Here is a 72,089-nt window from a genome sequence, read left to right as displayed (position 1 = left end):
GCTTTAATCGCTAGGCTACTTGCTGCCCTTTTTGTTCTGCTGCCCCCACCTGCACCCCAGCCTCCACCTGCTTTGTGTCTGGTCTATCTCCATGGGGAATGGAGATTATTACATTCCCTACCCATTGTTGTGTTTCATTGTGTAGTTTGTTATGATGCTTTTGCATTAGGGAGTATTCCAAAAGGAGCAGAGACAATAATAGTGCCATTTACATTTGATTAAATTAAATTGTTAAATGGCCAAATCTTCTCAGTGAATTTCATGACAATTTGGGGGGGTTTCAGATCCTTTAGAGTTTTAGAGAATTCAGAATAGCAGAGACCAAAGAGGTGGCAAGGGGAGATAGGAACAAACACATCAGTATGATTTACCTGGGCAGGTTCCTTAACTGATTTTCCTGCCATGGCCTCCCGTATCAGCTCTTGTATCCTATGATGTTTGCATATACAGGATCTATTAAACTGTCTACTCATATGTCTTACCTGCAAAACCGTCGTCTGTTGCAGATTTGGCTTTAGTGGGGCATTTGTCCTTCAATGCATTAAAGTCCTCTAAACTGCTCTCACTTTCTGCACCTGGCACATATTCTTCTTCTGTTATTTCTATGCTGCTGATTGAGTTGACAGAATCATATCCAAGCATTTGTTTATTTTTTTGATTTCAGCTCAACAATCAGAACATAAGCGGCACAGAAATATTGAAATACTACAAGTTCCTTTAAAGTTAAGGTACAATACAACAACCAAGCACAGACACACTAATTGCCAAAAACATTCACACAAATATTAAATACAACAACATACAAACAGTATATCTAAAGAATAGTGTGTGTGTAGATTGTGTGTGATAGAGTGGACATGTTTAACTATACTTGTGGGGACCAGAAGTCCCCGCAAGAATAGCAAACTAACAAAGATTCGACCAACTGGGGACATTTTGCAGGTCCAGACAAGGAATAAGGCTATTTCTAGGGGGCTTAGGGTTAGAATCAGCATTAGGGTTCAAATACAATGGCTTATACAAACAATACAACTAAAGAATAATGTGTGTGTAGATTGTGTGTGTTAGTGTGAGAGTGTGTCTGTGTGCATGTGTTATTGTGTGTCATTTCACAGTCCCTAATGTGCCATGAGATGTTGTTTTCTACATTTTTTAAAGACAATTTTGCTTAACCTCTCTTGGGTAGGGGGCAGTATTTTCACCTCCGGATGAAAATCGTGCCCAAAGTAAACTGCCTGTTACTCAGGCCCAGAAGCTAGGCTATGCATATAATTGGTAGATTTGGATAGAAAACACTCTAAAGTTCCTAAAACTGTTCAAATAATGTCTGTGAGTATAACAGAACTGATATGGCAGGCGAAACCCCGAGGACAAACCATCGAAGGGAAGACATCAAATTGAGTTCATAGGATTTTCCAATTGGTTTCTATTGGAATACCTTATTATTAGGAACCCGGTTGCCGTTCCTATGGCTTCCACTAGATGTCAACAGTCTTTAGAAATTGTTCGATGTTTTTCTTTTGCGAAATTAAGAAGTAGGGCTATTCATTGTGAGTATCACTCCAGGTGGACTCTACTGTTTTGATACGCGTGAACTGGAGTGTGCTTCACGTTGTTTTTATCCGGTATTGGAAACAGTTTATTCCGTCTTAAATTTTATTGATTATTTACGTTTTAGGGTACCTGAGGTTGGATTAGGAACGTTGTTTTAAATGTTTGGACCAAGTTTACAGGTAACTTGTTAGATACTTTGTAGGCATGTTGGGCGAGTTGAAACCAGTTTATTTCTGAATCAAACGCGCCAAATAAATTGACATTTTTGGGACATAAAGAAGGACATTATCAAACAAAAGAACCATTTGTGATGTTTCTGGGACATTTTGGAGTGCCAACAGAAGAAGATCTTCAAAGGTAAGGCATGAATTATATCGCTATTTCTGACTTTTGTGGCGCACCTGCCTGGTTGAAATATGATTTTCATGTGTTTGTATGCGGGGCGCTGTCCTCAGATAATCGCATAGTTTGCTTACGTAAAGCCTTTTTGAAATCTGACACAGCGGCTGGATTAACAAGAAGTTAAGCTTTATTTTGATGTATAACACATATGTTTTCAAGAATGTTAAATATTTGAATTTGGTATTTTTGAATTTTGCGCTCTGCAATTTCACCAGATGTTGGCCAGGTGGGACGGCCCATAAGAAGATTTAAAAAACAATGGACTCAGTTATGACTATCTTAAACTTTATCCAATCAACATGTATCCTTCTTGAGGCCTAATGCTCTGAAGAGAGTATGAGAGTTTAGGGAGGAGATAATGCATTTCTCTGCAATTGCCGCCACAACAAACCCAACACATACTAGTGTAAATGCTTTATGAGGAGCTGGTAGCTGAGGTTTGTTTTTTGAGTGGCATCAATCAATCACTTGGACTTAATTTGGGACTACAGGGGAGGGATGAAACAGTTATTGACATGATTGAAAAATTGACAGCTTTTCTTTTCTCCTCTGATTTGAGCCCCCAAAACCTTTTCTATTTCCCTGCTAACTATATAAAGCTAGGCTGGACAATAGAACAAGTCAAAATTCAGCCACGGCTGAAAAATGGCAAAAGAACGTTGACTAAGCTGGAACACTAGCACGAGCCCATAGCTAATGAATGGAATCAAACCTTCGCAGAGCCCGTTTTGACAGGAGAGGCGCTTATAATTCCATTTCGCCTAAATGGCACCAACAAATGTATCCCTTTGAAGTTTACCACTACAATCTGTTCTTAGGACGAAACTGAAAAATAACAACTCGTGTAGAAAGTAGACATCCGCACCTTGATGGTGCCAAGTGTGCTTATGTCTGCATAACGAGGAAGTAGGGAAACAATTGCAACTTTTGAATATTTCTGGTCTAGCGGTCGATGACAGAGAACGGTGCCCCACCTTTTGTAATTAGAAAGAGGAGATTCTCATGTTTAAAATGGTGTCATATTTGGAAAAAAATCTAAATATACACGTTGCGAGATATTTTGCAAAATAGACAGACATACCTATATGAAACAATGGGATGACCTCGGAGTTCCATGAGTAATTTTTTGTTGTTTACATTTTAACTACCAGCAATGTGGACAGGTCTCATTGCCAACAATAGCAAAGCAGGCATTGTGACGTAGAACAATGGGCTGGGAACAGGACTTTCGGAAGGCAAGTTGGTGCCACGGTGCTCAATAGAACTAATAGGAGCTGGCAGGGTGAAAAATTACCCAAAGTAAGGCCTGTTTTTTCGTGATTACTTCAAAACTAAAGCAAGCAACTGGGACATATGGCAATATTATGACACTGGGCTCATTTTTATCACTCATTTTTATCACTTGCATATACACACACACACACACACACACATATATACACACACACCTGTATACACACACACACACACACACGCACACCTGTATACACACACGCACACCTGTATACACACACACACACCTGTATACACACACACACACACACACCTGTATACACACACACACACACACACTTGTATGTATACACACACACACACTTGTATGTATACACACACTTGTATGTATATACACACACACTTGTATGTCTATATACACACACACACACTTGTATGTATATACACACACTTGTATGTAAATACACACACACACTTGTGTACACACACACACACACACTTGTATGTATACACCCCACACACACACACACACACACACACACACACACACACACACACAATTGTATGTATATATATATATATATATATATATATATAATCACACACACACACACACAATTGTATGTATATATATATATATATATATACACACACACACACACACACACAATTGTATGTATATATATATATATACACACACACACACAATTGTATGTATATATATATATACACACACACACACACACACACACACACACACACACACACACACACACACACAATTGTATGTATGTATATATATACACACACACACACACACTTGTATGTGTATACACACACACACGCGCACACTTGTATGTGTATACACACACACACACACACACACACACACACACACACACACACACTTGTATGTATGTATACGCACACTTGTATGTATATACACGCACACTTGTATGTATATACACGCACACTTGTATGTATATACACGCACACTTGTATGTATACTCACACACAAACTTGTATGTACACACACACTTGTATGTACACACACACTTGTATATACACACACACTTGTATATACACATACACACACACACACACACAAGTATGTATATACGCACACACATACTCGTATGTATATATACACACACACTTGTATGTATACACACACACTTGTATGTATACACACACACTTGTATGTATACACACACACTTGTATGTATACACACACACTTGTCTTCCCTGTGGTTCAGTTGGTAGAGCATGGTGTTTGCAACGCCAGCATGGTGTGTGCAACGCCAGGGTTGTGGGTTCGATTCCCACGGGGGGCCAGTACAAAAAAAAAAAAAAATGAAATGTATGCATTCACTACTGTAAGTCGCTCTGGATAAGAGCGTCTGCTAAATGACTAAAATGTAAATGTATACACACACACTTGTATGTATACACACACACTTGTATGTATACACACACACTTGTATACAAACACACACACACACACTTGTATGTACAGTGGGGAGAACAAGTATTTGATACACTGCCGATTTTGCAGGTTTTCCTACTTACAAAGCATGTTGAGGTCTGTATTTTTATCATAGGTACACTTCAACTGTGAGAGACGGAATCTAAAACAAAAATCCAGAAAATCACATTGTATGATTTTTAAGTAATTCATTTGCATTCTATTGTGAATACACACACATATTCATACACAAAGCGAGAGAATTAATGGTTATAGAACCTTCAGAATATAACCGTATTGTGTAGAATATTATTCTGAGTTAAACATATTGAGTCAGCTCTTTATTGCATTTCCACCCCTCTAAATAAGACACTGTCAAATACAACACTAGAACATGTCACAGATGTTGCTAGGCAGATTAAATCATAAGTGACATGTAAAAGGTAAACACGTGCAGGAAGACACCAGGAGAAAGGGGGAGGGAGAGGTGATGGAGGGTGTGACAGAGAAATAGTCAAGAGAAAAATAAAGAGTAGAACTGCAGCCAGTACCAGGTCATTATTCTGCATCCCTTAGTAATTTGTAGGGCAATGTCCCATCCCTCCATCCCTTCGTTCTCCAATCAATAGTCTCCTCTCAGAGAGGAGAGGAGAGCAGCGAGGCAACAGCCTTTATTCAACATTAATAATTTAACACTTTGGGCTGGTGGGAACTGCAGCTTATTAAAACACTATCACTTAAAATACTCAGAAGCAACATGCAGGGAAATAAAGCATCTGGCAGCAGCATTTAGGCTTTAGTACAACAGGTTCATTCTGGTCTAGAGACCTTCTAGCTAACAAAGGGATAGAAATGTGGAAGGGAGGAAGGGAGAGAAAGAAAGACTGAGAAGGAGAGAACTAACTATAGCTAGGCAAGTCAGTTAAGAACAAGTTCTTATTTACAATGACGGCTACTGTTGACATTGTTATTTTTAGAATTTGTGCATTGATGCATACATTTTTTTAAATAACACACTTCTATAATGAAAATATAAAGCTATTAAATGTGTAATTTAGTGTAACACTGTACACATCAATTACAATGTCCAGAACAATCCAACTTCACCTTTGTGCTTTTCTGTTTGTTTCCTTTTAAATGACTTGAACTGTATTTCCTATAGACATCCTCTAGAAATAATTTTGTCCTAGTTCCTCCAGATGTGGAGAAAACATGAACTGCATTAAAACAACAATACTGTTCACTAATACCAAAATACTTTTAGGAGGAGTTCTCCCTAGCTGCTGAGAGAGAGAGAGAGAGAGAATTATATGTCTGCTGCTGTACTATAGGCAGGTCATTACCATAAAAGAGAATGTGTTCTCCTCTCTCAATAACTTAGCTGATGACATAACTAAATAAAGGTAAAAAATGTAAGCAGGAGCATTCCATTTGATCTATCAGCAGAAAAGAACTCTGAACATTGTAAACAACATCACGTACAAAAGCTGCAGAGGGAAAACCCGGAGAAATGTTTTGCTGATTTATAATAATAATAATAAACTGAACTTGTATAGCGCTTTTCATTCCCAAAAATAATCTCAAAGCACATGAAAAGGAAGCTCATCAAGCTCATCCGCAGGGCTCTCCAGAAGGTGGTGTGGTCTGCACAACACATCACTGGGGGCAAACCACCTGCCCTCCAGGACACCTACAGCACCCGATGTCACAGGAAGGCCAAAAATATCAAGGACAACAACCACCCGAGCCACTGCCTGTTCACCCCGCTACCATCCAGAAGGCGAGGTCAGTACAAGTGCATCAAAGCTGGAACTGAGAGACAGAAGCTGTTTTTCAATCTCAAGGCCATCAGACTGTTAAACAGCCATCACTAACACAGAGAGGCTGCTGCCTACATACAGACTTGAAATCAATGGCCACTTTAATAAATGGATCACCAGTCACTTTAATAATGTCACTTTCATAATGTTTACATGTCTTGCATTACTCATCTCATATGTATATACTGTATTTTTACCATCTATTGCATCTTGCCTATGCCGCTCTTTCATTGCTCATCCATATATTTATATATTCTTATTCCTTTCCTTTATTTAGATGTGTGTATTAGGTAGTTGTTGTGGAATTGTTAGAGTACTTGTTAGATATTGCTGCACTGTCGAAACTAGAAGCACAAGCATTTCGCTACTCTCCAATAACATCTGCTAACCATGTGTATGTGACCAATCAAATTTGATTTGATCCAAAACAAACAAGACATTTAAATTGAGATGGTAGAGATGGAGATTGAATGTCACTAATGTCCAATTCACAACTTCTTGGTCAGCCAGATCTGAACACAATCCGACGACAATGCGTCTTTTCAATGCGATCTTCATATTCTGATAGCAGAAGTCGTATGAAAGTGTCAAGTGTAGACACAGCCAAAGAGCGCTTCATCAGTGCACCACATCTGCTTCTCCGACGGTAGGTACTGGTCTTCCATTGCCGAACATGTAGCACCTACCTGGGTGATGATACGGCTGCTGAAATGCATAAAAAAGAACAGTCCCTGAGCCATCTCTGGACAACATGTAGTACTTGTTGTGATTCTTCCCAACAGAAGAAACAAGGCCGGCGTTGCATTATTTCAATCCAAAACAGGCCTATTAGGCCTAAGCTAAAAATAGACTTTTCATCCCAATTCTGCAACTGAGGGTCAAGACCATGAGATCTAAGTGATTAACCCCCAGAGCAGTCAAACACCCATTTTTTTATGCAACCAAAAACACAATTACAAAATGATTGTACAGTAATATTAAATTATGACCAATATTCCTTAATTGGAGACAAGAATAAAATCTCTGATATTCTCTTTTATACAGAGCATACTACTGCTTGGTATTCTGCCACATTTAGGGACTTTTACCATGCCAGAAAGAGAGAAATCACTAATGGTCGACAGATCTTGGTATTTGAAGAACAGGAGCCTGATAATGGACACTTCACCATTAACACCTACAGCAATGACACCGTAATGATTCAAGGCCTATAAGCTGCACTTATCCTCTATATACATGAGTTTACATCACTGAAAGAGCTAGCAGACACCTTGAAAGAGAATGGCACTCTGCTACACTTCAATCAGAAGACTGACCCGATAGGAAATCAGTTAATTCCAAAAGTCCCCCCACCCTCATTGCTAACCGAGCCACCATAGCAGACATGGAGAATGACAACCTGTACAAGCTGTCCCAGGCCTTTGACATCACCTCCCTACTGGAGGTAAAGGTGGTGAGGTGACAGTTCTGAGGCAGGATAAGGAGGAGCTGAGAGAGAAACTGGTAATAGTCAAGAGCACCATTAGTAGAGAGATAGCTGACATCAGGGAGGAGCTACAAAGGGAGTCGCCTACCACAACCCTGACTACCACACCCTCACATCCCCTCATCGGCAGTACCATAGCCAGCGGAGCCATGCTGGGACTCTCAGGAGAAAGGAAGACAACAAAAAGCCACCTGTGGTCTCCAGCTCACCCCATCCAAATAACATAACTTCAGACACCACAGCCCACAACAGCAGCACTCAGACAGAGGACCCCAAGTCCTTCATTTTAAAATTCTCTAATGGGACATTTCTCAGAGAGAAACTGCTAATCCATGGGATGTCAGTCAGAAAGCTAGTATGTCCAACAACAGCAAGTGCCTTAAAACCTGTTGGGGCTCGGGGGCAGTATTGAGACATTTTGAAAAAAATATGTGCCCATTTTTAACTGCCTCCTACACCAACTCAGAAGCTAGGATATGCATATTATTAACACATTCGGATAGAAAACACTCTGAATTTTCTAAAACAGTTTGAATGGTGTCTGTAAGTATAACAAAACTCATATTGCAGGCAAAAACCTGTGAAAAATAGATTTAAAAAAATGTGAATTTTGTGACTGTACTATTTAGTGTCATTGTTTTATAGATACCATAGTGAGAAAGGATTCATTTCGCAACACCTACGGCTTCCACTAGATGTCAACGATCTTTATAAAGTTGTTTGAAGCGTCTATGATAAACAGAGAGCAAATTAGAATGCAAGGAAGTTGACATGTCGTCACTTCATTTTTTGCGCCTGCGCATAAATCTGAGAAGCGTGAGTTTGTCATTAATTGTTTATCAAGACATAGGATAGGTTGTGTGAAAATATTACTGATGTTTAATGTTAAAAATGGACCAAAAGATTAATGCTAAACAACGTTTGACATGTTTGAACGAACGTAAATAGATTATTTACTAGGTTTTTTTAGCTTTTCGGCGTGATTTTACAACCCCCCCACCACGTTTTGTGGGAGCATAATGAACGCTAACTACTTGGTGTTATTTGGACATAAATTATGAACTTTGTCAAAAGAAACCACATTTGTTCCGGACCTGGGATTCCTGGCAGTGCCTTCTGATGGAGATAATCAAAGGTAAGGGGATATTTACAATGTTATTATCGATATTAGATGATGCTAACTGTATAGCATAGCTTATTGTTCTTAGCATAGCACCCCGTTTATTGCAAAATGTGATTTCCCAGTAAAGTTATTTTGAGATCTGGCCATTCGGTAGCAATTATGAGATGATAATATATTATTCTTTGAATGACAATATTATAATTTACCAATGTTTTCGAATAGTAATTTTGTTATGTTCACCGGAAGCATTTCAGAGAAGAAAAAAATCTGAATTTCACGCTACTGTAAAATGCTGTTTATGGATATAAATATGAACTTGATGGTACAAAAATTGCATGTATTGTATAACATAATGTCCTAGGAGTGTCATCTGATGGAGATTGACAAAGGTTAGTGCATAATTCTAGCTGGTTTCTGCTTTTGGTGACGCCTTACCTTGAATTGAAAATGGATGTTTGTACTTTTGTGGCTATGTACTGTCCTAACATAATCTAACTTTATGCTTTTGCCGTAAAGCCTCTTTGAAAATCGAACAATGTGGTTAGATTAAGGAGATGTTTATCTTTTAAATTGTGTAAAATAGTTGATTGTTTGAGAAATTGAAATTATTAGATTTTTGATGTTTTGAATTTCCAGCCTTGTTAGCAATCCCGTCTCGGGGTTCATTGCTAACGTGTAGCCCCAACAGGTTAAATTCTGTCAAGCAACAAATTAAATGGGGCCAACCACATAATTCACACAGGTATTAATGATTTGATGACAGAGGACATGTAGCTCCTGCAATGCAGCAGGTACCAGAGCTGCAGAGAGATTTCCTAACACCAAAATCACCAAGTCGACCCTGTTGCCATGTGCCCTTCCACATTATTCAGAGCAACAACACTGAGCTGTCTAGTGGCTATCTCTTAGTCAATGTTTACCTAGTGAACCACCGTGACATTAAACCCCAGCTGATGCACAACCTTGTTCACTTGAACAAACAGTGTGTCAAGGTGTTTGCTAGGAAACTGAAAGAAACCACTCTGGGACAAAGCAAAAACCAAAATAAGAGGAAATCTGCCATACATCCTCCAATGTCACAATCACTAGCCCCGAGCCAGAGTGAGGTTGTAATCGCTGCCAAAGGTGCTTCAACAAAGTACTGAGTAAAGGGTCTGAATACTTATGTAAACATGAGTGTTTTTTTGTTATACATTTGCAAAAAAAATATAAACCTGTTTTTGCTTTGTCATTATGGGGTATTGTGTGTAGAAAAAAAACAATTTAATACATTTTTGAATAAGGCTGTAACATAACAAAATGTGGAAAAAGTCAAGGTGTCTGAATTCTCTCTCTGCCTCATCTGAAGACTTCTTCTATAGGGTGTTGCTATAGGCCACTGTTAGCAATGTATGTTACTCTTCAATAACACAAACCCCAAAGCAAATCAAGGGAAGCCCTAGCCTGTTGTTGACCTATTAGAATTCGTTGCAATAAAACTAGCTAATGGCCTGTAATGGAAATTATATGATTAAAGGTTTGACTAAATGATTTCACTCAGAAACCTTATAACCTGTTGAAATGTATTTGAAATAAGGCTATAATAATGGGTTAAAAACTATATTGTAATACTGTGTAAGTAAGACACTGGTACCACTTCAAAACGAGGGAGGCAGAGTTGATAAGACGACCTTGGGAAAGGAACAGGAGAAGAGGCCTCCTTAAGTTAGGGAGAGAAACAACGGCCTGGGAACAGTTAGGCTAGCAAAAGATAAGGAGACAGACAGGTGGTCTGGGTACAGCGGAAAAGTACAGCCGCCTAAAGCTGGGTGGAGTTCTCTACTGATGTAAGTGTGTGTGTGTGTGTTAATATAAAAGTCTTTGTACATTGTAAGGATTTTCAGAGCTCTCATAAATAAACGTTTTGACCATTGTGGGCTGGTTCTCCGTCTGCTTCATTCAACCAGAATCTTACACACTCTGGGGGGGGGGGGGCAGACTGAGTAGTTTAATTGAAGTTCGGTTTAAGAACATTGATAACTTAATTCACGTAACATGGCCAAATAACAAGTATCCTATATTCCTCCCATGTCTCTGAACCATTTATCAATAATTCCCGATTACAGAAAAAAACACTATTTCCATTGATCGTTAGTTCTTTCTCGTACTCTGTCTCTGCATTGTGTATTTATCTTCCAAATGTTATTACAAATGTTATTACGCCAACAAGTGCTAACTATCTATATCTGGAGAATATGTGTATGATGTTCTCTGACGCTAACAGAGAAAGAATATACTACATGACCAAAAGTATGTGGACACCTGCTCATTGAACATCTCATTCCAAAATAATGGGCATTAATATGGAGTTGGTCCGCCCCTTTGCTGCTATAACAGCCTCCACTCTTCTGGGAAGGCTTTCCACTAGATGTTGGAACACTACTGTTCTGATTTTGCGACTTTCTTTCATTCAGCCTTAAGAGCATTACTGAGGTTGGGCACTAATGTTGGATGATTAGGCCTGGCTTGCAGTCGGCGTTCCAATTCATCCCAAACGTGTTCGATGGGGTTGAGGTCAGGGCTCTGTGTAGGCCAATCCAGTTCTTCCACACTCGACAAACAATTTCTGTATGGACCTCACTTTGTCCACAGGGGCATTGTCATGCTGAAACAGGAAAGGGCCTTTTCCAAACTGCTGCCACAAAGTTTGAAGGAGAGAATCGTCTTGAATATTAGTTTATACTGTAGTGTTAAGATTTCCTTTCACTGGAACTAAAGGGACTTGCTTGAACCATGAAAAACAGCCCCAGACCATTATTCCTCCTCCACCAAACTTTACAGTTGGCACCATGCATTGGGGCCTGTAGCGTTCCCCTGGCATCCGCCAAACCCAGATTTGTCCGTCGGACTGCCAGTGGGAGAAGGTTGAATAATCCCTCTGGAGAACGCTTTTCCATTGCTCCAGAATCCAATGGCGGCAAGCTTTACACCACTCCAGCTGAAGCTTGGCATTGCGTATGGTGATTTTAGGCTTGGGCTGAATGCTCAGCCATGGAAACCCATTTCACGATGATCAGTTATTTTGCCGACATTGCTTCCAGAGGCAGTTTGGAACTCAGTAGTGAGTGTTGCAACCGAGGACATACGATTTTTACCCACGACGCACTACAGTACTCGCCGGTCCCATTCTGTTAGCTTGTGTGGCCTACCACTTCGCGGCTGAGACATTTCCACTTCACAATAAGAGCACTTACAATTGACTTGGGAAGCTCTAGCAGGGCAAAAATTTGGCAAACTGACTTGTTGGAAAGGTGGCATCCATGATGGTGCCATGTTGAATGTCACTGAGATCCTCAGTAAGACCATTTTACTGCCAATGTTTTTTCTATGAAGATTGCATGACTATGTGCTCAATTTAGCTGAAATAGCCGAATCCACTAATTTGAAAGGGTGTCCACATACTTTTGTATATATAGTGTATATTGGTGGCCTGAACATTGACTGAATATAATCTAGTTGCCCTCTCAAGTGGAAGGTTTTTAGTGTGACTAATTCCTGGAACATGACTCGGGTTATCACTCAACCAACTAGAGTGTATTCCAATAGTGTTGGATCTGTGACATCCACTTGTATTGATCATATCTTCACTAATGCTGCAGAGCTTTGCTCTAAAGCAATATCAGTTCCCATTGGCTGTATTGACCATAACATTATGGCAATAACAAGGACATCCAAAGTACCAAAGGCAGATCGTACAGAGATCGTATGAAATGTTTTTTCATTCATCTTTTGTTGAAGACGTAATTTTTTTTTTTATGTTGGTCTGTGTAGAAGGAAGATAATCCAGATGCTGCACTTGGAGTATTTGTATAATAACTATTGCCAATTGTTGACAAACATGAAGCTGTTAAGAAACTAAACTAAACTGTTAGAGCCCCCTAGATCGATGATGAATTGAAAAATTGTATGGTTCAAAAAAATGATTGGCTGACATACTGTTAATTGAGAAATTGTGACTAAACGTAACAAATTAAAATAAATTGCATTAGCAAAACAAGATAAATTACAAACCATACAAAAAGACTTGAGCACTTCAAATTATATCTGAAAATAGCTGTGCAGCGACGCTCCCCATACAACCTGACAGAGCTTGAGAGGATCTGCAAAGAAGAACGGGAGAATCTCCCCAAATACAGGTGTGCCAAGCTTGTAGCGTCATGCCCAAGAAGAATCTAGGCTGTAATCGCTGCCAATGGTGCTTCAACAAAGTACTGAGTAAAGGGTCTGAATACTTATGTAAATGTGATATTTCTTTTTTTTCCCCCAAGAAATTTGCTGAAATTTCTAAAAACATGTTTTTGCTTTTTAATTATGGGTTATTATGTCTAGATTGTTGAGGAAAAACACTATTTAATCAATTTTAGAATAAGGCTGTACCTTAACAAAATGTGGAAAAAGTCAACGGGTCTAAATACTTTCCGAATGCACTGTATATTGACATGATCCCTTATAAAAGGTGATTGTAGAGAAGGTTGGTGCCTCTGTATTGGACTTCAATCAAACCCACCGTAGCAATGTTTATGCAGTGTCTTTGTTTACAAACTTCACCCTGCACTTCAGAGTATGATTGAATAGATAGAATTGAGCTCTTAGAAAAGTTTTGAATAAACTCATGCTGTAGTTTACCACCAGGGAACAGAGTATAATTGGGTTCCGTGACAAGCCTGCCATATGTCAACGTTTTATTTAATTTGTTCACTCCTTTGAAGCAAGGAACATTAGTGGAGAAGCCAGATTACTTTGGAAAAAGCAAGCGGTGATGATGAAAATTATGATGGCTCAGTGACTGCAGGTGCATCACTGTCTATAATCGCCTCTGCTCTGCATCCATGGGTATAAACAGGCAATCAATGCCACACACAGATAAATGCAGGTATAGATACACGCTAACCGGTAGTGCACACAAACACACACACGGCACATGTTATATGCGCACACATAAGCACATGAATACACAAAGACATACGCAGCTCTCCGCAAAGACACCTCACACTGTGACACAGATCTAGAGAGAGACATCCTACACTATTCATGCTCTCAGAGAGGTAATTCTGATTCTGTTTGTTAGAAAGAAAAAAGAGGGGGGATAGAAAAGAAAAGTGTAAATCTAATAATTCTTACAGAACAGGGCCTCGGGCGAAGCCCTATAGGATCAAATCCAATTGTGGCTAGATGCACATTAAGCCCCGTCACTCAGTAGCAGCACTACACTGGCTGCCCTTGGAACAGAGAGACAAATGTTGATGAGACTACTGGTGATGGTGGTAGAGTGGGAGTATCTCTCTTAGAAGCAAGAGATGAGGAGTGTAAACTCACACGCGCACACGTGCATGTATGGACAAACACGCGAACGCACACAAAAACAAATGTGCGCACGCGCATACACACACAAGGGATGAAGCATGCCTAAACGTGAGTACACACACAACACATTTTGACTCCCCGGCACTAGGCACCGGAACTCAGCCGATCAAACACTGGAAACAAGATTACGCCACACTGAGAGCACTACCGCATGCCAAATCCAACACATATGTGGACAAACACTACAAACACACAGATATATGATTCACACTCGTATACAAACACGACACATACCCACCCAAAAGCAACAACGAGTCACTGTTTGATTAGGTTTTTACCTTTCAGACAGAAAAGCTCGTACAGTAACGTACAGTCAAAAAGCATTAACGAGTCTATTTACTTAAGGTGCTGGACTTTAACTAATTATCTTAACTACACAAGTAATTATCCTTCACTTCAAAGTCTCTGTCTGCATCCCAAACGGCGCTCTATCCCTTACATAGTGCACTATATAAAGAAAAGGGTGCCATTTTGGACGCAGTCTCTCTCCCTCTCTCCATGAAGCCCGGTCCCACAGCTTCCTGTGCAGACTGAATCATGACATTCACAGATAATAGGCTGATCACCATGCTGCTGCTGTGTTTGATGAAAGGACATGTGAGAGCCCCTACAGGTTGGGTACTAAAAATCACACTCACACATAAGCATTAACACTATCACACGGGAATGCACACACTCACAGACACACACTTCCGCACACTTGTAATTTGAGAGATAAGGGGGATGCTACACATACGCATTAACACCTTGGACCACTGCATGACTTAAAGGTGCCATAGACCTATATCTGTCTATCTGGGCAAAGCTCTGCAGAAAGAGAGTGAAATCGAATCAGACTCTTCCCATCAAGTAATAACCAACAGCGCCAGAAATTATTTTATTACAAGTGCAATACTTCAGATGTACAATATAGACTTTGAGCACTAAACACTTTGACATGCAAATATGGCCTTCCCGTACTTCGACATTTTTAGACCCTTGCACTATCCTGCCGACTTTTTTGCAAATATTTTGTAAATATCAGATTATTTTTTCTGTTGTTGTGTTTTATATTTTAATATGTGATCTTGTCTGTATATACTTTGACTGCTACAAAATGAATTGACTCGAGGACATTAACGTTTATTCTGAACAACCATGCTGTTTGTCAGGGCAACATCCAAGCCGTTACACCAGAGGTCCAAACCGCTCAACAAGGTATCTTCTGTTCAGATGCAGACTATGGATCGCTACAACATGACGAAAAGAGAGCCATTGGCTCATTTTATTAAAACACCATGATCTGTTATGATTCAAGACAGTTAACTCCTTTCATTCCATGACATGATCTAATCACAGTTGACTCAAATGCAGTTGTTCGACTGAAGCATGTGGATCCAGAGTGGGCATGATATCAGGCCAACAGCAGTGTTTGAACTTATTTACTCACCTGCCAATAATTCTCTGCTGTTCTCTGACATTCAGTGACAGAGGCGGCATTCCAAATGGCACCCTATTCCCTATATAGTGCACTACTAACCTATGGGTACTGGTCAAAAGTAGTGCACTATTAAGGGAATAGGGTTCCATTTGGAACACACTCGGAGACAGACCATAGTAATCAGGTCATCAAGTAAAGTGTTCATTATTAACTAGCTACTAGCAGCGGCCAATTCCAACATGCATGGCCGCATAGAAATGTAATGTATGATGAATGAAATTATAATACTTGCATTTATATTCTTTTGAAGTTGTTTGTTTGGCTTACCTTGGAAACACTCAATTCCTATTTCCCCTCTGTGGTATGTATAAGCGCTGTGCATAAATATTTATATTAATCTACCTAGGGCCCCTATCCGGCCGAGCTAGTGTTTTCACCATAGCAACTGGAGAACGGGCCTATTTGGGGGAGGAGGAATATATTGGGGGGATAATGTTTAATATTTGCCAGAGTTTGCATATTTCTCAGTTGAAAGTTGGACTGTTTGTGTGTAAATGTTTATGAACGAGATGCGGTTTTTAAATATACATTAATTTAAAATGTGCTACCTCATAACCTTTTCTTCTTGTCACAAATGTTCCTGAGGAGAGATTCCTCTCATCAATGAGTGCCTTGGAACTGCATAATTTTGACATAAACCAAAAAATGTGTGTGTGTGTGCTTCATATGCGTGTGCACTCACGCTCCAGAGCACATCAATGTAAAATGCATAAAACCACTGACATTTCCTATTCCTTCCTAACCCAGGTTGGTGACACATCTGTATGTTGGTGAGATTATGCATTCATTCCCTCCCCTCCCTCTCTAGTTGTCACTATGGTCTCACCTGCTGGCTGCCTCCATGCCATCCTATCAACGTGTCAGGCAGGGTGATGTCACGCACGTCGAGCCCCAGGCCTTGCCAAGCTCGGCTGCCAGCGGCATTGTGTGTGTGTGCGTGAGTGCTTCTCTCTCGGTGTGTGTGTGTGTGTATGCGGCGCCACATGCCACTAGGCTAATTAGAGGGCTCTTAACTCTGTCAAAGTCATTTGATGACACTGATGTGGGAGATTGATATTCACGCTTGACTCTCCCGTCCTCTCTCTCCACCTGAGTGCTTGCTGTTGTGTTGTTTACTTCCCTACACAATTAGAATCTGATTGTTGATGGTTGGGAACTGAGTGAAGGGGTCTCACTGTGCAACCTGATGATTAGGAGGTTGGAGGAATATGCATCTGGCCTCTATGTCACCGGCAACTTATTTTTCATATTGCAAAAAAAATACAGGTTAATACTGTGCTCTTTCATTCTGTGGTAAAAAAACGATTTTCTCTGAACATGTGGTCCTCAGTTGGTAGAGCAAGGCGCTTGTAACGCCAGGGTAGTGGGTTTGATTCCGGGACCACCCATAAGTAAAATGTATGCACACATGACTATATGTCGCGTTCGGATTAAAGCATCTGCTAAATGGCATATATTGTATTATGTGAAATCCATGCAAGCCATTGCAGTGTCTTCATGAAAATATACATATCATAACTCTATATAATGGTTTCTATATAATACGTTATGATCACACCTGGCTTCATCTGTGTAGTATGATGTGAGAGTAGAGTAAGCCTCAGACCGCATTCTAAATGGCACCCTATACCCTATGGTCGTCCTGTTGTATCCTGTACACGTGACAAATACATTTTGACTTGATGTAGGGAATAGGGTGCCATTTGGGATGAAACCCCAGTTGTAGTTGTGTTGTAATTAATTCATTTATTTGTGATACACCACAATACAGATAAAAACAAATAAAAATATGGATCATTAATAAACAATTATTTGGAATGGGTGGGTTTACCATATGTTGACATGATGTCTGGTATGGGTACAAGCCACATGTTAAACAAGCTGATTCTCCAGCACACCTAACAGCTGATTAATGAAGGAAGCACCAGTGACTCGGTCAATAAAAAAAGTGGTCAGATGAAGCAGATGCTACGCTACAGGACTGTTTTGTTAACACAGACTGGAATATGTTCCCGGAATTCTTCTGATGGCATTGATGAGTACACCACATCAGCCACTCATTTCATCAATATGTGCATCGATCACGTTGTCCCCACAGTGACTGTACGTACATACCCCAACCAGAAGCCATGGATTACAGGCAACATCTGCACTGAGCTAGGATAGAGCTGCTGCTTTCAAGGAGCAGGACTCTAACCCGGAAGCTTATAAGAAATCCCGCTATGCCTACCGATGAAACATCAAAAAGACAAAGCATCAATACAGGACGAAGATCGAATCGTACTACACCAGCTTTGACGCTCGTCGGATGTGGCAGGGCTTGCAAACTACTACAGACTACAAAAGGAAAGCACAGCCGAGAGCTGCCCAGTGACACAAGCCTACCAGACGAGCTAAATTACTTATATGCTCGCTTCGAGGCAAGTAACACTGAAACATGCAGGAGAGCATCAGCTGTTCTGGACGACTGTGTGATCACTCTCTCCGCAGTCGGCAAGTGTCTTCACTGGCATTTTCAACCTCTCCCTGTCTGAGTCTGTAATACCAAAAAAATTCAAGCAGACCACCATAGTCCCTGTGACCAAGAACACGAAGGTAACCTGCCTAAATGACTAGACACATAGCACTCACGTCTGTTGCCATGAAGTGCTTTGAACGTCTGGTCATGGCTCACATCAACACCATTAAACAGAAACCCTAGACCCACTCCAATTTTCATACCGTCCAACAGATCCACAGATGATGCATGCTCAGTCCCCTCCTGTACTCCCTGTTCACTCATGACTGCACGGAAAGGCACGACTCCAACACCATCATTAAGTTTGCTGATGACAACAGTGGTAGGCCTGATCACGACAACGACAAGACAGCCTATAGGAGGAGGTCAGAGACCTGACTGTGTGGTGCAAGGACAACAACCTCTCCCTCAATGTGATCAAGACAAAGGAGATGATTGTGGACTACAGGAAAAGGAGGACCGAGCACGCCCCCATTCTCATCAACGGGGCTGTAGTAGGGCAGGTTCAACGCTTCAAGTTCTTTTGTGTCCACATCACCAAGAAACTAGCATGGTCCAAGCACACAAAGACAGTCGTGAAGAGGGCACGACAAAACCTATTCACCCTCAGGAGACTGAAAATATTTGTCATGGGTCCTCAGATCCTCAAAAGGTTCTACAGCTGCACCATCGAGAGCATCCTGATGGGTTGCATCACTGCCTGGTATGGCAACTGCTCGGCCTCCGACCGCAAAGCACCACAGATTGTCAAAGACTCCAGCCACCCTAGACATAGACTGTCTCTCTGCTACCACACGGCAAGAGGTAACAGAGCGCCAAGCCTAGGTCCAAGAGGCTTCTAAACAGCTTCTACCCTCAAGCCATAAGACTCCTGAACATATAATCAAATGGCTACCAGACTATTTGCATTGCCCCCCCCCCCCCCCCTCTTTTAAGTGGCTGCTACTCTGTTATTGTTTAGGCATAATCACTTTACCTACATATTACCTAAATTACCTCGACTAACCGGTACCCCCTGTACATAGCCTCGCTATTGTTATTTTATTGCTGCTCTTTAACTATTTGTTACTTTTTTGTAACTTTTTTTGGTATTTTTCTTAAAACTGCATTGTTGGTTCAGGGCTTGTAAGTAAGCATTTCACTGTAAGGTCGACATCTGTTGTATACTGCGCATGTGAAACATAAAATTTGATTTCAGGGATGTCTATGCCAGGGATCATGCCTTCTCATTTTCTGTAGAGCCACAGCGCCTCTATGTGAACAGTCTTAGAATGACACCCCATTTGAAAACAATTATTGACCCTTGGAAATCCCCAATATCCCATGCCTCCACAAACACAATGCTTTTAGATTTGCGGGAAGTAGTGAACGAGTGCACACTTCAGGTGATATTATTGGGACAAACAGTCTGTTTGAATGAGCATCCTGCCTTCCTTCAAGTTATCACTGATCTCCAAATAATTGGATTTGTGAAAGCTAGTATAGCCACCTACTATATGTACTCACCTGACAAAGACTTCTTTGAAGTCAAAACAATATTGATTTGGGTGCATTAATAAAGCACTGGGGGAGCTGCAATATTCCGCATAAGGGCCGCTCATTCCTTTTACTCCCCCTTCTGTATTAGATAGTTTAATAGTCAGGTAAGCAAGCATCGTCTGGTCATCTGCGGCTGACGGGATGTAAAGTGGGTCTTCCAGAGCTGCCTGTCCTCCATTGCAGACGCAATCTCATCCTTCTTCAGTCCGATGTCACTCCTGAACTGTTCCATATGTGATCTCTGACCGTCAAAACTGCTGAAAGTGGCATGGCATGTGTGTACAGTATTGTTGAAATATAGATTGTATCATAAGAGATGACTTTTCTCATAGTGATTTTACATCCTTGTCTTTTTATTATCTGTGTCTTGATAAAAAGGACAGTCCCAGCAATAGACCTGATGATAAAAAAGAAAAACTAAGAATTAAATTATCCAAAACTACCCAATGCTACCCAGAAAAAGAAATTACTATAAAAGAATGTTGTGAAGTCTACAGCTTAACCATCAAATTAACCAGAAAAAAAATAAGAAAAAACGCAACCCAAGGATTCACCACAAAATGAGCCAATAACCACTAGAAACTCTTACATGATTCTCCAAATATAAAGTAACACATACTTTACAATAAATAACAGGCACATCTTCCTAATTCTACAATAAAGGTCCTAGAAGTAAGTAACAGTCAAAATCCTGTTGTAAAAAATAAACTTTTAACCATTTTTTTTTTTTCAATTAACTTTCACACCACAGGCACAAACAAATCCAAGTATAAAATAATCTGGGCAGCAAGTTATTTGGTTTCTTGAGAACGCACTTTCGGTTTCCATAACAACAAAATACTTCCCAACATGTGAGCATCTGAATTATACAGATTTCTATATACATACACATTGCCTTCGGAAAGCATTCAGACCCCTTGACTTTTTTCACATTACGTTACAGCCTTATTCTAAAATGGATTTAAAAAATAATAATACTCAGCAATCTACACACAATACCCCATAATGACAAAGTGAACAGGTTTTTAGAAACGTTAAATGTATTACAAATAAATTAAAAAAATACCTTATTTACATAAGTATTCACACCTTTTGCTATGAGACTCGAAATTGAGCTCAGGTGCATCCTGTTTCCATTGACCATCCTTGAGATGTTTCTACAAATTGATTGCTAGTCCAACTGTGGTAAATTAAACTGTGGTAAATTAAAATGATTGGACATGATTTGGAATGGCACACACCTGTCTGTATAAGGTCCCACAGTCGACAGTGCATGTCAGAGCAAAAACCAAGCCATGAGGTGGAAGGGACTGTGTGTAGAGCTCCGAGACAGGATTGTGTTGAGGCCCAGATCTGGGTCCCAAAAAATGTCTGCAGCATTGAAGGTCCACAAGAACACGGTGGCCTTCATCATTCTTAAATGGAATAAGTTTGGAATCACCAAGACTCTTCCTAGAGCTGGCCACCCAGCCAAACTGAGCAAAAAAGGGGGAGAAGGCCCTTGGTCAGGGAGGTTACCAAGAACCCGATGGTCACTGACAGAGCTCTAGAGTTCCTCTGTGGAGATCAGAGATCTTCCAGAAGGACAACCATCTCTGCAGCACTCCACCAATCAGGCCTTTATGGTAGAGTGACCAGACGGAAGCCACTCCTCAGTAAAAAGGCACATGACAGCCTGCTAGGAGTTTGCCAAAAGGCACCTAAAGACTCTCAGACCATGTGAAACAAGATTCTCTGGTCTGATGAAACCAAGATTGAACTCTTTGGCTTGAATGCCAAGCATCACATCTGGAGGAAACCTTGCACCATCCCTACAGTGAAGCATGGTGGTAGCAGCATCATGCTGTGGGGATGTTTTTCAGTGGCAGGGCCTGGGAGACTAGTCAGGATCGAGGCAAAGATGAACAGAGTAGAACAGAGAGATCCTTGATGAAAACCTGCTCCAGAGCACTCAGGACCTCAGACTGGAGTGAAGGTTCACATTCCAACAGGACAACAACCCTAAGCACACAGCCAAGACAACGCAGGAGTGGCTTTGGGAGAAGTCTCTGAATGTCATTGAGTGGCCCAGCCAGAGCCCGGGCTTGAACCCGATCGAACAACTCCGGAAAGACTTGAAAATAGCTGTGCAGCAACGCTCCCCATACAACCTGACAGAGCTGGAGAGGACCTGCAGAGAAGAACGGGAGAAACTCCCCAAATACAGGTGTGCCAAGCTTGTAGCGTCATAACCAAGAAGACTCAAGGCTGTAATCACTGCCAAAGGTGCTTCAGCAAAGTACTGAGTAAAGGGTCTGAATACTTATGTAAATGTGATCAGTTTTTTTATTTTTTATAAATTAGCAAACATTTCTAAAAACCTGTTTTTGCCTTGTCATTATGGGGTATTGTGTGTAGATGAGGTGGAAAAAACAATTTAATACATTTTAGAATAAGGCTGTAACCTCACAAAATGTGTAAAAAGTCAAGGGGTCTGAATACTTTCCGAAGGCACTCAATCATATAAATATGTACGAACAAAATATACTAAAACTATCGTAAAAAAAAAATATTACAAAAGGACTAATGCCAAAGGGAAGCTTATATTTAGAAACTTCAATAACTTAAAGAAAATACAAAACTGTAAAAGGAAAAAAAAAAAGAAAAAAAACATTTTACACTGGTAAGGATTTTTACACAGCACTTGGAAATACCACACCATAGTGCTTACATAATTCACCAAAAAGTATAAATACTAGTAAGAAAAGCCATTGTACAGTACCAATTTCTTTCAATCTACACAATAAGTTAGTGTGTCAGACAAATATTGCAGTTATTTACAGTTAACTTTAAAAGATGGTAGGTAGTTTTGGGTGGAAATAAATGGCATAAGGTGAGATGAGTGAGGTGAGGAAGAAGCAGCCCATCTTGGCAGTGGCATGGTCATAGGGCATAGAGGAGGATCATGGCAGCAGTCTTGCAGCACAGTTATGGGGTCATGTTCCTTATGGAACACAACATGAAACATATCAAAACTGTTTTGAAAGAAAACGGAAATGAGCATTCTTTTTGGGCAAGTCCATTAAACCCACCCTGTTTCAATTAGTTTTCAATTAGAACACGACCTTGGAGAAAGGTAGATAGGAGGGGAACTCGGGCACATTCATTAAAGCAGCAGCCGTCAGACCAGCGGGCGGGGGCTGACGAGGAAGGAGGCACCGTATCAAGCCAGGGGGTAGCCAGGCACCTGGTAAACACAGTCAGCATAGAACTCTGGAAAGACTGACATAGGAGAAGGAAAGAGTATGCCAGACTCAGGTACAGGACAAGGCCATGAGCAGTAATTCAGGGGGTTGGGTGTGTGTAATGGAGAGTAAGTGTGTGTTAGTCCACATCGCTCATGTCGCTGACAGGTTCATCCTGAACGATGCTAAGATGGTTCATGGCACGTTTGAAGGCCGTCTGAACAGCCTTACGGATGCTGGACGTTCTGCCCTCCATCATCTTGATCTTGTCGATGGTCTTGTCAATCCCCAGAGGGACCATCTTAGACTTAGGAAGCCATTGCCTGAGAAGAGTGAAGAATGAAATCAAAATCAGTTACATTTTTGCAGATTTGTATCAGAAGAAATGTAAAACTTCTAATACAAATTTGAGTTCTCTGTTGATTGTGTATTCACAGCATGTATTGAAATAACACTTTTAATATTGCAAATGTGGATTGTAAAATGGTGTATCCATGCATGTTACTATAAAAAAAATAAAAAAAAACTCATAGCATTTAATATTGGAGAAGAAATCTCACCAGCTGCGTTTGTTGTCAAAGAAAAGGACGAGGAAGAGTTTTTCTTCGTTCTTGTACTGCATCCGTTCTCCAACTCTGAGGACGTCGAGGGGGGGCATGGGGATAGACACCCCATTGTGCTGGCATCCCACCCGGGGCATGTGGGGGTCGACGATCTAACGTGGTGGAAGAGGTGTACCAGGGTTACTAGGGAGTGGTGTCTGGAGTGTTATGACACAGTATACTTGCATACGCTCAGACATGCATTGCACACACATGCGCAAACACACACGCTCAAAAACATAGCTGGTGCTTGTGATGACTAGGTGCAGCCACAGTCTTCTCAAACTAAGGTAAAAATCAGACCTGTTTATTTGACAATGGCGCCATCTAGAGGACTTGAAAGATATGGACCTAGGTTTTACTCTACCATGAAAGGCAAAACAACATTGTAGGGTGTGTGGGTATGTTACCTTTCAAACATCTAGAGTGTGTGAACATCCCTCACTCACGATTTGCGCAGGGACTAAAATTAACACCCACCAAATGCGGGTAGATTTTGGCATTAGCGGGTCTGAATTTCTAATTCACAGGCCACATTGGTCAAAAAGTTAAGTATTGGCACATGCGCAAGTAGTGATTTATAGCATTGGACATCTACATTGCTTTGTTCACAAACTAGGTTGTTTTTTCAATGTTTGAGTTTGCTTCCACTGCAAGCGAAGAAGACAGTCAGCCTCAACTAGTCAGATTCTCACAGGCACACAAGAATCGATTCCTCGACTCCTTGCCCATCGACTCCCGTTGCAGACTCATTTAGGAGAGGAATCGACACCACGACTCCTAAGACTCAGTATATTTTCAAGGGATGAAAGTAGTTGCCGTAGACTACTTCCGAGAACAAACTCTGGCATCTATCACAGCAAAGAAAGAGCGCGCTAACGAGGGAGGGAAAGAGAGGGGATGGGCACAGTCAGGCATAGGTAGACATGTCGGCCACCAGGCATAGTCAGAACCATGCATCGGTAATCAAAAGATGTACAGGCCATCAGTGGCGACCCGTAATTCAGGACACGTTTTGTGCCAGTTTTGCATGTTATTCTGGAATTTATATCAGTTTGCAAACAATGAAAAAAAAAAGTAATATATATATATATAGTAATATATAAATAAAAACACACGTCGACTCTTTTTTGCTTTCTTGAGTAATGCAGCTCCAAACTGAAGGCGTTTCAGCCTAGCTCAGTGCTTTCTGTGGTATCGGGGCAGTCAGCGGAAAATACTGAGCGTAGGGGTTGGTAATGTTCTCGTTGTGCCGTGATTGGCTCAGTGTTCTGTCACTCATGGGGACACTACGTCACCGCAACATCTATGGGGAGAGCTCGAAAATTCAAGCCCCTGGGGTGCTGCCATAGAGCTACATTAGAAGTGCCCATCCAAGAAGGTTCAAGGTCATAGGCCACAGATAAAATTACATCAAATATCTACAGTAGCTTTGATTGGACTGATATCAAAATCTTACCTAGCAGTCATCATCATGAATCACGTCGACAAACTACTGGCAAATCCTTTTCAATCCTTGTCATATAAAGAAAAATTATAGATAAAACGTACCAGTGCTCATCGGCCATAAACATTACACAACAATTTGGAAATCGCAAATTCAAATCAGTGGCTAACTGCAAGCATTTCAAAGCAATAACTAGCCTGCTATTCAGTGGAACAGATGTGTGGTCCAAGTCTGGGTTTAACCTGTTGGGTCTAGGGGGCAGCATTTGCACGTCTGGATAAAAAAAATGTACCCGATTTAATCTGGTTACTAATCCTACCCAGTAACTAGAATATGCATATACTTATTATATATGGATAGAAAACACTCTAAAGTTTCCAAAACTGTTTGAATGGTGTCTGTGAGTATAACAGAACTCATTTGGCAGGCAAAACCCTGAGACATTTTCTGACAGGAAGTGGATACCTGATGTGTTGTATTGACTTTAAACCTATCCCATTGAAAAACACAGGGGTTTAGGAATATTTTGGCACTTCCTATTGCTTCCACTAGATGTCACCAGCCTTTACAAAGTGTTTTGAGTCTTCTGGAGGGAGATCTGACCGAACAAGAGCCATGGAACGGTGATGTCCCATTAGACACCTGGCGCGCTACTTCATGTTGGGTACCCTCGTTCCAATACGTTATAAAAGGCTATGCATTCGTCCACCTTGAATATTATTCATGTTCTGGTTAAAAAAGGCCCTAATGATTTATGCTATACAACGTTTGACATGTTTGAACGAACGGAAATATATTTTTTCCCCTCGTTCATGACGAGAAGTCCGGCTGGCTTACATCATGTGCTAACGAGACGGAGATTTTTGGACATAAATGATGAGCTTTTTTGAACAAAACTACATTCGTTATGGACCTGTGATACCTGGAAGTGACATCTGATGAAGAGAATCAAAGGTAATGGATTATTTACATAGTATTTTCGATTTTAGATCTCCCCAACATGACGTCTAGTCTGTATCGCAACGCGTATTTTTCTGGGCACAGTGCTCAGATTATTGCAAAGTGTGATTTCCCAGTAAGGTTATTTTTAAATCTGGCAAGTTGATTGCGTTCAAAAGATGTAAATCTATAATTCTTTAAATGACAATATAATATTTTACCAATGTTTTCTAATTTTAATTATTTAATTTGTGACGCTGACTTGACTGCCGGTTATTGGAGGGAAACGATTTCCTCAACATCAATGCCATAGTAAAACGCTGTTTTTGTATATAAATATGAACTTGATAGAACTAAAAATGCATGCATTGTCTAACATAATGTCCTAGGAGTGTCATCTGATGGAGATTGTAAAAGGTTAGTGTATCATTTTAGCTGGTTTTATGGTTTTGGTGACCCTGTCTTTGACTTGACAAAACATTACACACAACTCTTGTAAATGTACTGTCCTAACATACTCTAAATTTATGCTTTCGCCGTAAAACCTTTTTGAAATCGTAAAACGTGGTTAGATTAAGGAGATGTTTATCTTTCAAATGGTGTAACATAGTTGTATTTTTGAAAAATTTGAATTTTGACATTTATTTGGATTCAAATTTGCCGCTCTTGAAATGCACCTGCTGTTGATGGAGTGCACCACAGGTGGCACGCTAGCGTCCCACCTAGCCCCAAGAGGTTAAGGGTCTCTTTCCAAGCTTAAAAAGGATAAACATTCAACATTGGCCATGCTGTCAATCCAGCATGACTTCTACCATAAATCCAGAGAATGCCAGACTTTGATGACAAGATTTGCCCACAAGGACCACCGCACCACCTTCCTGTTCAAGTGAGCACAGCACAAGGTGAGTCCAAAAATGTATTGTATGCTGCTGCATAAATAATGTAATATGCCAGTGAGATATGTATATTGTAGCTAAGAAAGTAATACTAAGTGTATGTTGTGTAGTAAGCTGTTAGTAGCCCATGTTCCTCACCCTCATAATTTAGCCTACTGTTACTTGGTGGTGCACATGTAGCCTATAGCCTGTTTTAGCGAAATGTCATCAAATATTGTAAGAGCTTTCATGCCCCCTTTATTTATCCTACGGTTCTGACTTGGTGCACAGGGAGAATTCTGTCGTTGTACATTTCAAAAGTGCTGAACAAATAGTTATATTGGCTACGTCTGTCCTACCTCGCTCATTAAATTGCCTCTTATCTGCACGTCATCCCCTTATGCCCTTTGTACATCTCAAACCACATTTGTTCAAGCAAGTAAACTATATCAGCTCAGTTATTAAAAAAAACAAAAATTCAGGCAGTAAATGAGGTTGAATGAACAGTTTCACTGCAGACAAGGATCGTCTGATACACCTGGCTAACAAGTGGTAAGGTGTTGGGAGTCAGCTATTGGGACAGCTTAATGTAGGCCCTAACAGTATGTGGGCACCGTTTGTCACCCTTATAGTCCAATTAATGTATAGTTTAGTGTTGTAGCTTTGCTGGCATGCATCTAAAACATTTTTGGAAGTTTGCCCCACCAACATTTACATGCTAAAAATTGCCACTGATCGCAATGCTGTCTTTTGCAATTTCTTGGCTTGCAATGTCTCGCGCAAATTCACCAGTAGGAGTAGACTGAGCTAAACAGACCGAGGACCAAACACACACACTTGCATTTTTCATAGTGAAGAGAAAGACCAGGCGAGCCAGCGAGAGGATCGAGGCAGGCAGACAACCGTGCGCACAGGCTACATTTTGGTAATCTGTATCTCGCAATGTCTTGTCTTGCAATGTCATAAATTCACCAAAAAGTACATTAACCTGTTGGGGATAGGGGGCAGTATTTACACGGCCGGATAAAAAACGTACCCGATTTAATCTGGTTACTACTCCTGCCCAGAAACTAGAATATGCATATAATTATTGGCTTTGGATAGAAAACACCCTAAAGTTTCTAAAACTGTTTGAATGGTGTCTGTGAGTATAACAGAACTCATATGGCAGGCAAAAACCTGAGAAGATTCTGAACAGGAAGTGGCCTGTCTGACAAGTTGTTGTTCATCTTGGCTATTTTTTTATTGAAGACTGAGGATCTTTGCTGTAACGTGACACTTCCTACGGCTCCCATAGGCTCTCAGAGCCCGGGAAAAAGCTGAATGATAGAGGCAGCCCCAGGCTGAAACACATTATCGCGTTTGGATAGTGGCTGGTCAGAGTACTCTGAGACTCAGGCTCGTGCACGAGATGTTTATTACTCTCTTTGTACGTATACACGCTTTCCCGGTCGGAATATTATCGCTTTTTTATGAGAAAAATGGCATAAAAATTGATTTTAAAACAGCGGTTGACATGCTTCGAAGTACGGTAATGGAATATTTAGAATTTTTTTGTCACGAAATGCGCCATGCTCGTCACCCTTATTTACCCTTTCGGATAGTGTCTTGAACGCACGAACAAAACGCCGCTATTTGGATATAACGATGGATTATTTGGGACCAAACCAACATTTGTTATTGAAGTAGAAGTCCTGGGAGTGCATTCTGACGAAGAACAGCAAAGGTAATAACATTTTTCTTATAGTAAATCTGACTTTGGTTAGTGCTAAACTTGCTGGGTGTCTAAATAGCTAGCCCTGTGATGCCGGGCTATCTACTTAGAATATTGCAAAATGTGCTTTCACCGAAAAGCTATTTTAAAAATCGGACATATCGAGTGCATAGAGGAGTTCCGTATCTATAATTCTTAAAATAATTATGTTTTTTGTGAACGTTTATCGTGAGTAATTTAGTAAATTCACCGGCAGTGTTCGGTCGGAATACTAGTCACATGCTAATGTAAAAAGCTGGTTTTTGATATAAATATGAACTTGATTGAACAAAACATGAATGTATTGTATAACATAATGTCCTAGGCGTGTCATCTGATGAAGATCATCAAAGGTTAGTGCTGCATTTAGCTGTGGTTTGGGTTTATGTGAGATTATATGCTAGCTTGAAAAATGGGTGTCTGATTATTTCTGGCTGGGTACTCTGCTGACATAATCTAATGTTTTGCTTTCGTTGTAAAGCCTTTTTGAAATCGGACAGTGTGGTTAGATTAACGAGAGTCTTGTCTTTAAAATGGTGTAAAATAGTCATATGTTTGAAAAATTGAAGTTTTTGCATTTGAGGTATTTGAATATCGCGCCACGGGATTACACTGGCTGTTGAGTAGGTGGGACGCAAGCGTCCCACCTAGCCCATAGAGGTTAAAGCACATATTAGGCTATCGATGGCTAAGCTATTCTTCATAGTACTGGTGAATTGAAGTTAAACATCGCCAAATGCATCAGTTTAATTAGGCCTAAATGTGCAATAAAAGTTATTGTGCCTATAGCTTATTTAATTAAATCCTGGCTGGCTCTTGATGTCCAAAGTCAGGGCTCTCCAACCCTGTTCCTGGAGAGTTTCGCGCCAACCCCAGTTGTAACTAAGCTGATTCAGCTTATCAACCAGATAATTATTGAATCAGATGCGATAGATTAGGGTTGGAGTGAACACCTATAGGACAGTACCTCGCCAGGACTGTCCTTGGCAATAGATCGCAAAGCAGGGCATCCCCACTAAACTTGTTGGAAATGGCAAGTTCACTTTCTCATCCATAAAATGCATCTCCATTGCAAATACGGTTCAGCAGCTTAAATCATGAGGATGGGGGGCATTGTTATTAGGAAGGACACTTACCATTGATCGCTAAAATATTGATTATGATCGCACTTAATACATTTAAATATTATGAGGACACCTACAGTGCCTTCAGAAAGTATTCATACACATTGACTTATTCCACATTGTGTTACAGCCTGAATTCAAAATGGATTCTCACCCATCAACACTCCATAATGATAGTGAAAACACATTTTTAGAAATGTATTGCAAATGAAATACATCAATCTCATTAACATAAGTATTCACACCCCTTAGTCAATACTTTGTAGAAGCACCTTTGACAGCGATTACAGCGCAGTCTTTGTTGGTAAGTCTCGAAAGAATTTACCACACCTGGATTGTACAACATTTCACCATTATTATTTAATATATAAAAATTATTTAAGCTCTGTCAAATTGATTGTTGATCATTGCTAGACAACCATTTTTCAGGTCTTTCCATAGATTTTCAAGTAGATTTAAGTCAAAACTGTAACTCGGCCAATCCGGAACATTCATTGTCTTCTTGATAAGCAGCTCCTGTTTAGATTTGGCCTTGTGTTTTAGGTTATTGTCCTGCTGAAAGGTGACTTCATCTCCCAGTGTCTGGTGGAAAGCAGACTGAACCAGTTTTTTCTCTAGGATTTTACCTGTGCTTAGCTACATTTCATTTATTTTTATCCTGAAAAACTCCAGTCCTTAATGATTACAAGCATAACATGATGCAGTCACCACTATGCTTGAAAATATGGAGTGGTACTCAGTAATGTGCTGTATTGAATTTGGCCCAAACATAACACTTTGTATTCAAGTGTTGTGTTTAATAAAGTAAATTTCTTTGCCACATTTTTTGCAGTATTACTTTACTGCCTTGTTGCAAACAGGACGCATGTTTAGTAATATTTTTATTCTGTACAGGCTTCCTTCTTTTCACTGTGAATTAAATCAATATTGTGGAGTACCTACAATGTTGATTCATCGTCCGTTTTGTCCTATCACAGCCACTGTTTTAAAAACTCACCATTGGCCTCATGTTGAAATCGCTGAGGGTTTCCTTTCTCTTCGGCAAATGAGTTAGGAAGGATGCTTGTATCTTAGTGCTTGGTGAAATTATTCAGTACACTTTGGATAGTGTGTCAATACACCCAGTCACTACAAAGGGATATTCAATGTCAGCTTTTTTGGGTTTTTTTGTACCCACCTACCAGTAAGTGCCCTTCTTAGCAAGGCATTGGAAAACCTCCCTGGTCTTTGTGGTTGAATGTGTGTTTAGAATTCACTGCACAACCTTACAGATAATTGTAGGTTTGGGGTACAGAGATTAACATGATTTTTTTAATGAATACCTAACACTCCATACAACTTGTGACTTGTTCATCTTTTTTTTTTTTTTACTCCTGAACCTATTTAGGCTTGCCATAACAAAAGGGGTTGAATACTTATTGACTAAAGACATTTCAGCTTTTCATCCATAGAAAAATATAATAATAATACATAATTCCACTTGGACATTATGGGGTATTGTGTGTAGGCCAGTGACCAACAAATCTCAATTTAACCCATTTTAAATTCAGGCTGTAACAACAAAATGTGGAAAAGGTCAAATGGTGTGAATACTTTCTGAAGGCACTGTATACATTTGGCAGCCAAGCATGAGTTCAGTGTAGCCCATTGTAGTCTAGACGTCACGATGAAATAGCTTCATGCCTAGAATAAAAACCTCCCGGCTTCCGTCATGAGTCAATTAAATCTGAAAAAAAAAAAAAGAACTACAGGGGGCAGTTTGGAATAATCTGTGTAAATCACCTTCTGGAATAATGCACATGCTTGGCTAAAAATTACATAACCAACGACTCTGGTAATACCCGTCCGAATAGCGCTATAACATGGCAAAGAATGGCCTTATCAGCGTAGGATGAGCAGCATCATCACATGGGATCCGTCAAGGCTGCGCACAGCAGATCACTGAAATATTCTAGTTCATACACATCACCTTCCATATTCAAACAAAATAGGACTTTTAATGAACAAATGGGCAGCATCATGTTCATGTCAGTCCTCTAGAACCCAAATGTAGTCTTCCTAGTAGGACGCTGCAATAATGAGGTGGTGTGTACGTCTGTTTCAGTTCCTTTTGGGAGTCTAACAGTTCGTGCATATATTATGACGACATTTTTGTTCATTTTGGACTTCGGCAAGGGTTTTTTCGGCTGTTCGGGCACACAAACATTTTTCATGAGGCAAGCCGAATTCGGTAGCCGAAGTGTAGTTTTTCAAGCGACGGTCTTTTAAGGAAGTATGCGAGCACATTCGTTCGGTTCGCCTAGCATGCTGATGACTTACGGCACGTGACGACTTGAGTGGCTCCATTACCACGGTAAGCTTAAAGGGGCAGCTGAACATTTGTCTCATCTGTGATATTTTGTTTAAAAGACTCAGGTCACAAAATATTAAAGTGAGCAATATACCACATTACTTCTTATTAGTAATACATTCCTTGATTTAGAAACATTACTAAGCATGCTCATCCATTTAGATGTGTTCTATGCTATAATTAAAGCAAAAATATATATTTTGACTGCTAAAAAAGTCTGAGTGGCTGGTAGACAAAAACGTTAGTTGTAGGCCCTGGTAGCAAGCACAAAAAGTGAGAATGAGATAAGTCAAGTGTCATACATATGCTCACTGTCACTCACCAAGGCAGGATAGGAAGGGTATCCGCTACATTTTGCCCAAACAAGCTTTAAAGGTTCCAGAACAACTGTTGCAGCACTAGCAGGCATCCAAATATTGCTGTTGCCAACTTCTATGGATGCAGGAATAACAACAATCAAGTTAGGAGGGGTTCACTGTAAATAGAGCAAAACACTTCCAGAGCCATGCTAATAGTGACAGCATAAACACATCACAGCTCACTGAAAAACATGATATTACAAAAATAATACAATTTGTGGACTGTAAATCATGAATATAATTGCTTTAAGTTATGTTTATATAGCCTGCATCGTAGCATACTAATGAGGAAAACTCTGGGCTCTGGTTACATCCTATAGCTAGAGCCAAGAGTTTTGGGGCACATTTTGAGGTACTGTGCTTTTACCGGTATTTCCAGCATTGTCCACTAGTGTTGCTGGAGGTAGGAAATCCTAGGCAATGTTCTGTAATTGACATAAGCTGTCTCCAATCAATCAATCAATTTCTGTGTGTGTGTGTGTGTGTGTGTGTGTGTGTGTGTGTGTGTGTGTGTGTGTGTGTGTGTGTGTGTGTGTGTGGCAGGAGGGATTGCTTAAGCCAGGGGAGGAGTAGCTCTGCGAATCTTAAAATTACACAAATCCTATTATTTTGCAGAGAATACTATTTGTAGAGCAGTGATTCTACACCTCACTTTGCTCAAGATGATCCTCTCCAACAGACTTGGAAGTTGTAGCTAAAAAAAAAATAAAAAAAAATAAAAAAAATTTGTCAATTAGGGGCAGTAAAAGGGGAGAGTCAATTAAACAAACCATGGAAGTATATTGTTGAAAATTTGGAGTGTAGCCCAGACCGGGACTCGAACCTGGATCCAGCGACTGTCAATGGCTTCGCATGGCTTAGGCGATCCCCCCCCACCAAACACACACGCACAACAAGACATTGATTGATGGAGACAGTTTTCTAGGATGATCTACCTGCAGCAACCCTAGTGGATCATGCTGGAAATACCAGTAAAGGAACAGTACCTCAAAAGCTATCCCAAAACTCCTGGCCCTATAGCAATACCTCTACTCCACTGACTCCCAGCCAGACCTCATCTGACAATACACACTACCCTCCGCAGTCTCCACTTTACTGTATGATGAACATCAAGACAGAAAACTTACCGGCGGCAATCCTAGCAGCTCTGGCAAAGTTCCCGGTTTCTATGCAGGCAATGAGGTCGTTCTTATCATCCACAGTGTTTCTTCGGACCAGGGCCGGTTTGCCTTTACCACATGTTGGAAGACTGAGAGTGCTGCTGAAATCAGGAAAAGACATCCACACTGTATGTGAGTGAGACTGTCATATACATGAAACACTAGAGAGAAATTACCAGACTACATAGTTGAACTACCAAGTACCACCAACCATGTTCAGCAGTGAAAAGTGCAGCAGCTAGAGATGCCTAGCCTGTTGCTTTGAGATGTTTTTTTTTTTGTTAACCTTTACCTACGCAGGTCAGAACAAATTCTTATTTACAATGACGGCCTACGTTTGATTGAGCCTGCCTGCGTTTCCACAGTTGGGACTATTCTAGTGGTTCCATTGAGCCAAGCGGGCTCAATCAAGTTCAGTTTAAATTCTATTTGAACGCAGGTCTGTTGTGAGGTATATGCATGTACCTACCTGGTGCTGCCCAGCAGACTACCACTAGATGAGATGCTGGACTCAGAGGCACACCGTCTCCTAGTTTCTAGAGGCCTGCTGGCACCTAGCTCTTTCTTTTCATCAATTACCTCCTCCATCGCAAAACCATTAGACAGGCCTGAGGCGAGTAACACAGAGCAGTACAGTAGTCAGTGTACTATACATAAACCAACTATAGCATAGACCTACAACATTATGAGTAGGGGTGCTGATCTTAGATCAGTTTAACATTTTAGATAACTATAATTAATAAGATTACATAGACAAGGGGAACCTAATCTCTTAATTCACAAGTCTGAAGATCATTTTCTACTTCATGCTCTATTTAAGAGTCCCATTAAGATAAATACTTCATTTTCTGACAAGTGAGAAGAACCCTATTTACCTGTGTTAATGTGTTTGACAGGGGACTCTTCCTCCCCTTCTCCACCCCCCTCGCTATACACCCCACGGGGACTGTGGCTCCTCTTCCTAGTCCTTGGGTGGAGGAGGGTCTCCAGCCTGGGGATCATCACCGACAGGAAGGTCTTGGTGCCCAGCTGAGGGCACCCTGTCTGGGCCTCGCCGCCTCCTCTCCCACCCTGGTTCTTCCCAGAGCTAGTGGTCTTGGACTTCCTGAAGAGCACGGCAGTGCGGCGGTTGACAGTCGTTCCCGAGGGTTGGGCCAGGGTGGAGGTGGCCACCACACTCATGTCCCCCTTTGAAAGAAGCAGGGGATTCTGGGATTCGGAGTGGCCATTGAGAAGGGTCTTGGTAGTGGTGGAGGAAGCATTGTTGGGTTTCTCCCGGTCAAATTTGACTTGTCCATGGGTCTTGCTGTCCGGGGTGTGGTTGGGGTGGATGGGTTTGAGGGTAGGGGGTTCTGAGTTACTCTCGAAGTGCAGGAGAGGAGTTAGGGAGTCAGAGGGTTCCAATTTGGGAGGTAATGATTTGTCCCCTGTTGAAGAAGAGAGTTAGAAAATACATAGAAAGCATAACATTATATAGATCACAACGTAATATAAAAAGAGGGAATTGTACATTAATTAAAACACCAGAACCATTCCTAAAGCACATCATCCTCAGGGTGAAGACGTATCCCTTATTACAAGAATTCAATACAAATGATCTTGCCTTCTATAATGCATAGCTAAATAACAAATGAGACAGCAAAATATACTGCTCAAAAAAATAAAGGGAACACTTAAACACAATGTAACTCCAAGTCAATCACACTTCTGTGAAATCAAACTTTCCACTTAGGAAGCAACACTGACAATAAATTTCACATGCTGTTGTGCAAATGGAATAGACAACAGGTGGAAATTATAGGCAATTAGCAAGACACCCCCAATACAGGAGTAATTCTGCAGGTGGAGACCACAGACCACTTCTCAGTTCCTATGCTTCCTGGCTGATGTTTTGGTCACTTTTGAATGCTGGCGGTGCTTTCACTCTAGTGGTAGCATGAGACGGAGTCTACAACCCACACAAGTGGCTCAGGTAGTGCAGCTCATCCAGGATGGCACATCAATGTGAGCTGTGGCAAGAAGGTTTGCTGTGTCTGTCAGCGTAGTGTCCAGAGCATGGAGGCGCTACCAGGAGACAGGCCAGCACATCAGGAGACATGGAGGAGGCCGTAGGAGGGCAACAACCCAGCAGCAGGCCCGCTACCTCCGCCTTTGTGCAAGGAGGAGCACTGCCAAAGCCCTGCAAAATGACCTCCAGCAGGCCACAAATGTGCATGTGTCTGCTCAAACGGTCAGAAACAGACTCCATGAGGGTGGTATGAGGGCCCTATGAGGGCCCGACGTCCACAGGTGGGGGTTGTGCTTACAGCCCAACACCGTGCAGGACGTTTGGCATTTGCCAGAGAACACCAAGATGGGCAAATTCGCCACTGGCGCCCTGTGCTTTTCACAGATGAAAGCAGGTTCACACTGAGCACGTGACAGATGTGACAGAGTCTGGAGACGCCGTGGAGAACGTTCTGCTGCCTGCAACATCCTCCAGCATGACCGGTTTGGCGGTGGGTCAGTCATGGTGTGGGGTGGCATTTCTTTGGGGGGGCCGCACAGCCCTCCATGTGCTCGCCAGAGGTAGCCTGACTGCCATTAGGTACCGAGATGAGAGCCTCAGACCCCTTCTGAGACCATATGCTGGTGCGGTTGGCCCTGGGTTCCTCCTAATGCAAGACAATGCTAGACCTCATGTGGCTGGAGTGTGTCAGCAGTTCCTGCAAGAGGAAGGCATTGATGCTATGGACTGGCCCGCCCGTTCCCCAGACCTGAATCCAATTGAGCACATCATGTCTCGCTCCATCCACCAACGCCATGTTGCGCCACAGACTGTCCAGGAGTTGGCGGATGCTTTAGTCCAGGTCTGGGAGGAGATCCCTCAGGAGACCATCCGCCACCTCATCAGGAGCATGCCCAGGCGTTGTAGGTCATACAGGCACGTGGAGGCCACACACTACTGAGCCTCATTTTGACTTGTTTTAAGGACATTACATCAAAGTTGGATCAGCCTGTAGTGTGGTTTTCCACTTTAATTTTGAGTGTGACTCCAAATCCAGACCTCCGTGGGTTGATAAATTGGATTTCCATTGATTATTTGTGTGATTTTGTTGTCAGCACATTCAACTATGTAAAGAAAAAAGTATTTAATAAGATTATTTCATTCAGATCTAGGATGTGTTATTTTAGTGTTCCCTTTATTTTTTTGAGCAGTGTATATTTAAAATCACATCACGCAAAGTATTCTGCTTTCTAGAAGGCAATCTAATAGTTACTGAGTTAGTGTAAGTTTACTGTGAATCAATTCAGGCTCCTAGCATATCAACTCCACTGTACCATGACCATGTTAAAGAGAAAGCCATGCTACCAAGCAGATACAGTGGCAAGAAAAAGTATGTGAAACCTTTGTAATTACCTGGATTTCTGCATAAATTGGTCATCAAATTTGATCTGATCTTCATCCAAGTCACAACAATAGACAAACCGTGTGCTTAAACTAATAACACACAAATTATTGTATTTTTCCTATATTAAATACATAATTTAAACATTCACAGTGTAGGTTGTGAAAAGTATGTGAACCCCTAGGCTAATGACTTCTCAAAAAGCTAATTGGCATGAGGAGTCCGCTAACCTGGAGTCCAATCAATGAGACGAGATTGGAGATGTTGGTTAGAGCTGCCTTGCCCTATAAAAAAACTCACAAAATTTTGGTTTGCTATTCACAAGAAGCATTACCTGATGTGAACCATGCCTTGAACAAAAGAGATCTCAGAAGACCTAAGATTAAGAATTGTTGACTTGCATAAAGCTGGAAAGGGTTACAAAAGTATCTCTTAACCTGTTGGGTCTAGGGGGCAGCATTTGCACGTCTGGATAAAAAAAATGTACCCGATTTAATCTGGTTACTAATCCTACCCAGTAACTAGAATATGCATATACTTATTATATATGGATAGAAAACACTCTAAAGTTTCTAAAACTGTTTGAATGGTGTCTGTGAGTATAACAGAACTCATTTGGCAGGCAAAACCCTGAGACATTTTCTGACAGGAAGTGGATACCTGATGTGTTGTATTGACTTTAAACCTATCCCATTGAAAAACACAGGGGCTTAGGAATATTTTGGCACTTCCTATTGCTTCCACTAGATGTCACCAGCCTTTACAAAGTGTTTTGAGTCTTCTGGAGGGAGATCTGACCGAACAAGAGCCATGGAACGATGATGTCCCATTAGACACCTGGCGCGCGAGTTCATGTTGGGTACCCTCGTTCCAATACGTTATAAAAGAGTATGCATTCGTCCACCTTGAATATTATTCATGTTCTGGTTAAAAAAGGCCCTAATGATTTATGCTATACAACGTTTGACATGTTTGAACGAACGGAAATATATTTTTTCCCCTCGTTCATGACGAGAAGTCCGGCTGGCTTACATCATGTGCTAACGAGACGGAGATTTTTGGACATAAATGATGAGCTTTTTTGAACAAAACTACATTCGTTATGGACCTGTGATACCTGGAAGTGACATCTGATGAAGAGAATCAAAGGTAATGGATTATTTACATAGTATTTTCGATTTTAGATCTCCCCAACATGACGTCTAGTCTGTATCGCAACGCGTATTTTTCTGGGCGCAGTGCTCAGATTATTGCAAAGTGTGATTTCCCAGTAAGGTTATTTTTAAATCTGGCAAGTTGATTGCGTTCAACAGATGTAAATCTATAATTCTTTAAATGACAATATAATATTTTACCAATGTTTTCTAACTTTAATTATTTAATTTGTGACGCTGACTTGACTGCCGGTTATTGGAGGGAAACGATTTCCTCAACATCAATGCCATAGTAAAACGCTGTTTTTGGATATAAATATGAACTTGATAGAACTAAAAATGCATGCATTGTCTAACATAATGTCCTAGGAGTGTCATCTGATGGAGATTGTAAAAGGTTAGTGCATCATTTTAGCTGGTTTTATGGTTTTGGTGACCCTGTCTTTGACTTGACAAAACATTACACACAACTCTTGTAAATGTACTGTCCTAACATACTCTAAATTTATGCTTTCGCCGTAAAACCTTTTTGAAATCGTAAAACGTGGTTAGATTAAGGAGATGTTTATCTTTCAAATGGTGTAACATAGTTGTATTTTTGAAAAATTTGAATTTTGACATTTATTTGGATTCAAATTTGCCGCTCTTGAAATGCACCTGCTGTTGATGGAGTGCACCACGGGTGGCACGCTAGCGTCCCACCTAGCCCCAAGAGGTTAAAGCCTTGATGTTCATCAGTCCACGGTAAGACAAATAGTCTATAAATGGAGAAAGTTCACCACTGTTGCTACTCTTCCTAGGAGTGGCCGTCCTGCAAAGATGACAGCGCAGAATGCTCAATGAGGTTAAGAAGAATCCTATAGTGTCAGTTAAAGACTTACAGAAATCTCTGGAACATGCTAACATCTCTGTTGACGAGTCTACGATACATAAAACAGTAAACAATATTGGTGTTCATGGGAGGACACCACGGAAGAAGCCAGTGCTGTCCAAAAAAAACATTGCTGCACATCTGAAGTTAGCAAAGGTGCACCTGGCTGTTCCACAGTGCTACTGGCCAAATATTCTTAGTTGTTTGGAAAGCACACACACACACACACACACACACAACACTATGTGTGGAGAAAAAAAAGGCACAGCACACCAACATCAAAACTTCATCCCAACTGTTAAATATGTTGGAGGGAGCATTGTGGTTTGTGGCTGCTTTGCTGCCTCATAGCAAGCTGTCCGGGCCCTCTTCGCCGGAAAAATAAATTGCCAAGTTGATCAAGACATTTTGCAGGAGAATGTTAGACCATCTGCCAATTGAAGCTCAACAGAAGTTGGGTGATGCAACAGGACAACAACCCAAAACAGAAGTAAATCAACAACAGAATGGCTTCAGGAGAAAATACAAGTCCTGAAATCAACCCGATTGAGATGCTGTGGCATGACCTCGGCATGACACCAGACATCCCAAGAATATTGCTGAAGTGAAACCGTTTTGTAAAGAGGAATGGTCCAAAATTCCTCCTGACCGTTGTGCAGGTCTGATCCGCAACTACAGAAAACGTTTGGTTGACATTATTGCTGACAAAGGACAATCAACCAATTATTAAATCCAAAGGGTCACATACTTTTTCCACCCTGCACTGTGAATGTTTACGCAGTGTGTTCAATAAAGACATGAAAATGTAATTGTTTGTGTTTTATTAGTTTAAGCAGACTGTGTTTGTCCATTGTTGTGACCCAGATGAAGATCAGATCAAATTTTATGATCAATTTATGCAGAAATCCAGTTATTTCTAAAAGGGTTCACATACTTTTTCTTGCCACTGTATAACTACAATAGTATCCCACTTCAGCAGGCACACTCATCAACCAGGCAAAGGGATGTCCTGAGGCAAGGGATATAAATCGAACCCAGCATGACTACGTGGTAGCAGGTTAGCATGACTAAGCACACTACATGGTATGATGGATTAACTAACTAGGGGTTAGAGGTTATAGTTAATTCCTGATCTAGCTTTTGTTTATATCTAGTTTCCGCCAATAAAACAAAGGACTGAGAAGCACATGACATCCTGAGACCAGGTCACTGGGGAGATCTGAGTGCTTGGCCAAAGTCAGGTTCTCCCTCTCCCATCCTGAAACTGAAATCCTCATACATGCATTAATTTCCTCCAGTCTTTACTGCAACTCACTACTCTCCGGCATCAACTCAAGCTCCCTCCATAAGCTCCAAATGGTTCAAAACTCAGCAGCCTGACTTCTCACCCACACAAAGCCCTGGCAGCGTCACCCATGTCCTCCGTGAACTCCACTGTCTCTCAACGAATGAATTACAAGATCCTCCTTCTGACCTACGAACCCCTTCACCACCCTGCCCCCTAGAGGTCGACCGATTAATCGGAATGGCCGATTAATTAGGGCCGATTTCAAGTTTTCATAACAGTCGGTATTTTTGGACACCGATTTTTTTTATATATTTAACTAGGCAAGTCAGTTAAGAACACATTCTTATTTTCAATGACGGCCTAGGAATGGTGGGTTAACTGCCTTGTTCAGGGGCAGAACGACAGATTTTTACCTTGTCAGCTCGGGGATTCGTTTTTGCAACCTCCCGGTTACTAGTCCAACGCTCTAACCACCTGCCTTACATTGCACTCCACGAAGAGCCTGCGTGGCAGGCTGACTACCTGTTACGCGAGGGCAGCAAGAAGCCAAGGGAAGTTGCTAGCTAGCATTAAACTTATCTTATAAAAAAAAATCTTAACATAATCACTAGTTAACTACACATGGTTGATGATATTACTAGTTTATCTAGCGTGTCCTGCGTTGGATATAATCGATGCGGTGCCTGTTAATTTCTCATTGAATCACAGCCCATTTCCACAAACGGTGATGATTTAACAAGCGCATTTGCGAGAAAAAAAAGCACTGTTGTTGCACCAATGTACCTAACCATAATCATCAATGCCTTCCATTAAAATCAATACACAAGTATATATTTTTAAACCTGTATATTTAGTTAATATTGCCTGCTAACATGAATTTCTTATAACAATTGTGTCACTTCTCTTGCTTTCCATGCAAGCAGTCAGGGTATATGCAGCAGTTGGGGCCACCTGGCTCATTGCGAACTGTGTGAAGTCCATTTATTCCTAACAAAGGCCGTAATTAATTTGCCAGAATTGTACTTAATTATGACATAACATTGAAGGTTGTACAATGTAACAGCAATATTTAGACTTAGGGATGCCATCCGTTAAATAAAATACGGAACGGTTCCGTATTTCACTGAAAGAATAAACGTTTTTTTTTTTTAAATGATTGGTAATTAAAATGGTCGAATCCGGAAACAAAGGCTCGTATTTCTGTGTGTTATTATGTTATAATTAAGTCTATGATTTGATAGAGCAGTCTGACTGAGCGATGGTAGGCACCAGCAGGCTCGTAAGCATTCATTCAAACAGCAGTTCCGTGCGTTTGCCAGCAGCTCTTCACAATGCCTCAAGCATTGTGCCGTTTATGACTTCAAGCCTATCAACCCCCGAGATTAGGCTGGTGTAACCGATGTGAAATGGTTAGCTAGTTAGCGGGGTGCGCGCTAATAGCGTTTTAAACTTCACTCGCTCTGAGACTTGTAGTAGTTGTTCCCCTTGCTCTGCATGGGTAATGCTGCTTCGAGGGTGGCTGTTGTCGATGTGTTCCTGGTTCGAGCCCAGGTAGGAGCGAGGAGAGGGACGGAAGCTATACTGTTACACTGGCAATACTAAAGTGCCTATAAGAACATCAAATAGTCAAAGGTATATGAAATACATATCGTATAGAGAGAAATAGTCCTATAATAACTACAACCTAAAACTTCTTACCTGGGAATATTGAAGACTCATGTTAAAAGGAACCACCAGCTTTCATATGTTCTCATGTTCTGAGCAAGGAACTTAAATGTTAGCTTTTTTACATGGCACATATTGCACTTTTACTTTCTTCTCCAACACTTTGTTTTTGCATTATTTAAACCAAATTGAACATGTTTCATTATTTATTTGAGGCTAAATTGATTTTATTGATTTATTTTAACTTAATATAATACGTGTTCATTCAGTATTGTTGTAATTGTCATTATTACAACAACAAAAAATAAAAACGGCTGATTAATCAGTATCGGCTTTTTTTGGCCCTCCAATAATCGGTATTGGCGTGGAAAAATCATAATCGGTCGACCTCTCCTGCCCCCCCTTACCTCTCAGACCTTCTCCACTACCAAACTACACACGTAATCCAATCCACCACAGCAGGCCACCTTGCCATTCCAGTTCAAAACTCCAGCTTCCAAGATAACGCCTTCTCTCCTAAAGGCACCCCCCCCCCCCCCCCCCTCCTTTATGGGCAAATATTATATAATAAACCATTTTGTCAAAGTAAACTTGAAGTCACGCCTCCCCATATGCTACGTCGTACTACCACCATGACATGGAAAAGCATAGGTAGATGTTGGATGTTGATGAGCTTGATGCAAAATTCCAACAAATAGAGGGTTTTATTTGAATGCTGGTGACATGATGATCGATGCATGCGCCAAAACCAGATTGCGCAAGTTTGCTATATAAATCGCAACAGTTTGTGACAAAACCATCAGTAGATTTTTTAAATGCGATGGAAACACATTAAACTTTAGATTTTTATTCAGTAGATGAAACGTGCAGATTTTCTTTATACATATATTAGAATATTTGCATGACAATCTGTCACAAATTGGATGGAAACCTAGCTACTGTCTGACTTGGTCATCCTGAAGAGAGCGCTACCCTGCCGGAAGCCATTGATATCACAACAGAGGCTCCAAGTAATCTAGAACAGTGCTGCCAGGGTCCTGACCAGGACCAAGAAGTCAGACCAAATCCCACCGATCCTGGCCCAAGTTCACTGGCTACCGGACAACTCCAGGATCAACTTCAAAATCCTCATTATTATATTTAAAGCCTTGACTGGATTAACCCCCACCTACATCAGCGACCTCATCTCTGTCAGCGAGACACCTCGGATTCTCCGCTTAAGCCACTCCCTACTACTTAAAAACCCCAAGAAACATCTCAGAACTATGGGGGCCTTCTGCTCCCTTGCCCCTCTATGGAATGCTCTCCCTGACCTTCTGAGAGCCTCTTCATCACTTAGAACTTTAAAAACGGGCCTTAAAATGTGTTGTACATTTTAATTGTATATATTGTAAAATAAAAAAATCCTCCGTAGAGCTTTGACATAACTATGTAATGAAAAGCGCTATACAAATGAAATGTATTATTACAATAATAACAACATATTGGGTATCCCAATGCAGATAAAGTAACAGCTTGGAAAGACCTACCCTCATTATCAGGACTCATTCCATTGTTCTTCACGCCCTCTGCCTCCCCAGCTTTACTCCTTTCTGGATGGGAGGGAGAAGAGTGTGAATGGGAGTGGTGGGACGCCCTCCTCAGGCCGAAGCTCAACTCGCTGCGCACGTCGTTGATGGTTTTCTTGAGCAGCTTGAGGCGTTTGGAGCGTGACGGGCTGGACTTCATGGAGAATGTCAGGTCCAGTTTCTCCAGCAGCTCTTTCAGCTGCTCCTCCAGAGGCATGTGCTGCCGGTTGGCTGGGAGCAATAACTGGTCCACTGGGAAAGGACACCAAGATAACACTGTCATTGGGAGACATTTGCTTGATGTTAACTTAAACAATGTGTAGCCTAGGTAAGTAGAATTATATTGAGGATCCAGATTAAGCAAACTGCTAGACAAAAATTCTCAAAAGAGCATCTCAATTGAAAGTGCTTCTTAGACCAGGAATATGCTTTATTAATTTGGATCTTTGCAAACACTGCCGTCTGTTCCAGTATTCTATATTGACTGATTTATCCATTATATATATCTACAAACTTCATCTTGCTAGGCCTACCGTCCTCCCAGGAAAACGGTGGAGGCGCTTCAATCTTGGGCGGTTCGGGCAGGTGCATCCCGCTGTCCTTCTCGAAGCCGATTCGTTCCACATCCCTCCGCGTCTTCCTGATCAAAGCCCCACCCTGGTCTCGGAGACGGGCGGCCGCCCGGTGGAAGAAGGTATCCTTACAGTTGTACTTCATGCAGTTGAAGATGATGAGATTGAAGTCAGACTCAAAATCATCCAGGTTGCTGTAGGCCTGGTTGTCAATGTGTTTCCTCATAGTGGAGAAATCCATGGGGTTCTTGATGTGGTCAAGGTAGTCAGGCACCTACAGGTTTAATGATAGACAGAGATACAAAAACATCTGAAAGTCAGCACCTACAGGGCATTGAGATGTAAATGTTAAATCCAGTCTGATATTTTTGGGGGAAAACTTTTTGAAGATTTTAAAATCAGCCCAAATGAGATGGGCCAGATGCTATGCTAGGAGGAGAATTAAGAATTGAGATATAAATCTACTATAGTAAACAAAATAAAATCATTAAAGTTTAAAAAAATTATAATTACTACATTCTCAACTCTAGTCTGGCTGACACCAGACTCCTGACTTCAAAGAATGTTTGATTTTTTATTTTACCTTTATTTAACTAGGCAAGTCAGTTAAGAAGAAATTCTTATTTTCAATGACGGCCTAGGAACAGTGGGTTCAGGGGTGGGAACGACAGATTTGTACCTTGTCAGCTCGGGGATTAGAACTTGCAACCTTTCGGTTACTAGTCCAACACTCTAACCACTAGGCTACCCTGCCGCTCTAGGCTACCCTGCCGATGTTAGGGTTAATGAAGTTGATAATGATGGGGGCTGTGCTTTTACTGCTTGATTCACTGTGTCTGCACCCACATGTGCAGCCCCAGAGCACTGCCCCCTTACATTGTAACTATTGGATTTATAAATCCAAACAACAAGAGGTTTAAACTCACCGGGGGGGGGACGTTTGAGAGAACCAATAAAAGTTTGATCAATTTCTGGCCGAATATTACATTATCAAACGGACTCCACCAGTGGCTCTCCCTCGCTGTGTATCACGCGAGTCTCGTCAGCAAGAATACCTCAACTCTCCAACATCTCAGGCTGTATGTAGATGTTATAGTAAGAGCTGCTCTCCTAACCATGGTAAGTAAGCCTTACCTCTTTGATGTCGACAGGATGGGCAAAGATCAAGGACTGGTCTCTCTCCTGTAGCTGTTCCAGCACAGACCTGAGCAGGATACTGAAGGGAGTCAGCTGGACCTCCAACAGGCTCTGCTGCAGCTTCATCTGAGGACACACAGGGGACCGTTAGCATCATGATGTACTGTAAATGCCTGCTGAACCACGGAGGGGGAGAAAGAGGGGGGAGGACCTGCAGCTCCAATTTATACTATACTACTAATTGTCTTATAGTTGGCTTGTTAGCTATATTTATGTATTGTTGGCTTGCAGGGACAGCTACAGTTATTTAACCTACCTCTTCTCTCTTGAGTTTCTCCCTCTTGCGTATGAGCTCCAGCAATAGCCTGGCTCTCTCCAGGTCATGTCTTAGACGATGCCACTCCTTGAGCTGCTCCTTCAGAGCCCGGCTCTCCTCCTCACTCTCCTTCTGTGGTGGGAATCACACAAATCAGGACTTCTAAAACATTGCAGACATGTACAGTTAAAAAACTATATCACCAACATTAGGGTTAGAAAACAGTGGAATTGTAATCATGCAAGGAGAGCAGTGGAGCTCTCATTTATACAAACAATCATATGCCTCTGGGCAGTTTTGGCCTGTTCTCTTTGACACTGCTATGGTAATAAGGAGAGGGGTATCTTATAATGATAGGAGTGTGAGAGGGAATTGAGTGTACCAGCCAGGGGATGAGAATTGTGTCAGAAACAGGGGGACAAGAGTGCTTGACCGTCTAACTGACCGGTTGTGCAGCATGGGTCTTCTGGTGGGACTGTTGGCTAGACTGTAGTCGTCTGATGAGGGGTACTCCGTTCCTCGCCTGTCTCTTTAGAGTCCAGTAGTTTAGAGCCAGCTCCACAAACACCTTCTTTTTCTGCATAGACACCCGGTTGAGGATGGTGTTTAACCTGGGAACAGATGGAGAAGATATTAATGATTTTAAAAAATGTTGCTTATTGAAGTAATGTCCAGGTCTGAAATTGAATAACGTTTTTTCACTTTAAGTCCTGACCTGGGGTGTAGGGTTTGAGCATAGCGAGGGGCAGTTCCTCTTGTTGTTCCATAGCTAAGCACTATGGTCTTTTAGTGGATGCGAGCTTCAACTGGAAGCCAGTGAAGTGTGCAGAGGAGCGAGGTGACATGAGTGAACTTGGGAAGGTTGAAAACTAGGCAAGCTGCTGCATTCTGGATAAGTTGCAGGGGTTTAATGGCACAAGCGGGGAGCTCAGCCAACAGCGAGTTTGCCCCGTCTGATTCTCAATTTTTGCATATTTTTTACACTGAATTATCAGATCTTCAACCAAAACCTAATATTAATATCAACAGCAAGCATTTGGTTGCAGTCATTGCAGCTAAAGGTGGCACAACCAGTTGAGTGGAAGAGGGCAATACATTTTTCAAACAGGGACATTGGGTATTGCATAATTTTGTTAATTAAATAAATGAAATAATTATCAACATTGTTATTTCATATTAGGTTTTGGTTGAAAATCTAATAGCATTCAGTGTAAAAAATATGACCGAGAATTTGAATGGGGCAAAAACATGTCACGGCACTGTATTGTGTATTGTCACATTTACTGATACGTCTGATCATCTGCAAATTATGAAAATCATGCTTAGATGAATGGTGAGTGAATCTACCTTTGGGGAGGAAAGCTAGGCACAGCCACGGGTGGGACCTCTTCCTCTGGCTCCACCTTCTTGCTCTTCCTCTTCCTGCCTTTCGTCAGTGCATTGGCGCACCTCATCTTCTCCCCTTTCAGAGGGGAACACAATCCATTTTTGGGTTTGGCGTCCTCGTAGATGGTGAGGGGTCTTTTGACCAAGCTATTGGGGGTGTGAGCTCCACAGTAAGCAGTCTTCTTCACCGAAAACGTTGGTTCGCCGGTCTCTGTAAACTCCTTGATTGGTTCCATCTTCATAAAGAGTCCTGCTTTCTGAGCACAGCTGACGTGGAAGGCGGTGTAGCAGTTAGCCTTGTGACACTGGATACAGGCCCCCACCCCCTTCTCCTTACAGAGGTAGCAGGTGAGCTTCCAGCGGGCGGACGGTATGTTGCTGACTCCGTCGATGGGCTCGATGAAGACTGTGTTGGAAAACCCTACCTCCGGCACCCACAGGGCGCACACCACATGACCCCAGCGGTCATCGTCAGTCTTTTTCACTGCTCCACCTTTGTTAGGACACAGTATGCAGCCTGCAGGCTGGGTGGGCGACTGGAGGCAGTGCCGGCATAGCCACTGTCCCTCTGGGATGTAAGGGACACCGTAACACTCTTGGTGCACTGCCAAGTTGCACATGTCACAGAAGAGGATGACGTTGCTGTCCTGGCCATCTCCGTCCATGCAGATGCAGCAGACAGCATCCTCGTCTATGGTCAGCTTGTCCTGGCCCTTGCTCACCTTCTCCATCTGTGTCTCTTTCTCAAAGCGGTCCACCAGGAACTCAAACACGTTGTGGGACACCTGGTGGGTGGAGGGAGAACAGTAAGCATTTGCACATGTATTGTAGTATTAATTCTACATTGTTGACTATTGTTGTGTTGTATTCTTTTCTTAGCCTGTGATCCATTTGTTTTTCTTTCTTTTGGGGGAGGGGGGGAGCTAGCCTGAGTGTCAGTGTTTCTGCTCTCTTGTCTAGTTGGCAAAAGAGTAGAAACAGACTGAAATCAAATCCAAGTTTATTAGTTGCATACACAGTTTAGCAGATGTTACAGTGGCTGCAGCGAAACACTTGTTACTAGCTCCTAACAATGCAGTACAATGTCAAAGTTCACAAATAATCAAAAAATGTATGAATAAATAAAATTAAAAAAACAAGAAACACCAGAATTAGTCCAATTAACCCTAATACCACTAACAGTAATCCAAATGCAATCTATGCGTATATACACCAGATAGCGTTCTTAATATATGTACAGCGGTAGCTATACACTGAATGTACAAAACATCAGGAACATCTTTTCTAATATTGAGTTGCACCCCCTTTTTCCCTCAGAACAGCCTCAATTCATAGGGGAATGGACTCCATAGGGTGAAGAAAGCATTCCACAGGGATGCTGGCCTATGTTGACTCCAATACTTCCCAATGTTGTGTTAAGTTGGCTGGATGTCCTTTGGGTGGTGGCCTATTGGTGATACACACAGGAAACTGTTGATCGTGAAAAATCCAGCAGCGTTGCAGTTCTTGTCACACAAACCAGTGCGCCTGTCACCTACTACCATAACCAGTTCAAAAGCACTTAAATATTTTGTCTTGCCCATTCACCCTCAATGGCACACATACACAATCCATGTCTCAAGGCTTAAAAAAATCCTTCCTTAACCTGTCTCCTCCCCTTCATCTACACTGATTGAAGTGGATTTAACAGGTGACATCAATAAGGGATCATAGCTTTCACCTGGTCAGCCTCATGGAAAGAGCAGGTGTTCCTAATGTTTTGTGCACCGAGTATCAGAGCGAGCAAGAATCCAGTATAAAAATAAATATGCAGTGTATAAAGAGTAACTAAAATGCAATGTACAGCACTAGAAATATTATAATATGCTGTTGAGAATACAGTATTTAAATACACAGTACAAAACCCCATGGAAAAAATGATTGACTGGCACCCAGGCTACAGGGGAGCAGCCTCACCATGAAGTTTCGTATTTATGTAAAGGCGTAATTTAAAAAGAGAAGGCCTACCTGACTGACGCCCTCACTCCTCCTCTTATCATTAACTACTTCCAGCCAGGCGTAGTCCTCCTCATCCATATCATACTCCACCTCCTCATCCAACTCCTCTGACGTCTTCTCCACATACTTATAGTACACTGGGGGCCTCCTGGGGACCGCTGGTAGGTTATACTCCACAGTCCGGATCTTGGCCTCTGGAAGTGTCTGTACTGGTGCTGCTGTAGCTCCATGTGTTGTGTGGTTCTGTGCGACCGCAGCTGCACTTCTCTTCTCCTGGTTGTTTTTTAACCGGACGGAGCGCATTAGCGTCTGCTGAGGCTTCTCCATGTTCTCCTTGTTGCTGGTGCACTCCATAATCTCCTGAGCCGTAGGGTCATCATCCGAGATCACGTCCAGCTTGTCGTAGATGCTGATCCGGTGCATCCGGCCATCAATCTCCATGTCCACCATGCGCTGGGCCTGGGCATAGGTCAGAGTCTGTTTGTTGGGGGATGGCTGGATGGGGGAGGGCGGCCGCTGGGGCTCGGGGACCCTGTGGTACCGAGCCTTCTTCCTCATCCTCGACACCTGAACAGCTGCAAGAAGAAGAGAAGCAGGTACATAGGAGTCTATATCACAACACAATAAAGTAAACAAGCATGGGGATGACAACAGAAGCAGACATAGATTACCATCACAATACATTAAGTCATTAAGTTAAACATTTTTTTTATAATAATAATTACAAATAGTTTCTTTTTGACTGGTTTTACCTCCTAAGGGTGTGGTAACGGAGACAAACACCAGGACAATGTAAACAAGCATCAATTGGTTAAGGTATTTGAATAGATAGCTGGAAGCTGGCCTATCTGTTGATCGACAATGTGTGATATAAGTTTGAGGATTTAAATTTCCATAGCATTGTTGAATTTTAATTAGTTTACATTAGAAACTATAATGTATATTCGTGAGTGGAAATGGGGACTGGGTGAGTAGAGCATCTGCTGAGACATATGAATAATAAAGTGTCTCACTAAAAAGCATGAGGGACAAGGGGATAGTAGTTATTTGAGGGAAAAGGCATGGCTTGTGTTCAAAAGAAACTCAGGTTTCCCATGACAGCAAAAGTATGAGATAACTGCTAATGTTATCACCACTGCTGCAGTGCAGGCAGTTGATGACAAGATAAGAGTTCAATTAAAAGTTTGAACAACAAACAAGAAATGTATGGGTTTGTATGGAGAATGTGGTCCGTTTTGGAGTGGATGATGGATGTATAAATACTGTCTGGTTATTCTTAAGAATCATTCAAGATTTGAGACTGCAAGAGTCCGCAGTAAATCACACAGGGCCTAAACATTACAACACAAGATAGACACAGGAAATGTTTTGGGTTGCAGAGACAATCTAAAATGTCTAATCAAAAACGTTTGCTGTGCCAGAGAGGACAAATTGTTCACACAGCCTGCGTAAAGCAAGGGGAGTGTTAATTTTTGCCTTTTAAAATTGTGCTAACTTTGTTGCGCCTAGGAGTGGCAGGCAACTGAGCCAAGCCCCCCACCCACTAAACTATAAAACTGCACCATGATAAATTGCACCATTTAATTTACCGCGTTCCGAGGATGTCATGGTTCTTTCTAGAAAACGAGCAACTGGTTGAAGAAACAGAACAGCGATAACAACGAATAGCGCAAAAAAAGATGAAGCCAGTGTGGGCTAGTAGCTAACAATAACATTACTGTAGCTACTAATGCTAGTTACGGTTAGCTAACAACCTAACGTTAGCAAATGGCGTCAAACAAAACAGGGCAACGGAGCCCTTTAAACGTGTATTGCGCTTCCTACAACACATGCAGAATTAATCAGTTACTGACCAACTATGCTCTTCATAATCCATGATAAAATGCATCGGAAAAAATAACCCAAAAAAACACATACCTTAGAACTAGAAACAGCTTTGCTGGTTGAAGATAGTAGCTTGTCAACAGCCTTTGAAAGCAATGGCGATGTGGCCTGCTCAGTGGCTGTAATTCCGTACACAATGTTCTTATCCAGCGGAAGATGCTTAGGCTTTTTCAGTAATAAAGGAGAAGAATGCAGTTGGGAGCCCTCTGCGTCTTGTTAAATACTAGATTGGGTTCTATCATGCGCATAAAAGCATTTGCTCAAGGATCTGAATTGGCTTCTTCCCTATAGCCTGGAACCGTTTTGAGGCTGCAACTGCAAGCTCGAGCTCTCCCCCCACAACAATGCAGTGCACGAGCGTTGTCCCACCCGCTACGCACGACGCAACTACGTACACTATAGGTCATGTTGTAGTGTAGGTACACAGATTATTCACACAGATAGAACAATGAGCTCGATATTTCATCGGATGTGTAAATCTGACGCATCCGGTTGGAGTTTAACACTCACTACCAAATATGGTGATGAGAGGAAGCCCAGTGGCCGGCAGTGGAAGAAGATGGAGCGAGATGGATTTTGGCCGACATTCTGCAAATTTGCTCATCGATGAAACATTTGATCTCCATACAGTTGTATGTTTCCAAGAATCTGTAACAAACAGAGTAGACTTTAGCCTTTGCCAAATGTACAAAGAATTGCATTGTTTATGCGTGCAAGTGCGAATTGAGTAATTGCACACGTGCACTTCACAGACTAGGCGTTCCCTAATGGAAATATTCAAATAAATGCTAGAACAAGCCAATAGGATTTCACTAACTTGTGCTTGGCTCTGCCGAACTCCTTGCTTGTTCTGCCCACTATGAGTAATTTGCTCCCATTGGCAACGACAGGCTCTGGTGTGTTTTTGGTTAGTTATAAAAAATCTTTGTTATCCAAACCAGAAAAGAAGGTCCTCACCAGCTACCACGTTCTCAAAGTCAAACATTGGTCCCGTGTGGCTCAGTTGGTAGAGCATGGTGTTTGCAACACCAGGGTTGTGGGTTCGATTCCCATGGGGGACCACTACGGAAAAAATAATAAATACATTTAAAAAAATGTATGAAATGTATGCATTCACTACTGTAAGTCGCTCTGGACAAGAGCGTCTGCTAAATGACTAAAATGTCAGAAGGCCCGCCTAATCGACCAATCAAATGGAGTGTGATCGGTCATCTGATTGGTCGATAAGGCGGGCCTTCTGACTTTGTGGCTCTGGTAATTAGTGACGAGCAGAAAGCTCAGCGAAACACTTGGCCCCCTCATTTTTTCTGATCGGGGCCACTCTGGTCTATTTATTGCCCCCGCACCGCGGAGGGGGTGTCCCTAATCGAGATTGTATTTAAAAAATATTGAGATATGCCTGACTGGGTCTCTCTACTTTACACTCGAAGTCGCAACTCAAAAATCTATTCAATATTTGCAGTGTGTGCTGCCTAAAGTGCTTGCCCTTCTGATTTAAAAAATAAAGCTAATGATCCTCTGTGGCTAAATCATGCTTTATGGTGTAATAGCCTATTTTTATGATTTAATTTATTTCTCTATAGACAGGAGTAAGCTAATAAGACTAGGCCTGTATAATTTTGGCAATTTAATATAATTTACTTCAGGGAAGGCTTGTGCATTTTAATGTGGCAGAAACAACCAGTCATGATGTTTTCATCTAATTGTCAAACAATCACTTAACTAAGGTGTTTACGAACATTTGGTCACTGTGTACAGCCCCACCTGTTTTGAGCCCCACATTTAAAAAAATAATTACAAATAAAAAAAATCTATATACACAATACGTTCAAAAGTTTGGGGTCACTTAGAAATCTCCCTGTTTTTGAAAGAAAAGCACATTTTTTTGACCATTAAAATAACATCAAATTGATCAGAGATACAGTGTAGACATTGTTAATGTTGTAAATGACTATTGTAGCTGGAAACGCCTGATTATTAATGGAATATCTACATATGTGTACAGAGGCCCATTATCAGCAACCATCACTCCTGTGTTCCAACGGCACATTGTGTTAGTTAATCCAAGTTTATCCTTTTAAAAGGCTAATTGATCATGAGAAAACCCTTTTGTAATTATGTTAGTGTAACAGTACTCTTCTTGCGTTGTGTTCAATCAATCATCAACACGAACTCCAACTTGTAGCACCAGTCATGGAGATTTATTCTGCTAGAAACAGCACAAAATTGCATGTCATGCAATGCACGTCTCACCATCCAACTCTGCACTCACGCACGCTGGTTTGGTGCTTGTTCACTGGGCAACATAGTTACCAAAATAATACAGCAATTACATATAATATTTTGAACATGTACCTGATAGAAACAGCACAAAATTGCACGTCATGCAATGCACGGCTCACCCCCAACTCTGCACTCACGCACTGTACAAAATATACAACCCCCCCCCCCCCCCCCCCCCCCCCCCCCCACCAGACACAGTAAGTTGCTAGCTAGTTAGTATTAGCTGAAATTCTCAAAATGAAATGCACAACAAATTCTCTAAACTAAATGCACAACAAATATCCACCAAAAAACGCTGCATCTTATGTGTGGTGTTTTAATAACATTTACAAACAAATTTATATAAATTTTACATTCAAATCATCACTTGGGAGTATAAAAATCACTTTCGACTTACAGTGCTTTTCAACCAACAACTTACCGCTGTTTTGGTGCTTGTTCACTGGAACGATTCTAACTAAAAAATCCTCCCTCGTAAGCAAGCTACGCAAACCAACCAATAAGATGCCACGTTGAGTAGGCAAGACAAAACTAAAAACCAAAAACCCATTGGCTTAACAATAAAGTGGCAAGGGGAATCATCAATATAACCCTGTTACATTAGCACAGCTGAAAACCGTTGTGCTCATTAAAGAAGCAATAAAACTGGCCTTCGGGAGACTAGTTGAGTATATGGAGCATCAGCATTTTTGGGTTCGATTACAGGCTCAAAATGGCCAGAAGCAAAGCACTTTCTTCTGAAACTGGACAGAGGAAGATTGGAAAAAAGTTAAATGGACAGACAAATCTAGGTTTGAGGTGTTCGAATCACAAAAAAAGAACATTCGTTAGATGCAGAAAAAATGAAAAGATGCCGGAGGAGTGCTTGACGCCATCTGTCAAGCATGGTGGAGACAATGTGATGGTCTGGGGGTGCTTGGTGGAGGTAAAGTGGGAGAGTTGTACAGGGTAAAAGGGATCTTGAAGAAGGAAGGCTATCACTCCATTTTGCAATGCCATGCCATACCCTGTAAACAGGGCTTAATTGGAGCCAATTTCCTCCTACAACAGGACAATGACCCAAAGCACAGCTCCAAACTATGCAAGAACTATTTAGGGAAGAAGCAGTCAGCCGAAATTCTGTCTATAAATCCTGTTGGGGCTATGGGGCAGTATTGACAATTTCGGAAAAAATATGTGCCCATATTAAACGGCCTCCTACTCAAACTCAGAACGTAGGATATGCATATTATTAGTAGATTTGGATAGAAAATACTCTGAAGTTTCTAAAACCGTTTGAATGGTGTCTGTGAGTATAACAGAACTCATATGGCAGTCAAAACCCTGAGAGAAATCCTAACAGGAAGTGGAAATCTGATGTGTGGAATCACTTTCAAGCCTTTGCCTATGAAACACACTGTAAATTAGGATTCATGTAGCACTTCCTACGGCTTCCACTAGATGTCAACAGTCTTTACAAAGTGGTTTGAGTCTTCTCCTGTAAAAACTGACCGAACAAGAGGCCTGGAAAGTTTGTCATATGGGAAGTCCATTTCTAGCCCGTGGGTACTCTCTCGTTCCGAAACGTTTTGTAAGACAATGCAATCGTCCGCCTTGAATATTATTGAAGTTCTGATTGAAAAAGGCTCTAAAGATTTATGTTATACAACGTTTGACATGTTTGAACGAACGTAAATAATATTTTTTTGCACTTTCGTGACGACAAGTCCCGTGCGCTTCGTACATTTTGAGTAGCCTTCGGAACGCACTAACAAGAAGGAGCTATATGGACATAAATTATGAACTTTTTCGAACAAAACTACATTTGTTGTGGACCTGGGATTCCTGGAAGTGCCTTCTGATGAAGATCATTTTTATTTATATTATTTATTTCACCTTTATTTAACCAGGTAGGCAAGTTGAGAACAAGTTCTCATTTACAATTGCGACCTGGCCAAGATAAAGCAAAGCAGTTCGACAACATACAAAAATACAGAGTTACACATGGAGTAAAACAACATACAATCAATGATACAGTAGAAAAAAATAAGACTATATACAATGTGAGCAAATGATGTGAGATAAGGGAGGTAAAGGCAAAACAGGCCATGGTGGCAAAGTAAATAAAGTATAGCAAGTAAAACACTGGAATGGTAGATTTGTTATTTGAAGAAAGTTCAAAGTTAAAATATAAATAATATGCAAAGGAGCAAAATAAATAAAATAAAAAAATACAGTAGGGGAAGAGGTAGTAGTTTGGGCTAAATTATAGATGGGCTATGTACAGGTGCAGTGATCTGGGAGCTGCTCTGATAGCTGGTGCTTAAAGCTAGTGAGGGAGATAAGTGTTTCCAGTTTCAGAGATTTTTGTAGTTCGTTCCAGTCATTGGCAGCAGAGAACTGGAAGGAGAGACGACCAAAGGAGGAGTTGGCTTTAGGGGTGACCAGAGAGATATACCTGCTGGAGCGCGTGCTACAGGTGGGTGCTGCTATGGTGACCAGTAAGCGGAGATAAGGGGGGACTTTACCTAGCAGGGTCTTGTAGATGACCTGGAGCCAATGTGTTTGGAGACGATTATGAAGCGAAGGCCAGCCAACGAGAGCGTACAGGTCGCAGTGGTGGGTAGTATATGGGGCTTTGGTGACAAAACGGATGGCACTGTGATAGACTGCATCCAGCTTGTTGAGTAGGGTATTGGAGGCTATTATGTAAATGACATCGCCAAAGTCGAGGATTGGTAGGATGGTCAGTTTTACGAGGGTATGTTTGGTAGCATGAGTGAAGGATGCTTTGTTGCGAAAAAGGAAGCCAATTCTAGATTTAACTTTGGATTGGAGATGATTGATGTGAGTCTGGAAGGAGAGTTTACAGTCTAACCAGACACCTAGGTATTTGTAGTTGTCCACAAATTCTAAGTCAGAACCGTCCAGAGAAGTGATGCTGGACAGGCGGGTAGGTGCAGGCAGCGATCAGTTGAAGAGCATGCAATTAGTTTTACTTGTATTTAGGAGCAGTTGGAGACCACATAAGGAGAGTTGTATGGCATTGAAGCTCGTCTGGAGGGTTGTTAACACAGTGTCCAAAGAAGGGCCAGAAGTATACAGAATGGTGTCGTCTGCGTAGAGGTGGATCAGAGATTCACCAGCAGCAAGAGCGACATCATTGATGTATACAGAGAAAAGAGTTGGCCCAAGAATTGAACCCTGTGGTACCCCCATAGAGACTGCCAGAGGTCCGGACAACAGGCCCTCCGATTTGACACACTGAACTCTATCAGAGAAGTAGTTGGTGAACCAGGCGACGCAATCGTTTGAGAAACCAAGGCTACTGAGTCTGCCGATGAGGATGTGGTGATTAACAGAGTCAAAAACTTTGGCCAGGTCAATGAATACGGCAGCACAGTATTGTTTCTTATCAATGGCGGTTACGATGTCGTTTAGGACCTTGAGCGTGGCTGAGGTGCACCCATGACCAGCTCTGAAACCAGATTGCACAGCGGAGAGGGTGCGTTGGATTCGAAATGGTCGGTAATCTGTTTGTTGACTTGGCTTTCGAAGAAAGGCAGGGTAGGATGGATATAGGTCTGTAGCAATTTGGGTCAAGAGTGTCACCTCCTTTGAAGAGGGGGATGACAGCAGCTGCTTTCCAATCTATGGGAATCTCAGACGACACGAAAGAGAGGTTGAACAGGCTAGTAATAGGGGTTGCAACAATTTCGGCAGATAATTTTAGAAAGAAAGGTTCCAGATTGTCAAGCCCAGCTGATTTGTAGGGGTCCAGATTTTGCAGCTCTTTCAGAACATCAGCTGAATGGATTTGGGAGAAGGAGAAATGGGGGAGGCTTGGGAGAGTAGCTGTGGGGGGTGCAGTGCTGTTGAATGCAGTAGGGGTAGTTAGGTGGAAAGCATGGCCAGCCGTAGAAAAATGCTTATTGAAATTCTCAATTATAGTGGGCTTATCAGTGGTGACAGAGTTTCCTATCCTCAGTGCAGTGGGCAGTTGGGAGGAGGTGTTCTTATTCTCCATGGACTTTACAATGTCCCAGAACTTTTTAGAGTTTGAGTTGCAGGAAGCAAATTTCTGTTTGAAAAAGCTATCCTTGGCGTTTCTAACTGCCTGTGTGTATTGGTTTCTAACTTCCCTGAAAAGTTGCATATTGCGGGGGCAGTTTGATGCTAATGCAGAACGCCACAGGATATTTTTGTGTTGGTTAAGGGCAGTCAGGTCTGGGGAGAACCAAGGGCTATATCTGTTCCTGGTTCTAAATTTCTTAAAAGGGGCATGCTTATTTAAGATGGTGAGGAAGGCATTTAAAAAAATTAACCAGGCATCCTCTACTGACGGGATGAGGTCAATATCCTTCCAGGATACCAGGGCCAGGTTGATTAGAAAGGCTTGCTCGTTGAAATGTTTCAGGGAGCGTTTGAGAGTGATGAGTGGAGGTTGTTTGACCGCTGACCCATTACGGGTGCAGGCAATGAGGCAGTGATCGCTGAGATCTTGGTTGAAAACAGCAGAGGTGTATTTAGAGGGCACGTTGGTTAGGATGATATCTATGAGGGTGCTAGTGTTTGCGGCTTTGGGGTTGTTCCTGGTGGGTTCATTAATAATTTGTGTGAGATTGAGGGCATCAAGCTTGGATTGTAGGATGGCTGGGATGTTAACCTGTTGGGGATAGGGGGCAGTATTTGCACGGCCGGATAAAAAACATACCCGATTTAATCTGGTTACTACTCCTGCCCAGTAACTAGAATATGCATATAATTATTGGCTTTGGATAGAAAACACCCTAAAGTTTCTAAAACTGTTTGAATGGTGTCTGTCAGTATAACAGAACTCATATGGCAGGCAAAAACCTGAGAAGATTCCTTACAGGAAGTGGCCTGTCTGACAAGTTCTTGTTCTTCTTGGCTCTGTTTATTGAAAACTGAGGATCGTTGCTGTACATTTACATTTACATTTAAGTCATTTAGCAGACGCTCTTATCCAGAGCGACTTACAAATTGGTGCATTCACCTTATAATATCCAGTGGAACAACCACTTTACAATAGTGCATCTAAATCTTTTAAGGGGGGGGGTTAGAAGGATTACTTTATCCTATCCCAGGTATTCCTTGAAGAGGTGGGGTTTCAGGTGTCTCCGGAAGGTGGTGATTGACTCCGCTGTCCTGGCGTCGTGAGGGAGCTTGTTCCACCATTGGGGTGCCAGAGCAGCGAACAGTTTTGACTGGGCTGAGCGGGAACTGTGCTTCCTCAGATGTAGGGAGGCGAGCAGGCCTGAGGTGGATGAACGGAGTGCCCTTGTTTGGGTGTAGGGCCTGATCAGAGCCTGAAGGTACGGAGGTGCCGTTCCCCTCACAGCTCCGTAGGCAAGCACCATGGTCTTGTAGCGGATGCGAGCTTCGACTGGAAGCCAGTGGAGAGAGCGGAGGAGTGGGGTGATGTGAGAGAACTTGGGAAGGTTGAACACCAGACGGGCTGGGCGTTCTGGATGAGTTGTAGGGGTTTAATGGCACAGGCAGGGAGCCCAGCCAGCAGCGAGTTGCAATAATCCAGACGGGAGATGACAAGTGCCTGGATTAGGACCTGCGCCGCTTCCTGTGTGAGGCAGGGTCGTACTCTGCGAATGTTGTAGAGCATGAACCTACAGGATCGGGTCACCGCCTTGATGTTGGTGGAGAACGACAGGGTGTTGTCCAGGGTCACGCCAAGGCTCTTAGCACTCTGGGAGGAGGACACAAGGGAGTTGTCAACCGTGATGGCGAGATCATGGAACGGCAGTCCTTCCCCGGGAGGAAGAGCAGCTCCGTCTTGCCGAGGTTCAGCTTGAGGTGGTGATCCGTTCAACCTTCCCAAGTTCTCTCACGTCACCCCGCTCCTCCACTCTCTCCACTGGCTTCCAGTCGAAGCTCGCATCCGCTACAAGACCATGGTGCTTGCCTACGGAGCTGTGAGGGGAACGGCACCTCCGTACCTTCAGGCTCTGATCAGGCCCTACACCCAAACAAGGGCACTCCGTTCATCCACCTCTGGCCTGCTCGCCTCCCTACCTCTGAGGAAGCACAGTTCCCGCTCAGCCCAGTCAAAACTGTTCGCTGCTCTGGCACCCCAATGGTGGAACAAGCTCCCTCACGACGCCAGGACAGCGGAGTCAATCACCACCTTCCGGAGACACCTGAAACCCCACCTCTTCAAGGAATACCTGGGATAGGATAAAGTAATCCTTCTAACCCCCCCCCTTAAAAGATTTAGATGCACTATTGTAAAGTGGTTGTTCCACTGGATATTATAGGTGAATGCACCAATTTGTAAGTCGCTCTGGATAAGAGCGTCTGCTAAATGACTAAAATGTAAAATGTAAAAATGTCATCCACACTGATATGTCTGCCAGACATGCAGAGATGCGATTCGCCACCTGGTTGTCAGAAGGGGGAAAGGAGAAGATTAATTGTGTGTCATCTGCATAGCAATGATATGAGAAACCATGTGAGGATATGACAGAGCCAAGTGACTTGGTGTATAGCGAGAATAGGAGTGGGCCAAGAACAGAGCCCTGGGGGACACCAGTGGTGAGAGCACGTGGTGCGGAGACAGATTCTCGCCACGCCACCTGGTAGGAGCGACCTGTCAGGTAGGACGCAATCCAAGCGTGGGCGGCGCCGGAGATGCCCAGCTCGGAGAGGGTGGAGAGGAGGATCTGATGGTTCACGGTATCAAAGGCAGCAGATAGGTCTAGAAGTATGAGAGCAGAGGAGAGAGAGTTAGCTTTAGCAGTGCGGAGAGCCTCCGTGACACAGAGAAGAGCAGTCTCAGTTGAATGCCCAGTCTTGAAACCTGACTGATTAGGATCAAGAAGGTCATTCTGAGAGAGATAGCAAGAGAGCTGGCCAAGGACGGCGCGTTCAAGAGTTTTGGAGAGAAAGGAAAGAAGGGATACTGGTCTGTAGTTGTTGACATCGGAGGGATCGAGTGTAGGTTTTTTCAGAAGGGGTGCAACTCTCGCTCTCTTGAAGACGGAAGGGACGTAGCCAGCGGTCAAGGATGAGTTGATGAGCGAGGTGAGGTAGGGGAGAAGGTCTCCGGAAATGGTCTGGAGAAGAGAGGAGGGGATAGGGTCAAGTGGGCAGGTTGTTGGGCGGCCGGCCGTCACAAGACGCGAGATTTCATCTGGAGAGAGAGGGGAGAAAGAGGTCAAAGCACAGGGTAGGGCAGTGTGAGCAGGACCAGCAGTGTCGTTTGACTTAGCAAACGAGGATCGGATGTCGTCAACCTTCTTTTCAAAATGGTTGACGAAGTCATCCGCAGAGAGGGAGGAGGGGGGGGGGGGGGGGAGGATTCAGAAGGGAGGAGAAGGTAGCAAAGAGCTTCCTGGGGTTAGAGGCAGATGCTTGGAGTTTAGAGTGGTAGAAAGTGGCTTTAGCAGCAGAGACAGAAGAGGAAAATGTAGAGAGGAGGGAGTGAAAGGATGCCAGGTCCGCAGGGAGGCGAGTTTTCCTCCATTTCCGCTCGGCTGCCCGGAGCCCTGTTCTGTGAGCTCGCAGTGAGTCGTCGAGCCACGGAGCAGGAGGGGAGGACCGAGCCGGCCTGGAGGATAGGGGACAGAGGAAATCAAAGGATGCAGAGAGGGAGGAGAGGAGGGTTGAGGAGGCAGAATCAGGAGATAGGTTGGAGAAGGTTTGAGCAGAGGGAAGAGATGATAGGATGGAAGAGGAGAGAGTAGCGGGAGAGAGAGAGCGAACGTTGGGACGGCGCAATACCATCCGAGTAGGGGCAGAGTGAGAAGTGTTGGATGAGAGCGAGAGGGAAAAGGATACAAGGTAGTGGTCGGAGACTTGGAGTGTAGTTGCGATGAGATTAGTGGAAGAACAGCATCTAGTAAAGATGAGGTCAAGCGTATTGCCTGCCTTGTGAGTAGGGGGGGAAGGTGAGAGGGTGAGGTCGAAAGAGGAGAGGAGTGGAAAGAAGGAGGCAGAGAGGAAAGAGTCAAAGGTAGACGTGGGGAGGTTAAAGTCACCCAGAACTGTGAGAGGTGAGCCATCCTCAGGAAAGGAACTTATCAAGGCGTCAAGCTCATTGATGAACTCTCCAAGGGAACCTGGAGGGCGATAAATGATAAGGATGTTAAGCTTGAAAGGGCTGGTAACTGTGACAGCATGGAATTCAAATGAGGAGATAGACAGATGGGTCAGGGGAGAAAGAGAGAATGTCCACTTGGGAGAGCTGAGGATTCCAGTGCCACCACCCCGCTGGCTCGATGCTCTAGGGGTATGCGAGAACACGTAGTCAGACGAGGAGAGAGCAGTAGGAGTAGCAGTGTTATCTGTGGTAATCCATGTTTCCGTCAGCACCAGGAAGTCTAGGGACTGGAGGGTAGCATAGGCTGAGATGAACTCAGCCTTGTTGGCCGCAGACCGGCAGTTCCAGAGGCTGCCGGAGACCTGGAACTCCACGTGGGTCGTGCGCGCTGGGACCACCAGGTTAGAGTGGCAGCGGCCACGCGGTGTGGAGTGTTTGTATGGCCTGTGCAGAGGAGAGAGAACAGGGATAGACAGACACATAGTAGACAAGCTACAGAAGAGGCTACGCTAATGCAAATGAGATTGGAATGACAAGTGGACTACACGTCTCGAATGTTCAGGAAGTTAAGCTTACGTTGCAAAAATCTTATTGACTAAAATGATACAGTACTGCTGGCTGGTGGAGTAGGCTAGCTAGCAGTGGCTGCGTTGTTGACGTTGAACGTGTAGCTGGCTAGGTAACCTCGGTGGTTTCAGTACTACACCTTGTCATGATACAAAGCAACTTTGTAGCTAGCTAGCTAACATAACACTAATCAAGACGTTCCTTGTAGTGTATTTAGTTTCAACAATGCTGCTCGTCGGTAATAGTAGGCTGGGTTAGGAAAAAATGGCATCGCGGGGGACGGAAATAGCTGGCTAGCTAACCTCGATGGCTGGCTAGCTAACAATTATCAAGCTATGACAAAGACAACTAAGTAGCTAGCTAGGTAACACTGCACTAGTCAAATCGTTCCGTTGTAAAGTATTAGTATCTACAGCGCTGCTAGTCGGTAACGGTTGGCTAGCTGGCAGTGGGTTAATGATGACTAGGTGTGTTGAGTAAGTCTGGCGCCGCGTCGCGGCTGGCTAGCTCACCTCGATAATACTCAAACTCAAACTACACAATTATCTTAGATACAGAGACAGCAAAGACAACTATGTAGCTGGCTAACTAACACTAATGTAATAGTTTCTGCGGTGCTGCTAGTCGGTAGAAGTTGGCTAGCTAGCAGTGATGACTAGCTAGCTAGCAGCTAGCAGTGTTGACTACGTTAGGAGGACGAAGATAGCTAGCCACGATAATTACTCAGTTACTCTAAACTACACAATTATCTTTGATACAAAGACGGCTATGTAGCTAGCTAAGAAGAATTGCTCAGATCAAACAAATCAAGCCGTTGTAATGTAGTGAAGTGTAATATTACCTGTGGAGCGAAGCGTGGTGCGACTGCTCGCTCCAAACCGGAAGTTTGGAGCGAGCAGTCGAGTCGCGAGCAGTCGCGAGCAGTTGCGAGCAGTCGCGAGCAGTCGCGTAACGTGACACTTCCTACGGCTCCCATAGGCTCTCAGAACCCGGGAAAAAGCTGAATGATGTAATTCCAGACTCTGGCTGAAAAACATTAGCGCGTTTGGATAGTGGCCGGTCAGAGTACCATCAAACTGAGGCTCGTGCACGAGTCGACCCCATATTTTATTTTATTTCGTCTTTGACCGTAAACACGCTTTCCCGGTAGGAATATTATCACTTTTTTACGAGAAAAATGGCATAAAAATTGATTTTAAACAGCGGTTGACATGCTTCGAAGTACAGTAATGGAATATTTAGATTTTTTTTGTCACGAAATGCGTCGTGCGCGTCACCCTTCTTTACCATTCGGATAGTGTCTTGAACGCACGAACAAAACAGAGGATATTTGAACATAACTATGGATTATTTTGAACCAAACCAACATTTGTTATTGAAGTAGAAGTCCTGGGAGTGCATTCTGACGAAGAACAGCAAAGGTAATAACATTTTTCTTATAGTAAATCTGACTTTGGTCAGGGCTAAACTTGGTGGGTGTCTAAATAGCTAGCCCTGTGATGCTGGGCTATCTACTCAGAATATTGCAAAATGTGCTTTCACCGAAAAGCTATTTTAAAATCGGACACAGCGAGTGCATAGAGGAGTTCTGTATCTATAATTCTTAAAATAATTGTTATGTTTTTTGTGAACGTTTATCGTGAGTAATTTAGTAAATTGTCACGTCCTGACCAGCAGATGGAGCTGTTGTTGTAGTTTTGGGGTCAGGACGTGGCAGTCTTGTGTTCTGTGTTGGTCTTGTGACTCCTGATCAGGAACAGCTGGGGATCGTTGTTCCTGATTGGGAGTCATATATGTAGGAGTATGTTTGTCACTTGGTTTTGTGGGTAGTTGTTTTTGCACTGCGTGTTGTGTGCCTGCAAAACTGTTCCTGTCGTATATATTGTTTGAATTGTTAAGTGGATGCTCTACTCCTTTATTTTAATTAAAGATGAGTATTCACATACCTGCTGCGCCTTGGTCCATTTCTACAGAAGACAGCCGTTACAGAACTACCCACCACCAAAGGACCAAGCAGCGGAGAAGAGGACAGAGGCAAGTGAGGGAGGAATGTTGGAGGCAGCCCCAAGAATCTTTTAGGGGGGGGCACAAGGGCTATTTGGCGGGGCGAGATTACAGCCCCAGGCCAGCTCCCCGTACCCTTGTAGGGCAGACTGGACAGGTCCCGTGCTTTGGGGTTGGGGCTGTGGTGAGGCCTGGGATTTTCAGGCCGGTAGGCAAGGTACCAGCGCCCCGCATGTGCCAGGGCGAAGTAGGCATCGAGCCGGAAGGGGTGATGCCAACCCTGCGCTCAAGACCGCCAGTGCGCCCTTTCGGTCCGGTGTTTCCCGCCAGACGCATTAGCATGGAGGTGCGTGTCTCCAGGCTGGCACGTCCTATACCAGCCCCACGCATCAGGAGTCTAGTGTGTCAACCCAGCCTCGCCAGTCAACAGTCGTCAGAGCTGCCCGCCAGTCAACAGTCGTCAGAGCTGCCCGCCAGTCAACAGTCGTCAGAGCTGCCCGCCAGTCAACAGTCGTCAGAGCTGCCCGCCAGTCAACAGTCGCCAGAGAGGTCAGACTGCCCTGAACTGCAGGAGTGGCCAGACTGCCCTGAACTGCCGGAGTGGCCAGACTGCCCTGAACTGCCGGAGTGGCCAGACTGCCCTGAACTGCCGGAGTGGCCGGACTGCCCTGAACTGCCAGAGTGGCCGGACTGCCCTGAACTGCCAGAGTGGCCGGACTGCCCTGTACTGCCAGAGTGGCCGGACTGCCCTGTACTGCCAGAGTGGCCGGACTGCCCTGTTCTGCCAGAGTGGCCGGACTGCCCTGTTCTGCCAGAGTGGCCGGACTGCCCTGTTCTGCCAGAGTGGCCGGACTGCCCTGTTCTGCCAGAGTGGCCGGACTGCCCTGTTCTGCCAGAGTGGCCGGACTGCCCTGTTCTGCCAGAGTGGCCGGACTGCCCTGTTCTGCCAGAGTGGCCGGACTGCCCTGTTCTGCCAGAGTGGCCGGACTGCCCTGTTCTGCCAGAGTGGCCGGACTGCCCTGTTCTGCCAGAGTGGCCGGACTGCCCGGTTCTGCCAGAGTGGCCGGACTGCCCGGTTCTGCCAGAGTGGCCGGACTGCCCGGTTCTGCCAGAGTGGCCGGACTGCCCGGTTCTGCCAGAGTGGCCGGACTGCCCGGTTCTGCCAGAGTGGCCGGACTGCCCGGTTCTGCCAGAGGTGCCCGCCTGCCCTGATCTGCCAGGGTGCCCGGCCTGTCAGGATCAGCCCGAGTGGTCCTCCTGCCCTCCGGTCCAGCCCGAGTGGTCCTCCTGCCCTCCGGTCCAGCCCGAGTGGTCCTCCTGCCCTCCGGTCCAGCCCGAGTGGTCCTCCTGCCCTCCGGCCCAGCCCGAGTGGCCCGCATGCCTTCCGGCCCAGCCCGAGTGGCCCGCATGCCTTCCGGCCCAGCCCGAGTGGCCCGCATGCCTTCCGGCCCAGCCCGAGGGGCCCGCATGCCTTCCGGCCCAGCCCGAGGGGCCCGCATGCCTTCCGGCCCAGCCCGAGGGGCCCGCATGCCTTCCGGCCCAGCCCGAGGGGCCCGCATGCCTTCCGGCCCAGCCCGAGGGGCCCGCATGCCTTCCGGCCCAGCCCGAGGGGCCCGCATGCCTTCCGGCCCAGCCCGAGGGGCCCTCCTGCTCCCCGGCCCAGCCCGAGGGGCCCTCCTGCTCCCCGGCCCAGCCCGAGGGGCCCTCCTGCCCCCCGGCCCAGCCCGAGGGGCCCTCCTGCCCCCCGGCCCAGCCCGAGGGGCCCTCCTGTCCTCCGGCCCGGCTCGAGGGGTCCGTCTGCCTGGCGCAGCTATCGGCTCCACCGAAGTGGGCGACGCCGAGGGTGGAGCAGGGTCCACGTCCTGCACCGGAGCCACCTCCAGGATAGGTGGGTTGGGGAGGGAGGGTGTAGCACAGTGCCGTCGTTGACGGCAGCCACCCTCCCTTCCCTCCCTTATTGTTTAGGGGTTATTGTTTATGGGTTTTGTTGGGGATTTTGTTTGTTGGTGTTTTTTCGTTGTTAGGTGCATTCCGGGGTCTGCACCTTGAGGGGGGGGTACTGTCACGTCCTGACCAGCAGATGGAGCTGTTGTTGTAGTTTTGGGGTCAGGACGTGGCAGTCTTGTGTTCTGTGTTGGTCTTGTGACTCCTGATCAGGAACAGCTGGGGATCGTTGTTCCTGATTGGGAGTCATATATGTAGGAGTATGTTTGTCACTTGGTTTTGTGGGTAGTTGATTTTGCACTGCTGTATGTAAGTACTTAGCCTGTAAAACTGTCGGTCTGTCGTTCTCTTTTGTTTATTGTTTTTCCCGTGTTCACGTTTATTTAATAAATTATCATGATGAACACGCAACCTGCTGCACCTTGGTCCATTTCCACAGAAGACAGCCGTTACATAAATTCACCGCATGCTGTAGAATTGCTTTCCAAGGTGCAAAGGCCCAAGTCGTCTGTCTTTTTCGTAAGGATAGTAACCTGTTAACTATTTTGTAGAAACAGTTTGTGATATATAGAAAACCTCAACATAAAATGTGCTATATACATAAACATCTGCCACAATAATCATATTACTTGCTAGTTCTGAACGTCACATGCTAATGTAAAAAGCTGGTTTTTGATATAAATATGAACTTGATTGAACAAAACATGCATGTATTGTATAACATAATGTCCTAGGGTTGTCATCTGATGAAGATCATCAAAGGTTAGTGCTGCATTTAGCTGTGGTTTGGGTTTACGTGACATTATATGCAAGCTTGAAAAATGGGTGTCTGATTATTTCTGGCTGGGTACTCTGCTGACATAATCTAATGTTTTGCTTTCGTTGTAAAGCCTTTTTTGAAATCGGACAGTGTGGTTAGATTAACAAGAGTCTTGTCTTTAAAATGGTGTAAAATAGTCATATGTTTCAGAAATTGAAGTAATAGCATTTCTAAGGTATTTGAATAACGCGCCACGGGATTCAACTGGCTGTTGAGTAGGTGGGACGATTTCGTCCCGCCGACCCTAGAGAGGTTAAGCATGTCCCAGTTTAGGTCACCTAGTAGCATGAGCTCTGAAGATAGATGGGGGGCAATCAGTTCACATATGGTGTCCAGAGCACATCTAGGGGCCGAGGTGGGTCTATAGCAGGCGGCAACGGTGAGAGACTTGTTTTTGGAGAGGTGGATTTTTAAAAGTAGAAGTTCAAATTGTTTGGGTACAGACCTGGATAGCAGGACAGAACTCTGCAGGCTATCTCTGCAGTAGATTGCAACACCGCCCCCTTTGGTCGTTCTATCTTGTCTGAAAACGTTGTAGTAATCAAAGGTAAGGGAATATTTACAATAGTATATTTGATTTTAGATGGTTCCAAGATGGCGCTAACCTGTATCGCCTAGCCTATTTTTCTGAGCATAGTACCTCGTTTATTGCAAAGTGTGATTTCCCAGTGAAGTTATTTTGAAATCTGCCAATACGGTTGGATTCACGAGATGTTAATCTATAATTCTTTGAATGACAATATTATATTTTACCAATGTTTTTGAATAGTAATTTTGTAAATTGTAGCGCAGATTCACCGGCAATTTTGGAGGCTAAATATTTTCTGAACATCACCGCCATTGTAAAATGCTGTTTTTGGATATAAATATGAACTTGATAGAACAAAAAATGCATGTATTGTCTAACATAATGTCCTAGGAGTGTCATCTGATGAAGAATGTCAAAGGTTAGTGCATAATTTTAGCTGGTTTTCCGCTTTTGGTGACGCCTGTCTTTGCATTGAAAATAGCTGTGTGTAATGTTTTGTCAATGTACTGTACTAACATAATCTAACTTTATGCTTTTGCCGTAAAGCCTCTTTGAAATCGGACAACGTGGTTGGATTAAGGAGATGTTTATCTTTCAAATGGTGTAAAATAGTTGATTGTTTGAGAAATTGAATTTATTAGATTTTTGCTATCTTGTCAAGCAATCCCGTTACCGGGATGAGAACGGGAAGGGGTCCCATGGAGGATAATGGAGTGGCCAGCACAGTCGCCGGATCTCAAACCTATTGAGCTGTTGTGGGAGCAGCTTTACTGTATGGTACGTAAGAAGTGCCTATCAAGTCAATCCAATTTGTGGGAGGTACTTCAGGAAGCATGGGGTGAAATCTCTTCAGATTACCTCAACAAATTGACAACTAGAATGCCAAAGGTCTGCAAGGCTGTAATTGTTGCAAATGGAGGATTCTTATTCTATTGTTAAAACGCAAATCAATTTATAACATTTTTGACATGCGTTTTTCTGGATTTTTTTGTTGTTATTCTGTCTCACTGTTCAAATAAAGCTACCATTAAAATTATAGACTGATCATTTCTTTGTCAGTGGGCAAATGTACAAAATCAGCAGGGGATCAGATACTTTTTTACCTCACTGTATTTCATGTATGTTTTCATGGAAAACAAAGATATTTCTATGTGACCCCAAACTTCTGAACGGTAGTGTATATTTTTGGGGGGCTTAACTGTTTTGCATGTTATTTTGGCATTAATACGAGTCACATATCAGTTTGCAAACAATGTAAAAAAAAAAAAACTCTTGGTTGGGCAAACTCCCCAATTTTTGGCGGGATGCATGCCAGCAAAGCCACTACATAACACAACACTAAACAATACATTAATTGCACTATAACGGCGACAAGCGGTGCCAACAAACTGTTAGGGCCTACATAAAGATGTTCCAACAGCAGAGCTTTCTTTCCAGCACAATGGAGTGAATCCTTACCACTGCTACACCTGGCTATCAGCAGAGCCTTGTTTGGCAGCGAAACAATTCATTAATGCCTTTTTAAAAAACATAGCTGAAATGGCTGACTTGCTTAAACAAATGTGGTTCCTACTGACAATTGAGATGTACAAACTATGGTATAAGGGAATGATGAGCGGATAAGAGGCATTCCGTAATTTTGATTAAGACATTAATGAGCAAGCTAAGACAGACATAGTCAATATAAGTATGTGTTCACACTTTTTCATCAAATCGAGAGACCGGCGCAGAGGGGAAACCCGCTGATAGGCTTGCCGAAACAAAATGAACTGGCAACAGACAAATAGAGAACACAGGTATAAATACACAGGAGATAATGGGGAAGATAGGTGACACCTGGAGGAGGGTGGAGACAATCACAAAGACAGGTGAAACAGATCAGGGTGTGACAATGATGACATTTCTCAAAAACAAGTTATAGGCTACATGTGCACCACCGAGTCAGAACAGTAATATTTGCTGGAAATTTAGAGGTGAAAATAAACCAAATTATTACGGTGAGGTACATGGGCTAGTAACAGCTTACTACATAAGACATCATACACCTAGTATTACTTTCTTAGGTACAGTATACATATCTCCCTGGCATATTACATCATGGACTCATCTTGTTGTGATGTGCTCACTTGAACAGGAAGGTGGCGTGGCGGTCTTTCGTGGGCAATTTTGTCATCAAAGAAAGAAAAAGATTTACAATTCCAAGTTGGATGACCACTCAAAACGTATTTTCTCAGCCTGATATTGTTTATTCCCAACTTCCCAGTTGCAATGCTTGCGGTTAAGCCACTGTCACCAATTCCTTCCAAACCACTCATTGTTGAATTTGTGATTTCCAACTTGTGTAATGTTTATGTCCAATGGCCAATGAGCACTGATATGTTTTATCTATAATTTATCTTAATTATTTCTCTTCATATGACAAGGATTTAAAGGATTTGCCAGTAGATTGTCGACTTGATTCATGATGATGACCGCTAGCTAAGATTTTGATTATAAGATGTTGACGTGATCAGTCCAATCAAAGTTACTGTACATATAACGTGATTTGAAGTAATTTCATCTGTGGCCAATGACCTTGAGCATTCTTGGAAGGGCACTACTAATGTAACTGTCACGTCCTGACCAGTATAAGGGGTTATTTGTCATTGTAGTTTGGTCAGGGCGTGGCAGGGGTGTGTTTGTTTTGTGTTGTTGGGGTTTTTGGGTATTGTTCTATGTTTTGTATTTCTATGGTTTTTCTATGTTGTATATTTCTTTGTGTTGGCCGGGTATGGCTCTCAATCAGGAACAGCTGTACATTGTTGTTGCTGATTGGGAGTCATACTTAGGTAGCCCTTTTTCACCTGTCGTTTGTGGGAAGTTGTTTTTGCATAGCTGTGTTTAGCCTGCAATACTGTGCGGTTGTTCGTTTTGTTAAGTGTTCAATAAAAGTTAAGATGAGCACTCAACCCGCTGCACCTTGGTCTACTCTATACGACGACCGTTACAGTAACTATATGGCAGGATGCAGAGGGATAGAATTTTCAATGTCTACCCTTACTAAGGACTGTTGACGTAGTTTTCCCATGAGTGACAGAACCCTGAGCCAATCACGGCACAACGCTCCTATTTTCTGCTGGCTTGCCCCACTACCACAGAAAGCACTGAGCTAGGCTGAAACGCCTACATTTTGGAGCTGCCTTACTAAAGAAAACAAAAAAGACACCATGTTTGTATGCGGCTTTATTAACTCAATGTTGTATATATATTTTTACATTGTTTGCAAAGTGATATGTGACTTGTATTAATGCCAAAATAACATGCAAAACAGGCAAGCCCCCCCACAAAAAAAAATAATATATATATTATTATTCTTTAAAAAAATATATGTTTTGCTAAAAATGTGGGTCTCAAAAGAGCCCCACCTGCCCTGAATAACAGTTCGCCACTGGTTCTGTCACTCATGGGGAGACTACCTCACCAGTCCTGCCTCACAAATCTATTCATGAAGCTCCTGACAAATAGTATTGTGCAGACGTTGCCTCCAGAGACAGTTTGAAACTCAGCAGTGAGGACTGTTAGCAATGGGTGCAGCTAAAATAGCTGAATCCACTAATTTGAAGGGATGTCCACATACTTTTGTATATAGTCTATTTTAGTCCTTTCTTCCTGTGGATTCTAGTGGCTGCCGTTTTACGGTCTGTTGTGGAAAAATGCAAGATTATGTTATAATGCTTGTATTGTATTATAATGGTTGTTTTATTCGACAAAATAGAGTATTCTGTTAACTATTGTGTGTGTGTTTTACTGAGGATGGGCCTCTATGAGATAGCACTGACAGAGGAGATTTACGATGTCTTTGGGTGATAAAACGTAAAGAGCATTCCAGAATAACATGAGGTAATGTTTTTGTGCTATGAAGTACCAGGAACGAGATTAGAACCTTGTTTTAGGGACCAAACTGAACGCTAATTTATAGCGAATGCTATCTGGCTATGGGATACTCCTCTCTCAAGTAAAAGTCTTTCTCTGTGAACTGTTCCTAAGATCTGTGGTTTGTCATGTAGGTTGAGAGGGGTGTATCTTGGCTATAAAAGATATTTGTACTTTTGTGTTGTCACTTTCAATGGCGCATCATTGAAAGTCAAGTGCTTTTGCAAAGCTCTTATTATTAAAGATGTAGTTTAAGTATAACTCTGAATGGTGTGTGAAGTTTAACTCTCCTCATTTGGTAATGCAGAAATTAGCCACCACATTTGGCGACGGGGATGGGATGTGAATCTTCACTTGGTTACCGCTCCCGACGATCTGGGCAAATCGTGCACAAGGGATCCCTCAAACTTGGGATCTCAGGGAAACCACACTTCGGGAACAAAGCAGATCAAAGGTCCCACCTTTGATCTGAGAGGCAGCGAGCCAAGTGGATACCACATCTCGAACGTAGATTTTTTTAAGAAAGAGGTGAGCAAACCACACTTGAAGTCGAGTTTTTAGAAAAGCCTCTGTTACGTGTATTCCTTTGTGAGGGGGGCACCTTGGAGGCGTAAGCAGGGCCGAGTCAGAGGAGAGTAATCTGAGAGTTTGCAGACTCAAAGATACTCTGCCACTGGTCGGTTGCGGGCGACCTATAGCCGTCCTGACACTGAATTGATCACAGTGGGGATTGGTGTGGGGGTGAGGGGCCAGGGTGACTGTGTGTTCTGTGTGTGGACATCTGACCAGTTCTGTGTGGGTGATCCTTAAAGTTTTGTGTGACTACCTAAGAATTTCTAACGTTATATATGGATTCTGTGAATATATGAAAATATGGTAAATTGTATGTG

General features: G+C 42.8%; 1 protein-coding gene across 2 annotated transcripts; it reads right to left on the bottom strand.

Moving 5' to 3' along the window:
• Positions 1-20,355: 20,355 nt before the first annotated feature.
• On the bottom strand, positions 20,356-51,720 carry brd1a (bromodomain containing 1a). 2 transcript variants are annotated; one of them, XM_014152790.3, is made up of 14 exons: positions 51,118-51,720; positions 49,210-49,775; positions 47,164-47,987; positions 46,262-46,427; positions 45,817-45,948; positions 45,498-45,626; positions 44,325-44,637; positions 43,753-44,043; positions 34,732-35,283; positions 34,326-34,464; positions 33,824-33,954; positions 32,660-32,769; positions 23,808-23,962; positions 20,356-23,570 (listed from the first exon to the last, which is right to left on the bottom strand). In XM_014152790.3, exons 2-14 carry the CDS (start codon positions 49,756-49,758, stop codon positions 23,387-23,389), a joined length of 3,675 nt encoding a protein of 1,224 aa, XP_014008265.1. In that variant the 5' UTR covers positions 49,759-49,775; positions 51,118-51,720; the 3' UTR covers positions 20,356-23,386. The 2 variants fall into 2 exon arrangements, with proteins under 2 accessions (XP_014008265.1, XP_014008263.1); XM_014152788.3 differs by having other exon boundaries at positions 33,824-33,957; positions 51,118-51,718.
• Positions 51,721-72,089: the final 20,369 nt, after the last annotated feature.

Source organism: Salmo salar, chromosome 17 (genome assembly GCF_965601325.2).
Source record: "Salmo salar chromosome 17, fSalSal1, whole genome shotgun sequence".
In the NCBI taxonomy this organism is placed as follows: Eukaryota; Metazoa; Chordata; class Actinopteri; order Salmoniformes; family Salmonidae; genus Salmo; species Salmo salar.
Note: the sequence above shows the minus strand (reverse complement) of the source record. Positions and strands in the feature narration are given on the sequence as shown.

Coding starts and splice junctions, on each gene's coding strand:
- brd1a (XM_014152788.3), bottom strand. CDS start 49,758: ATGAGGAAGAAGGCTCGGTACCACAGGGTCCCCGAGCCCCAGCGGCCG. Junction 47,988..49,209: donor GGAGTGAGGGCGTCAGTCAG/GTAGGCCTTCTC, acceptor TCCACCCACCAG/GTGTCCCACAACGTGTTTGA. Junction 32,770..33,823: donor AGCTGCTAGGATTGCCGCCG/GTAAGTTTTCTG, acceptor CTGCATCCATAG/AAGTTGGCAACAGCAATATT.